At 36.6% G+C, this 72,089-nt stretch overlaps 4 protein-coding genes and 2 non-coding genes across 7 annotated transcripts; 1 reads left to right on the top strand and 5 right to left on the bottom strand.

Moving 5' to 3' along the window:
- Positions 1-8,572: 8,572 nt before the first annotated feature.
- On the bottom strand, positions 8,573-9,726 carry LOC122049022. Its single transcript, XM_042610544.1, has 2 exons — positions 9,199-9,726; positions 8,573-9,062 (listed from the first exon to the last, which is right to left on the bottom strand). The coding sequence occupies exons 1-2, from the start codon at positions 9,376-9,378 to the stop codon at positions 8,691-8,693; spliced, it is 552 nt and encodes a 183-aa protein (XP_042466478.1). The 5' UTR covers positions 9,379-9,726; the 3' UTR covers positions 8,573-8,690.
- Positions 9,727-25,286: 15,560 nt separating this feature from the next.
- Positions 25,287-27,965, top strand: LOC122053800 (GSH-induced LITAF domain protein-like). The gene is made up of 3 exons (XM_042615760.1): positions 25,287-25,594; positions 27,483-27,609; positions 27,701-27,965. The coding sequence occupies exons 1-3, from the start codon at positions 25,326-25,328 to the stop codon at positions 27,782-27,784; spliced, it is 480 nt and encodes a 159-aa protein (XP_042471694.1). The 5' UTR covers positions 25,287-25,325; the 3' UTR covers positions 27,785-27,965.
- A 40-nt stretch (positions 27,966-28,005) lies between these two features.
- LOC122053782 (2-pyrone-4,6-dicarboxylate hydrolase-like) lies at positions 28,006-31,702 on the bottom strand. Of its 2 annotated transcripts, none has more exons than XM_042615748.1 (10): positions 31,513-31,702; positions 31,369-31,440; positions 30,511-30,590; positions 30,260-30,359; positions 30,124-30,177; positions 29,867-29,959; positions 29,556-29,653; positions 29,423-29,480; positions 28,571-28,692; positions 28,006-28,335 (listed from the first exon to the last, which is right to left on the bottom strand). In XM_042615748.1, the coding sequence occupies exons 1-10, from the start codon at positions 31,684-31,686 to the stop codon at positions 28,182-28,184; spliced, it is 1,005 nt and encodes a 334-aa protein (XP_042471682.1). In that variant the 5' UTR covers positions 31,687-31,702; the 3' UTR covers positions 28,006-28,181. The 2 variants fall into 2 exon arrangements, with proteins under 2 accessions (XP_042471682.1, XP_042471687.1); XM_042615753.1 differs by having other exon boundaries at positions 29,882-29,959.
- A 156-nt stretch (positions 31,703-31,858) lies between these two features.
- TRNAM-CAU lies at positions 31,859-31,930 on the bottom strand. Its single transcript has one exon. It is a non-coding gene; the product is annotated as a tRNA-Met (tRNA).
- Positions 31,931-32,311: 381 nt separating this feature from the next.
- TRNAG-UCC lies at positions 32,312-32,383 on the bottom strand. Its single transcript has one exon. It is a non-coding gene; the product is annotated as a tRNA-Gly (tRNA).
- Positions 32,384-33,886: 1,503 nt separating this feature from the next.
- LOC122053772 (probable metal-nicotianamine transporter YSL6) lies at positions 33,887-54,508 on the bottom strand. The gene is made up of 7 exons (XM_042615744.1): positions 53,990-54,508; positions 41,366-41,538; positions 38,636-38,733; positions 37,847-37,984; positions 37,171-37,360; positions 35,644-35,776; positions 33,887-34,945 (listed from the first exon to the last, which is right to left on the bottom strand). Exons 1-7 carry the CDS (start codon positions 54,330-54,332, stop codon positions 34,017-34,019), a joined length of 2,004 nt encoding a protein of 667 aa, XP_042471678.1. The 5' UTR covers positions 54,333-54,508; the 3' UTR covers positions 33,887-34,016.
- Between the last annotated feature and the right edge of the window lie 17,581 nt (positions 54,509-72,089).

Below are 72,089 nucleotides of genomic sequence, written 5' to 3'. Positions count from 1 at the left end.
TTAAACATAATAATTGTGCGATGTTATGAGCATTATGTGATTCATCAAAAACTCTATAAGCTAACAATCTTTTTTGGAGGTTCCAAGAGTTATCGATCTAATGACAAGTCACACCCATATACGAATGTGTTTGCCAATGATCACTCCAAATATCGGAACATAAATATGTTGGAACCCCAAGGTTGTTTTGGTGTAATCAACAAGTTAAGTTAGGTCCTGCGTTGTTTCTAACCTTGTGTCTAAGTGTGCAGGAGCTTAGGAGCACAGGTACTCGAGCGGAAGACGCAGCTAGCGAGAAGGACGGCACGCTGTGCGTCCGAGGGATGAGGTGCTGCGGAAGAGTACACCGGCGGACAAGAAGGAAGTGCACGCGGTGATTCCGAGGTACGAAAGCCAGAGCGGAAGATTGCTCGGGGAGCAAGAGACGCAGCTAGCGCGAAGGTCGGCACGGAGTGCGACCGAGGGACGAAGTCTGCGGATGAGTACCCTGGTGGACGAGAAGGAACACGCGCTGCATCCGAGAAGCCGGAGGGAAGCACGCCCGAGAAGACCGGAAGATGGGTTCGGTGAGCCCTATTCGGATGGCGACATCACCCAAGCTAGCGAGCCGGAGCGGAAGACCCGGACCGAGCCGAATCGAGACGAGTTGAACCGGAGTCGAAAAGTCAACTTATGTTAACCTTAGGGCTCCGGGCGCCGGAATCCGGAACATTCCGGCGCCGAACCGACCGGGCGCCTGAACCGATTCAGGCGCCTGAACCCTTCCAGCGCCCGAATCGACAACAGGATCGAGCTTACTCGATCCAACCGCTGGGGATAAAATTTATCCTCTGTGGCGCCGAACCCTTCAGCGCTCCGGACCAAGACTATAAATATAGCCTTGGTCCGGAAGCTTAAGAACTCACTTGTAAATCCAAGGTTGCACACTCTTTTAGTCTAAGCACTTCAACGCTGTACGAGGCTTCTCCGCCCGAAGGAGTTTTATTGAGCTTAATCTTCCTTGGATTAACAACCACATCGGTTGTAACCAAGTAAATTTTTTGTGCATCGCATTTCTTTATGCTTTTAATTTACTGCTTAGTTTATTTATGCAAGTGTTAGCCTAAAGAGTTCGAGGAGGGCTTGTTTTCTTTTTTTTTTTTTGTGTTAGCAGGATATCCAACAACCCCCTCCTAGCCGGCCCAACGGTCCTACAAGTGGTATCAGAGCCGAGTACGCCTCAGAAGGACTAACCGCCGTCTGAAGCAACAAAACGATGGTCGGAGCTAGCGACTACCCACGTGCATTCGAGGGGGAGTTTTCCATCTGGAAACAAAACATGGAGGTATACCTTAACTCAGATTCTGGTATTTCTTTAATAATGAAATTTGGTTATGAAGAACCAAAGAACACGAATGGAGAAGGACTCGATCTACGCCTCTGGAACGAAAAGCAACGTGAGGAGTCTATGGCAAATGGGCGGGCAAAATATTATCTTCTGAATGTAATACCAAAGGAAGATTTCAAAAAGGTCGCAGATTATGAAAGCGCAAAAGAACTTTGGGAAAAGTTCTTGCAGCTCTACGAAGAACCTTCAGAAGCTGACACCTCAATAGACACCGAGCCACCGACAGAAGAGTCCGAAATCGACAGCCGCAGTACATCCCGAGATCGATGAAGGGGGAGAATCTTCGGAAGAAAGCAACTCAATAGGGGGAGAATCAATTACTGACAAGGTAAGTTAGGTATGGACTCGAACCTCTGATCAATTGAATGATTCAATCGAAGAATTGTCTGAAAATTTTTGCGAATCATCGAAAGAGTTTTTTATATTAGAAAATCAATTGTCAAACTTATCCTGCAAATTTGAAATATTATCGAAAGAGTTCTTCGAATTTCAAAATATCTTAACAAAAGAATTTTGCAAGTTGGAAACTTTGCTAAAAAACTTTTGTGAATCACGAAGAAGTTTTTCGAAAGAATTATGCAACTTAGAAATATTATCGAAAACTTTTTCTGGTCTTAAAAATTTGGAATTACAAATTACTTTATTGAAAAAGTTTTATGAATTAGAAATTGATTCATCGAAAAATATTTTCGGATTAAGAAACCTATTATTAATAGATTCCTGCAAATTCTTATTGTTAAAGAATTCTGGCAAATTACAAAATATTCTTTCAAACGAATTTTGCACATTGCCGAAAGAATTTTTTATATTGTCGAAAAATTTTATCAAGTTAGAATCTATGCTATTTGAATATTTTTGTGAAGTTGCAATTCAAAAAATAATAGAAATTAACATGATACAAATTATTGCATGTTTAATATCTGTGGCTTTAATTTTGAAAAAGTGTAATTTGAGAAGTTATGAAAAATTGAAATGGAAATTTAAAACTTGTTGATATAAGTATCAGTATAAAATAAATAAATGCATAAAAAAAAAAATTCATGCTATCAATTTTTTTAAATTTTCTTGCATAAATTTTTCGGCTTAGAAAGTGTTTAATTATTGATGACGAATACTTGAAATTTTTTTTCTTGACTTAGAAATTTGTCTTGACTTAGAAATATTTCCCTGAAAATTATTGAAATATATTTTCAAATTTTTTTTTTAATGTCAACCCTTAGATTTTAGTTGTTCCCCATTTTTATTGTGATCAAAGGGGGAGAAGGAAAGTATAAGTCTAGGGGGAGGTAGAAAATTGAAAATTAAAATTTGGAATGTTTGAAATTTAATTACTTCTATCATGTTGCATGTTATTGCAATAAATTGTTTAATTACATATCTATTTTTGACCCTAGCTTAACTTGGATTGATCACACCAAAAAGGGGGAGATTGTTGGAACCCCAAGGTTGTTTTGGTGTAATCAACAAGTTAAGTTAGGTCCTGCGTTGTTTCTAGCCTTGTGTCTAAGTGTGCAGGAGCTTAGGAGCACAGGTACTCGAGCTGAAGACGCAGCTAGCGAGAAGGACGACAGTCCAAGGGACGAGGTGCTGCGGAAGAGTACACCGGCGGACGAGAAGGAAGTGCGCGCGGTGGTTCCGAGGTACGAAAGCCAGAGCGGAAGATTGCTCGGGGAGCAAGAGACGCAGCTAGCGCGAAGGTCGGCACGGGGTGCGACCGAGGGACGAAGTCTGCGGATGAGTACCCTGGTGGACGAGAAGGAACACGCGACAATTCCGAGGGACGAGAAGCCGGAGGGAAGCATGCTCGAGAAGACCGGAAGATGGGTTCGGGTGAGCCTTATTCCGGATGGCAGACATCACCCAAGCTAGCGGAGCCGGAGAGAACAGACCCGGACCAAGACGAGACGAACTGAGACGAGTTGAACCGGAGTCGAAAAGTCAACTTATGTTGACCTTAGGGCTCCGGGCGCCCGGAACCATTCCGGGCGCCCGGAACCCTTCCGGACGCCCGGAATCGACTTTTCAACAGGATCGAGCTTTGACTCGATCCAACCGTTGGGGGATAAAATTTATCCCCCCCAGGGCGCCCGGAACCCTTCCAGGCGCCCGGACCAAGACTATAAATATAGCCTTGGTCCAGAAGCTTAAAAAGAACTCACTGATTGTAAATCCAGTGCTTGCACACTCTCTTTTAGTCTAAGCTTCTGTTTTCTGCACTTCAACGCTGTACGAGGCTTCTCCGCCCGAAGGAGTTTTATTGATCTTAATCTTCCTTGGATTAACAACCACATCGGTTGTAACCAAGTAAATCTTTTGTGCCTCGCATTTCTTTATGCTTTTAATTTACTGCTTAGTTTATTTATGCAAGTGTTAGCCTAAAGAGTTCGAGGAGGGCTTGTTTTCTTTTTTTTTTTGTGTTAGCAGGATATCCAACAACCCCCTCCTAGCCGGCCCAACGGTCCTACAAAATAAACTTTATTATCTAATTTACTAAATTCACCAATTAAATTCTTTTTTCCTTGTTTTACTAATTTTTTAATTGTACGAGTAAGTGTAGTCCTAGGAACATGTTTAGCACATGGAGTAAGAGATTCATTACAAAAATCTTCAAATGTGCATTTAGATCCAAAACTAAAAGAAAGATGTTCTACGAAAACAAATTTAGCTAATGATCCTCTTAATTTATTATCCGAATATAAAAATAAACCGGAATCGGTACCTCTAGTTGAAGAAAATCTTGATAATTATGTTTAAGAATGGTCGAGTCCATATTCCGTCGGGTACTTCGTTTCTACATGTCGTTTCAACGACCCATAGCCACTGCCGGCTTGAAATTTGTAGGAAGCATTGCAGTGCTTACATTTTGCATGCATTTCTTCCGACGGAAGAGTGACCTTCTCAAAATGTTTAGTGAAAATAGAAGACTTTAGAGGAGGAAGTTCCTGAACCTTAGAAGTAATTGCATCGGTATTTCCTTGTGTTTCGGGTGTCGGATTCGAAAGATGCTCGATCTCATCATCGGTGGATTGAATGTTGGGGTCCTCCTCCCGTGGATTCATTATTTGCTTTCCCTTCCGAGCTCGAGATGATGCACCTCTGCGGCCTCCTTCCATTGTAATTGAAAATTGGAAACGAAAGCGTGTAAAGAATACAAAATTGAGATTAAGAGTAAGAGTAGAGAAGATGTGTGTGAAAATGATGAAATGAGCTCTCTATTTATAGAGTTTTGATAGTAACGGACACTAAATTATAGCCATTGATCAAAAAATGGTCAAATGATCTTAACCGTTGAAAAAAATAATCCAAAAAATACCCCCAACGGCTATGAACCGCCGGTTAACCGGCGGTTCAAGCAGTTACAAAAAAAAAATGTTGCGGCTGAACCGGCGGGCTGAACTGACGATTCGTCGGTTTTGCAGCAACTGAACCAGAATTAGCCCGGCAACTTGCCGGGTCAGTTCCGGTTCGACCCAGTGAACCGGGTCAACAGGCAACCGACCCGTTGACTCGGTTATGGGCCCGGGTCGGGTCCGGGCCAGACCCGGCCTGGGGTTGAGTCTACCTCTACCCTTTCTTTTATATTCCTTAGTTTTGGCAAATAAGGAAAGTTTTAAACATAATTAAAACTTCCTTATTTTCCCTTGCCAATGAATAAAAGAAAATTTTAACTAAAATTGCATTTTTTTTCTTTTAATGGACGACCCCTACAAATCCTCTAAAATAGGAAAGTTTTAAACACAAAATTAAAACTTCCTAATTTGTTTCCGGAATTTTTAAAAATAAAAATTTCTCTTTTAAAAATTCTCTTCATGGTTGGTTATAAAAAGAAACTTTTATAAATTAAAATCTCTCTATTAAAACATGTGGATGATTACAATAAGGAAAGTTTTCTCCAAAATTAAAATCTTCCTTTCAATCTACAAATAAGGAAAGATATCAAACCTTTCTCTTAATCATTTGTAGAAACTATAAAAGGTAAAATTTAATTTTAAAACTCTCTTTTAAAATCATGTCTTCCACATTAGGAAAGATTTTAAAATAAAATCCTTTTTATTTTTATTGTGACCGACCCCCTAAGCTTGGGCTCCAAGTTAGGGACGGCCACCACTTGATCCATCCAAGGCTTATCTTGGTCGGCCCTTGCTTGGGCTCCAAGCTTGGCTTGGCCGGCCACCTATGGATGGGTAAGAAGGTGGGTTTAGGTGGGTATAAGACTTTATAAATAAGAGGTTACGACAGGGACCGCGAGGAGGAATTGGTTTTGGTCTCCCGATGAACTTGAGTTTCCCGTGTTCGCTCCGAACACCCAACTCGAGTTCATCAATAATATCTTATTCCACTAAAGAGTTATTATTACACTAGCGCACCAATCTCATATTACTATATGGGCTCATTCTTATCATGAGTGTGTTATTCTCCCTGTGTTTAAGATATTGAATGTCTACTAATTAAATGAGTTACTGACAACTCACTTAATTAATATCTAGCTCCAAGAGTAGTACCACTCAACCTTATCATCATGTCGGACTAAGTCCACCTGCAGGGTTTACATGATAATCCTTATGAGCCCTTAAGGGGGCATCATCAACCTAGATTACTAGGACATAGTTTTATTCTATAATCAACAACACATCATACAAATAATATCATTTCTCAACTTATCGGGCCTATTGATTTAACGAGCTAAATCGCACCCTTTGATAAATTAAAGAAATAAGTATTAAGTATATGTGCTTGTTATTATATTATGATTAAGAGTACACACTTCCATAATAACAGAGGTATTGTTCTTTTATATAGTCAGTATAAAAAGAAACTACCTCAAATGATCTCGCTCAATACACTCAGAGTGTACTAGTGTAATTTTATAGTTAAGATAAACTAATACCAAATTACACTGCGATTATTCCAATGGTTTGTTTCTTTCCATCTTAGTCGTGAACTACTTTTTATAACTTATAAGGAACTTATAATATGATCTTCTATGTGTCACACTACACACCATGTTATTTACAATATAAATTAATTGAACAACTACACTTAGCATATAAATGTAGACATTTGACCAATATGATTCTTTATTTCAAAATAAATGTTTACAAAAAGCTAGGCTTTTAGTATACACTCTAACAGTTCACCCCAAGCAACCCAGTATTATTGGTGCCACGCTAAGATACAAATAGGTAAATCATGGGAGACATCTTACCCAAGCTCAGGGGCCCTTAATATGGGAGAGATTAGGCATCCAGTAAGGTATTTTGTACCCATTGGAAATTTACCCCATGATCTATTGGAGCAACCACCTATATAGATACCAATTGCATCAATCCGCAAGGGTCCTTTCCTAAGTAATACTAGAGCAAAATGTGATATCATTCTCCTCAAGCGGCCTAATATCAACGACCCATGACAAGATACAGGTAGATAAATCATAGGGGACATGTTGCCCTATAACAACAACCCTTTGCATGGGGTAGGTCAAACACTTAAAAAAACATTTTGCACCTACTGGGAATTAATCTCATGACCTATTAGAGCAAACACTCATGTAGGTACTAACTGTGTCAATCCATGGGGGCCTATCCCAAGCAATACTAAAGCAAATGATGATATTACTCATCCCAAATGACTCAGTATCGCTAACCCCAAGACAAGATATATGCATATAAATCATATGGACATTTTATCCTAATGCAACAGCTCTTTATATTAGAAAAATCAGACACTTAACAAGTCATTTTATATCCATTAGAAATTCATCCCAAACTCCATTGAAATAAACACATATATATGTACCACTTGTGTCAATCCGTGAGACCTCCTCAGCAATACTGATTATGAGTCAGAGAAGGGGAGGAGGTTCAAATTAATCTTGATAAAAAAAAAAATTGTGCTATACTTGAAGAAAAAAATAAAAAATGTATTATATTATTTGACTTTAAGAAACGATCATCTTAAGTAAATTAAACTGGCATGCCAAAAGATTAAACAAATTCTCATTAATTCCAATCACTTAAAGCCTGCTCATGTGAAGCTCATAATCCACGGTAGCTTTCCATGCCATGCAAGAGTAAGTTTCAGATGGTGACAGGTCAAGCTTGAGCACATGGAAGAATCCTCAGCCCAAACACCAAAGAAAATGGGCAAAGTTAGCAAAACAAGCCTTCTTCTGATTCTTAATTTCTATGCTGTAAAAAGGTAAGTCGAGCCATAGAATATGCATGAGTTTATTTGCAGCTGGTTTGTGCTGCATTTCCTTGCATTGACAAAGACAAAGAACAGCATGCCACTTCTCACTTCTCATTATTAGTTAGCATTTGTTTCCAGAATCTAAAAACTTTCAGGAATTCAATTTTGCCATTTCACAGAGGAAGCAAAAGAACAAAAATGACAGATGAGAGCGCGGAGGACAAAAACAAAAGGAATTTTTGCAGCGACTGTTCGCACTCAGTCTTACATGTTTACTTACGCATATCGCCAACAAATAACAGCTGCACATGATCCTGTTACAGTTTTGGTTCTACCGCAATTTTGGAGTTGTTTCAAATGATCATTCTATTGGATTTGGATTTTGGAATGACCACATTCTGAAGAAAGAGTTCATCAATCTACTCGAGAACTTGATGATTAACTGACTAACTCTCCACGGATAGTGTAAGGTTTGGTGAAAACTTGCGCAGCTACAGCCACTGCTGCTGCTGTATAAATTTTTAATATATATATACATATAAAATGTGTTTGATGAGTGGTTCTGTTTCTCGAGGTAAAGACCGCTGGATCATTGGTTTAAGGGAACAATGTGGTAGATTTCTGATACCTTTTCTCCCTCTTCCTCTGCTGTGCAGGAGGAGGGAAAGAAAGAGGGTTTACTTTCTGCGCTCTGTGTAGATTCCTTTCTGCCAGCCAGCCCGAGGCGAGGTTCTTGTCTGAGACACTTAAACTTTACCATTCCACTTTATTCCCTCCTCTTCTTCCACTCGACTTGAAAAATTCCATTGCTGGTCGATTAATTGCCCTCAGGCAGCAGCAATTCAATGTGTTCTGCGAAACTGTTAACGCAAGAAAGTAATTGAAGGAGAAACAGTGACAGTCGTTGCATGCCGACCGAGCGTGGTGATCTCATAAAGGTGATGGGAAGGATGAAACTAAGACTTTAAGTTCTAAAGAATTCCAAGAAGCGTAAGATGTTGCAGAAATCAGTTTAATTTGGAGAAACACGGAATAAAAGTTGGATCTTTTTTTCTCGTTGGATCGATCCAAAGTACAAGAGGAATTGAGACTGGAGTTTGAAGTAGTGAGTGCTTCAGACGTTGCCGTGGCGGCCGAGCTTGAGGAGGCGGCCGCTGCACTTGGGGCAGGAGTCGTCGCTCTTGGGGACCATGAAGTACATGAAGCAGGACCGACATCCGGCGGAGACGAGAGGCTCGGCGGCGGTCGCCCGGGAAGGGGAGGAGGAGGAGATGGAGGTGAGACAGGAGTTGGCGGTACTGTCGCTGCTGTCCTCGTTGTCGTTTCTGCTGCTGCTGCCGCCGCTGGCGACGCCGGAGAAGCTGTCGTCGGAGGACGAGGAGACGTCTTCCTCAGAATGATAGCTCGACGAGTAGGCGGCGGCGGCTCGGGGGTCTTTGCTCGTCCTGGTTCCGGTCTCCCGGTTGAAGTAGTAGACTTCCCCTGTCTGCCATAATGCACAAAAGGAACGATTTTGACGCCGGAAATGGTTCCAAAACACGATTTTGGAGACGGATTCGCTCCATTTATAATCAATGATTGACGAAAAGAAGGAATGCATTTAAGGAGGTGGGGACGTCTACCTGCATGTCGAGACACTGCTCCCAGTGGAAAGGCAGCGCCGTCTCCGAGTTGAGCTCCACGGAGACGCTTTCTGGGCTTCCGCCGACGAGATGTGTCGCCGGCGAACGTAGACCTCGCTCCCTCCCCACCGTGCAGCTCCGAAGCAAAGCCGCAATCATCTCAATGTTGGGAGCCGTCATCGAGAGAAAAAGCGAGAGACAAAAAAGAGGAAAAGCAGAGTAAACTAAGGAAGGAGCCTTTGGGAATGGTTTGGGAAGGAAAAGAAAACATCCATGGAAGGAAGAAGGAAGCAGTAGCTGAAGGTGCCACTGTTAACGCAACATTCCCAAGATATATACGACATCCTTCGTCCAAATTAAACTTTGGCCAATTATTTTGCATAACATCTCAAACTCTGACGCTTTGTGATTAAGCAATAAAAAAACAAGGAAATCAAAAGAAAGTAAGAGGAAGGTGTTAATTTAGGAGATGTCGGAAGGAGATAGAGACAAGAAGGGTGTTGGCCACTTTGTCTCCATCTGTTTGTCCGCGGTATATATAAAAAAATAAAAGTACACTTCTTCTCCAAGATCACGCAGGGATTCATCGTTTCATTAGTTTTTTGTAATTTATGTACCAACAAAAATTTAGTTTGTAAGAGGCTTCCGATTTTTTAAAATATTTTTTTTAAATGAAATATAATTTAGGAGTTTTGATCTTCTCGAATTCACAAAAAAGAGGCTTGCTTATTTGAAATTTTTAAAAATGATTTGGATTGATCTTTCCCTCTCACCACTATTAATTTTAAACATGTCAATCTTCAATTCATCGGAATCATATTTTTTAAAAATCTAATTCAAAATTAATTTTTATTGTTCTGATGCACATGACCTTGTGTTTCTCACTCCTCTCTTTCCGTTATACGACATTGAGCTCCGTAATTATCATACTTCTTTGTTTATTATAAATGTAATGTTATCGTGAATAAATCTGAAATAAATAATTAAGAACATTGTTAGACTTTTTACCAATTCAAAAATTTACAACATCTAAAATAGATTCAATCAGAAGGTCAATAGTGAATTTCGATTAAAATCTACCCATAGGCCTAGACAAGTCTTATTAGACATATTTCAAATTCTATAAATTTCTAAGGTTGTAAAGAGTCTAACGATATCTTCTATTACTTATTTTGGTCTTTTCGAAAGTGATACTTACTTTCAACTAAAATATGGTCCTAGTATCTAAGAAAAAAAAACTCATGTTGAGTCTGATTTGAATTAGATCAGACCTGTGGTAGTGCTCATTTATATCCTCCGGGTCTGATCTAATTTAGATCATGCCCATTGTGGAATTGATTTCTCAGACACTAGGACCATGTTCTAGCTAAAAGTTAGCGTAATATTGCAGTACCTTCGGAAAGACCGAAATAAGCAATTGAGGACACTCTTAGACTCCTTACAGCCTTAGAAACTCATAGTGAAATGAATCTAATCAACCTGTCTAGGTCCATGAGTTGTTAGTACCCCAAGATAGTTTTGATGTGATCAACCAAGTCAGGTTAAGTCCTGTTGTGATTTAACCCTTGTGTCTGAGAGTGCAGGAACTTAGGAGCACAGGAAATCGAGCGAAAGACGCAGCTAGTGAGAAGGACGACATGGGAGAGAGCCGATGAGCTCAGTGGGTCCGAGGAGCAAGGTGCTATGGAAGAGTACGCGGGGCGGACGAGAAGGAGGCGCGCGATATTTCTGAGGGACGAGAAGCCGGAGTGGAAGGTTGCTCGAGAAGGCTCAAAAATGGGTTTAGGTGAACCCTATTCTGGATGGTCGAAATCACCCAAGTGAGCGGAACCAAAGCAGAAGACCCGAACCCAAGCAAGCGGAACCGGAGCGGAAGACCTAGACCAAAAAGTCAGTCGAAAAGTTGACTTTACTGGTATGGGCGCCTGGAATCAAAACTTCATCATTTCGTAATGTGGCGTGATTTGTTGCGATGAGGATAAAATTCTATCTCCCTCTAGGTGCCTAGAACCCTTCCGGCGTCCTGGTTAGGGCTATAAATACAACCCTGGTCCCAGAAGATCAAAAAAATACTTGTAATTGATTCCTCTTTAGTTTTGTTCTGTAATTGAGTGCTTCAATTGTTGTAAGAGACTTCTTTGTCTGAAGGAGATTGTTTAGTGAACTTCAACTTCTTTGGATTAGCAATCCTCTGATTGCAAGCCAAGTAACTCTTTTGTGCTTCTTCTTTTATAGTCTCTTATTTTTTTATGCAAATGTTAGACTAATAAAGCTATAAAGTTCGAGAAGGGGCTTTGTTAGTTTTTATTGTGCAGACTATTCATCCCCTTCTAGCTGATCGCCAAGGGACTAATATGAGTGAGTTTTAACCGAAATCCATTGATGGACCTAAACAAGTCTGATTCGACTCATTTCAGTTCTTATCAATTTTTAAGGCTGCAAGTAGTCCAATGATATCTTCCATTGCTTATTTTTGGACTCTCCGGAGGTGCTATAATGCTATGCTAACTTTCAGCTAGAATGTGGTCCTAGTTTCTGGGAAATTAAGCCTTAAGCCTAATCTGAATCAAATCAGGCTCGTGGTAGTGCTGATTTAGATCCTTGAGCCTGGTCTGATTCAGATCAAGCTCGACATGAGTTTGATTTTCTAGAGACTAGGACCACATTCTAGATAAAAGTTAGCATGATATTATAACACTTCCAGTGAGACGAAAATAAGTAATGAAGAATACCATTAACTTCTTGTAGTCTCAGAAACCCACAAGACTTGAAATAGATTTAATCAGACATGTCTAAGTTTATCAGTGGATTTTGCCCAAAATCTACTGATCGACCTAGACAGGCCCGATTGGACCTATTTCAGATCTCATGGGTTTATGAAATTGTAAGAAGTCTAACGGTATTCTTCATTACTTATTTTAGGTCTTGTTCATGATGGTGCTGTGTTTATAATAGTAGGAAGAAGTATGTGGCAGGAGTATCCGAAGATTATTATTATTATTTTTAATATTTTAATAATTATATTTTTTTTTATTTTAGATTTTTTTACTTTACCATTTAGGAACTGTAATCCATATATTATGATTTATTTCCTTTATTTGGGTTTTAAGGTTAAATTCTATGTAAACATGTATTTTACTGTTCGAGGGTTATTAAATAAAATTTTCTTTTTTCCAAAAAATTATGGAGGATGACAGTTTTCTCTTCTTGACTTCTCCTCCATTTCCACTTCTCGTTAGCTCATACGATAATTATTATTATGTCTTAATGTCAACGAGAGAGTCTGAGAGACATGATAAGGTCATGTGCATTCGGAATATTATTTTGGAATTAAATTTTATGAAAATATGACTCATATGTATAGGCCTGACCACGGTTCGGAACGGTCAGTTCGACGATTCCAGGCAGGTCGACCCTTAACCTTAACCGGCCAAAACGGTTAAGGTCCATGGTTCGGAACTGTTTGTTCACAGTTCCATTCATGGTTCATCACAGTTTGTCACGGTTCAAGATTATTATGTTAAAAAAAATAAAAATTAAATATTAAAAATTAAATATTAAAAATTAAAATTAAAAATTAAAAATTATAAATTATAAATTAAAATTTATTAGAAAATAGGGCTTGCACTTATTTAAGTTGCCTACGTATCCCCTTAGGGGAATTAAAGCCCACGTAGTTCTTTTATATTTTTATTTTTTTACATTGTCACTCACTTCTATTTCCCGTTCCTGTCATATTTGTTCCTTCAATATCAAAATCTTCAATTTTGTCATCTGAAAATTGTATTCCTTGGATTCTTTTCTCCGCTCTAGTCCAATCGTCCAGTAATGCTTAGGCTTCTAATGAGTCAGGAGACAAAGTTAATCATCGTTCATCTAATATGTTGCCGTCGGCACTGAACGTCTGCTTCACAGCAACAGTTGACATTGAATAAGCTAAAATTTCTTTGGCGATCACGGAGAGGACAGGAAAGCTTTGAGTCTTCTGTGACCACCACTTTAAGATATCGAAATTTTCACTATCTGCTTTATTAAAATCAAAAGAAGTCGTAAAATAATTCTCAAGTTCTTGTGTGGAACTTGAGGATCCTCGTGGACGTTTTGTCCGTTCTTTTAATAAAAGTTGTGCTTTTGTAAGTTTTAAATTACTACTAGTAGTTTGTTGTATTTCAGAAATATTAATTTATATTCCATATTTTGCATAATATTGATTATAAATTGTTGGTGCAATCGACCTCCAAGGTTTTAATGTCCAACAAATATGTTTAAGTATGTTTAATAAAGCTTGTTCATGGGAAGTCTTAGTCATGGCTAGGCAAGGGTAAGAAGTCAACCAAGTGACTAGCCCTAACTGCCGTTAGGCATGAGAAGTCATAGTTGTAGGCTAGGCAAGGGAAATCTTAGTATATCGTGGAAGCCAGGTGGATTCAATAGGTCTGGAGGACTTGATCCTAGGTAGCCGTGTTGGATCGTGAAAGTCGATAGAGGGGGGGGGGGGGGGGGGGGGAATATCGATTTTAAAAAATATCATAAAGAAGATCGAGTACAAATTGGAACAATGCTAACACAAGTAATTTTTTACTTGGTTTGGAGCATTGGTCGACTCCTACTCTAAGGCCTGCACTCGTTGAGTGCTTTCGTTGAGCAATCCACTAGCAATTTGAAATGTTACAAGTGAAATTACAATTGCTTTAAAGGAAAAATACCGACAACAATAAGGAATGAAAAAAAGCGCGTTGTCGGAGGAGCTTCGCAGCGTCGCAGGAGCACAACACGACATAACAAGTGTTGGAAGATCTTGTTGTTCGTTGATTCTTTGCTCCAGGGTGCATCCTCCTTATATAGGAGGCTCCGAGCACCTGGAGTGTGACATAGCTCAGCCAACCATGAAGCTCCACGTGGCGACGTGGCAAGAGGATATACTTTGCATTCCGGGCGCTCGGATCCCTTCTTGACGCTTGGACCTCCGGGCGTCCAGATCCCTTTGAGGCGCCCGGACCTTTGTTTTTTTAGCAATCTACAAAAACATTAGTCCGAGGTAAAATGCAAAACTACCCTGCAAAATAAAGTGTTAGCATAGTACAGTTATAATAGTAATTAAAAGCAGTAATTAGATTTCGTCTCCTCGAGACCGGAATCTAATCACGATCTCAACTTAGATTTCTGAAATGGATCTAAATTGGATCGACGCCTAATGTTCTCTTCCCGGGAACGCGTTCTCACAGTCACTCTCCTCCAGTGACTTACCTTAACTTACTTGCCAGACGTTCGGTCAGCCCTTCGACCCGTCTGGACTTCGTGTCAGCTACTTGGTCAGCCCGTCAACCTAACTGAACTTCCCTACAACACTGAGTTAGCACAATAGATAAAAACAGTGTTAACAGAATTCAAGTATAACCTAGGGTTACCTTCCTAGGGTTGCATAACTTCACTCACTAGGACTTCCATTATCTGGCTTCACTCACCATGACTTCCTCCACTTAGCTTCACTCACTATGGCCTTACTTCACTCACCATGACTTTCTCCACCTAGCTTCACTCATCGGGACTTCCACCACCTAACTTCACTCACTAGGGTCCGACTTCACTCACCGGTGTTGGATCGAAAAGAATTTAGATATCTCCATAATTGCATGATATTGTCCACTTTGGGCCTAAACCCTCATGGTTTTGCTCTTGGGCTTTACCCAAAAGGCCTCATACCAATGGAGATATCTTTTTCTCTTATAAACCCATGATCTTTCCCATGTGTTTCCAATATGGGACTATGTTTGCAACCTTGCAACCCCAACAATCCCCCCCTCAAACAAAGGACCATACCAATTGTTGGTGCAATTGTTGGTGCAACCTTAGGTCAAGGTTGACCTGGTTGACCTGACTCGAGTTGACCTGACTCGAGTTGTATTTTGATGTTTGACTTGGGAAGATTGTCGGTGCAACCTTAGGTCAAGGTTGACCTAGTTGAGTTGCATGTTGATGTTTGACACTCGTGGAAGAGTTGTATTCTTGATATGGGACAAGAATAGATGTTTAGGAGATTATTGGGGCAACCGTAGGTTAAGGTTGACCTGGTTGACCTGATTCGGGAAAAAGTCCAAGTATGGAGACTTGGCAACCGAAAAGTCCAAGCAGGGAGCTTGGCACTAGAAAAGTCCAAGTATGGAGACTTGGCACTGGAAAAGTCCAAGCAGGGAGCTTGGCACGCGAAAAGTCCAAGTATGGAGACTTGGCACGGGAAAAGTCCAAGTATGAAGACTTGACACTGGAAAAGTCCAAGTATGGAAACTTGGCACGGAAAAGTCCTAACTGGGATGTTAGGCAGTGTGGAAAGTCCTGGTGAGTGAAGCCAGGTGAAAGTCCTGGATGAGTGCTGGTGAGTGAAGCCAGGCAGTGGGAAAGTCCTAACTGGGATGTTAGGCAGTAGGAAAGTCCTGGTGAGTGAAGCCAGGCAGTGAGAAAGTCCTAACTGGGATGTTAGGCAGTGTGAAAACCCTAATGAGTGAAGCTAGGTGAAAGTCCTGGTGAGTGAAGCCGGGCAAGGGAAAATCCAGATGGATCAAGGGTGATCGGACATCTGGTGATGGGAAGTCCAAGTAGGTCATAGGAGTGACCGGATACTTGGCACGAAGAGGAAAGTCCAAGTGGGTCAAAGGGATTGACCGGACACTTGGTGGGGAGTCTTAGCAGGTCAAGGGAGTGACCGGATGCTAAGCATGATGTACCAATAGGTCAAGGTTGACCGGATATTGGTTTGGAAGGTTTGGGACTTGGTTTGGGCAAAAACCAAGCTCGGGATCGATCAGTGGATCGATCTCTATTCATCGATCGGTGCCCATCGAGTAACAATGTGATCATGATTCTATGAACTTCCGATCGGTCCGGGGACCGATCAGGAGAAGCTGATCGGTCTCCACGACCGATCGGGACGCATGACCGATGGGATGTGGCCTGATCGGACCGATCCGTCTCTGATCGGTCCATGCACCGATCAGAAACGGAACGAAGTTGGGCAACTTTCTGTGAAGCATTCTGATCGGTCTAGGGACCGATCAGCCCAGAGCCGGTCCCCGAGACCGATCAGAAGGGTCCTGGACCGATCAGGGTGGAGCCTGATCGGTCCACGATTCGACCGTTGAGTCACAACGGGTCGCTCCGTCTTCTCCGCTGGCTTCTGTCTTCGCTGTGCAGGTTCGCAGGTTATTAAAGGAGATCAAGGCTTTGGTGCAAATACTTCTTCTTCCTGATTACTGCGATTAGAGCTTTGCTGAGCTCTCATTGTGCTGAAGCTCTGTGTGAGTTTCCTGCTGGTTTTCTAGCTGAGTTTGGATCCTAGAAGTTGCTGTTTCATCTGGGTTCCAATCGACAACAAGAGGCAAGCAAGTGTTTTTACATTTCTGTTGTTCTTGTGTTCTTGTTCTTCTTGTACTCCTTATTGCTGTTGCAAAGATTGTGGTGAGGTTTCTCCACCCCGAAGGAGTTTATATTAGCCGGTTCTCCGGGGACTCATCCACCGACGGATTGATAGGGCTCGTCCACCTTACGGACACGCCGAGGAGTAGGAGCATCATCTCCGGACCTCGTACATCGCTGTGTTAAGGTTTGATATTCTTCCTTTCGTTTCTAGTTTATTTTTCCGCTGCGCTAACGAATTGTAGGAAGAAACGAGTGATTTGGGGCGGCTATTCACACCCCCCCTCTCTAGCCGCGTACGAAGAGATCCCAACAACCGGGACTTCCACTTTGCCTAACCTTTGATTGAGACTTACCTTTGCTAGTCATCTAGTCCTGACTAGACTTCTCTCTCTCTCTCTCTCTCTCTCTCTCTCTCTCTCTCTCTCCCGAACATCAAGTCATGTTTGGATCAACCCTCATGAGGTCTTGGGGTCGAAACTCGGCGTGACCGAGCATGACCTCCCCCATGTCTTGGCCATTTGCACTAATGGTTAGTAGTCACCCGTGATTTACTTCCTCCGTGCTGGCCTAGGGACGGGTTGGCGGAGGCGCTGGGGGCGAGCGAATCACCTTTTGCCACATGTTTGGGTCAACCCTGTCCCCTCGGGGCGGTGCGATGGTTAAGGTATGGGGTGTTGCCACATGAGGTCTTGGGTCGAAACTCGGCGTGATCGAGCATAACCTCCCCCATGTCTTGGCCATTTGCACTAATGGCTAGTAGCCACCCGTGATTTACCTCCTCCGTGTTGGCGAGGGCGCTGGGGGCGAGCGAATCGCCTTTTGCCACATGTTTGGGTCAACCCTTGGTCATATTGTCAAACATCGAAACCCTAGAGGTCGATTGTACCAACAAGCATAATACTGACGCAAGGAAAATCTCGGTAGATCATGGAAGCCAGGTGGATAGGTCTGGAGGACCTGATCCCTGGGTAGCCGAATACTGAGTCTTGGTGAGTGAAGTCAGGTGGAGAAAACCCTAGGGGAGTACCCTTAGGTTCTGATAAGTGAAGCCAGATGGTGAAAATCCTAAGGGGAGATAACCTTAAGTAGTGAGAAGTCTTGGAGGAGTGAACTCCAAGCAAGGTTGATCGGATGGTTTCCGATCGATCGCGCGCGATCGATCAGACCAGCGAATCTTGATGATTCTAAGTTTATTTTTACCATAGTATTCTGTATTACTATTATTGTTGCTGGCTAATGTAGTATTGCAGGAAAGGCCTTAGTGGATCAGATGATCAGACACTGAGCAGAGAAAGTCCAAACAAGTCTGGAGGACCAACGTTTGGCAGGTAAGTTGAGGTAAGCAACTGGAGGAGCGACAGTGAGGTCGTTTTCCTGAAGGGAACAACTTAAGGTCGCTGATCCAACTGAAGAAACCGGAAAGGTTTCCAAGTTGAGATCAAGACAAGTTCTACTATCTAATATTACTCATGCATTATATATTACTGTGCTAACCTTTGTTTTGCAGGGATACTTTGTCTAATACTGTTTGGCAGGTTATGACCTGATCAGTCAACCGAATGTAGGGATCAGTCGACCGAACCAGGGTGACTCAGCATAGTCAATTCAATTAGCAATGATCAGAAACAGAAGGAAACTACGTACACTGATCGGTCGACCGAACCAGAGGATCGGTTGACCGAACTATTAATCATTAAAGGCACAGTAAATGCGAATCTCGGCAAATTTCGACGAACAGGGAAAGAGCATGTTTGGTCGACTGAACAGAGGGATCGGTCGACCGAACCCTTAATGATCATTAATTACCGAAGATCGAATCAACATCGAATCTCAGCTAGGAAGGAAGGGAGCTGGTTCGGTCGACCGAACCTAGGGATCGGTCGATCAAACATCGATGATTCTTATTAAAGAGTGCTCGAGGTCCGGGGCTGAGTACAACGTTGTCCTACTTCAAAAATCATCTATGTGCAAGCTTCTGCTACTGGTCTACGACTCGCAAGCTGCTCCATCCAGAAGGGCCGACCAAGTTTCATCGTAAATCTTTGTCGGTATATTTTATTTTAGAAAAGCTTGCATTGTACTTAAAATCTTACAAGATCGTAGGGTGTTACTATCTTGCATATTGTGTGCACTGCTTCTTTCCCAGGTTTTCGGAAAGAAGAGTATTAGTGGATTGCCCATCGGTGCGGTTAAGGATCGCGGGCCTTGGAGTAGGAGTCAACTCAGGTTCCAAACCAAGTAACTGAACTGCTCTTTATATTTCCGCTGCATGACTTTGCTTTTAACGAGTAAAAGAAAAGTTCTAAAAGCGCGATATTCACCCCCTCCCCCTCCTATCACATCCATTCGATCCAATATAAATATCATATAAATAAATTCTAACACTATATATAATATTAACTGGATCAAGAGAAGAAGGATCTTTAATTGGAATTAAAGTGTCATAATATAAAGTTAACATTTCTTATAAAACTTCTAATTTAAATCTAGGATCTAAAACAAATATAATTAAATAAATTTCAGGAATAAAATAAAAATATTTTTTCCATTTCGTTTTCATAGCTAAAATGTAAGGAGATAAAGATTCATTATTAATATGTTCATTTAAAACTAATACTATATTAGAAAATTTTTCTAAAACTAATTGAGCGGTGGGATAATAAACACTGGAAAGTTGTTCGGTTGTATCATTAAATACTTTTAAAACTTCACAAATACTACTACAAATATTCTATTGTTGTGAAAATAAAATATATATTAGTATTAGTATTTTATGCAAAAAAATGAACATAATAATTTTTAATATTCAAATGAATCTTGTAATAATTGGTATATTGAATTCCAACGTGTTGGTACATCACGTGAAAATTTTTTAAGTTTCATTCCATTAGTTTTACAAAACTTACCCCATTGTTTCATATAGATGGATGATATAATAAATAAGAAATTACAATTCTAATTGGTTTAATATAACTTTCTAAAATTTTAAATCCATCTTAAACACATAAATTTCAAACATGGCATATATAATAAATATGAAAAAAAAATAAACTGGCAATAATAGGGTGACAAACAAATTTTAGATCATCTATACAAGCGGTATTGGAACTAGTATTATCTAATGATATTGAAAATATTTTATGAGTTAAGCCATCAAAAACTCTATAAGCTAACAATCTTTTTTGGAGTTCGAAGAATTATCGATCCAATGGCAAGTCACACTCCAAATATTAGAACATAAATAAACTTTATTATCTAATTTACTAATTTCATCAATTAAATTCTTTTTTCCTTGTTTAGTAATTTTTTAATTATACGAGTAAGTGTAGTTTTAGGAACACGTTTAACACATGAATTAAGAGATTCTTTACAAAAAAATATTCAAATGTGCATTTAGATCCTAAACTAAAAGAAAAATGTTCTACGGAAACAAATTTAGTTAATGATTTTCTTAATTTATTATCTGAATATAAAAATAAACCAGAATCGGTACTACCGCTAGTTGAAGAAAATATTGATAATTGTGTTTGAGAATAGTTTAGTCCATATTCCGTCGGGTGCTCGTTTCTACATGTTGTTTCAATGTCCGATAGTCGCCGCCGACTTGGAATTTGTAGGAAGCATTGTAGTGCTTACATTTTGCAGACATTTCTCCCAACGGAAGAGTGACATTCTCAAAATGTTTAGTGAAAATAGAAGATTTTAGAAGAGGAAGTTCCCGAACCTTAGAAGTAATTGCATCGGTACTTCCTTGTGTTTCGGGTGTTGGATTTGGAAGATGCTCGATCTCATCATCGGTGGATTGAATGTTGGGGTCCTTCTCCGCGGATTCATTATTTCCTTTCCCTTATGAGCTCGAGATGATGCACCTCTGCGACCTCCTTCCATTGTAATTGAAAATTGAAAATGAAAGCGTGTAGAGAATACAAAATTGAGAAGAGTAGAGAAGAAGTGTGTGAAAATGATGAAATAAGTTCTCCATTTATAGAGTTTTAATAGTAACGGACACTAAATCATAGCCATTGATAAAAAAATGGTTAAATGATCTTAATTGTTGAAAAAATATAAAAAAAACCCCCCACTTTCCCCCAACGGCTAGGAACCACCGGTTAACCAGCAGTTCCAATGGATAGTAACCGTTGATTAACTGACGGTTCAAGCTGTTTAAAAAATAAAATAAAATGGTTGAACTGACGGACCAAACCGATGGTCCGCCGATTTTGCACCAAAAGAATCGATCGGAACCGGCCCAGTAATTGGCTAGGCCGGTTCCGATTTGACCCGGTAAATCAAATCAACGGGCAATTGATCTGTTGACCCGGTTATAAACCCGGGTCGAGTCCAAGCCAGACCCAACCCGGGTTGGGTCTACACAGGGCCGGCTCAAGGTATAGGCCATTAAGGTTTATGCCTAGGGCGTCAATATTATTGGAGCCCATTGATTGAATAATTAAGTAGACATTAAAAAAATTAAATTGGATCATTAATATTAATTTATGATATACACATTAATAAATATAATGCTAACTCATTAATTGCATCTTATCAATTAATTTATTATTCCTATTCATACATATCCTTATTTCCTCATCATTACAATTAGCTAAGATTTTATTTTATTTAATCTTATTTCCTCGTAATTGCACTTGCCAAGATTTTATTCTATTTAATTATATATCTTATAAAACTAATAAACTCTTTCCTTCTCAATATATCTAAAAAATACTAATTATTCTCTCACTAGTGCTTCGTGCCTATTTCTTTTCTAATCATTAGTTTTGTACGTTATGTTCTCGTTAGTATCTTTTTTCTTTTCTCATCAGTAATTCTGTAAGTTTATGATACTCTTAGAGAACGCTCTTCTTCTCCCTGGCCGATAATATTTCTTTGTCCTTTTTCTTTTTCTTCCTCGATAATAACATGAATTAGAAATTTTTTTTATCCAAATAATGTAAAGTAAAATGCTTCATCAGAAAAAAAAAATCAAAATTAAAATTAATAAAATTTTATTTACATTCAACAATGCCTCAAAAAGATTAAATAATTTTACAATGTTAAGAAAAAAATCTAAATATTAACGAGAAAACTAAATTTTATATAAAAATAATATTTTATTTTTTAAAAAATAAATCAAAATTTTTTAAATCGGTCCTTCTTAATCCCAAATTAAAATGAAAAAAACTTTAGTAAAAAATTTAAAAATATATTAAAAGATTTTTATTATTATTATTATTATTGCTTAGGGCTTGGTGAATCTTAAGACAGCCCTGGGTCTACATATAAAATAGACGTGGGGAAAGCTATTATTGACGATGGGATAAAATAGGAAAGTTTCAATGTATCCTTCGTCATTCTACATACGTGATTTAAGAATTTTCTAAATAGAGATGCGCATTGATAAATTTCCGTTGCAAGAGGCTTTCGATTTTTTTTAATAAATAAAAATAATTTAGTAGTTTCAACGGGTTAATCTTCATTCTGATTTAGTTATTTGATACATTTTCAACATAATTTATATGCACTTGCTATTTTAGGAATACTCGTTTTTATTTAAATTCAAATTTTAATATTTTTATTTATTTATAGATAAAAATAAATAAGGGTAGTTTCGATTTATCAAATCGTCACGTGAACACTCCTTAAAAACAAATACTTTACTTTTTAAAAATACTTTTACTTTCAAAGGCTACTGTTACTGTACATGAAAAATTATTTATTTTTTAAATAAATATTATCATATATAAAATATTATTATAATACTTATTAATCAAAATTATTTAAATTTTATTAAAATTATTTTAAATTTATCAAATTATTAAATCAGTTATAACTAAACTTTAAAATTTTAAATCTTAAGTTTTAAACTATTGTATTAAAATACTATTTTTTTATCAATTTGATTAAAATTATTTAAACTGTACCAGTATTACTTTAAATAGTTGTAGAAATTATTAAGTAATTAATATTAAATTTTAAATTTTGAATTCTATTATATTAAAATAATTAATTTTTTAAATTTATCAAAATTACTTTAAAATAAGTATAAAAATGACTAAATGTCTGCTATAATAGAGCAATGGTATTGTATTAGTTGTTACTTGAGACCTTAGTAAAAAGAAAATTTAGGCCTTTAATATTTTTTTAAAAATTTTCCTTAACCTTTTTCATTTGGACAAAGTATAAATATTTTTTTTTAAAAAAAATAAAATATTAATTTTAAAAATATATTTTTTATATAAAATTTAGTTTTCTAGTGTAAAATTATTAATCAAAATTTTATATTCAAGTTTTAATAATTTTGTTTCAATGAATAAAATTGTTATATTATATATTTTTTTTTAGATATTGTTGTAAGTGAATAAGACTTTATTAATTTTAAAGCTACACTAATACATATGGTCAATAGTATTTTATAAAGGGAGCTGTGGGTAAAAAATTCATGAAGAAATTTTACAGGCAAGAGAGGAAAAGGTAGCTGTACAATATAAAAACTTATGGAATTGCTGATAAGGAAAGAAAAGGGTGCGGAGTATTGATGAGAAAGAGAAAAGTTATAAGATCATAGATGACTGGGATTTTTTTTAAAGATATTAAAAAGAAAACTTTGGATTGTCTTATAAAATAAGATATATAATTAAATTGGCTAGTGTTGCGTAATTACAAAATCAAAATAGTAATAATAAATAAATACGTACTTCTAGAATAGAATTTCATACAAAATTGGGGAATGCAATTAATGTGGAAGGGGTAAATGGGAAGTTTAATCGGCCCATGAATTAATTAAGAATTGGATTGTAATCGAAATAGCATGACATTTTTTAACATGGGCAAGGGTGCCGATATAACGAATTCATTAATTTATATTCAACGGCAACGTTAATATTGGCGGCTCTAAATGTTAAGAATAATATTCCCTGATTTTATTGGGACCTTAGATAGGCCTTAACTGCTTATGCAATGAGCGTTAATGTGAAACGTTAATATTAACATGGTATACTTTTATTGTTACGGTAGTATTAACACGTTTAATTTTTTGAACGTGTTAATATTTACAGATTAAAAAAAAACATAATAAAAATATTAACGCGTTCGATTGTCAAAAACGTTACGGATGTCCTAAAAAAATGCCCAATGTCTTAAATCGGGTCTGGTTACATATAATAGTAGCTATACTGGGTACAATAATGTTAAAAGTAAAATATTCTTAAAATAAATTAAGATGTTCTTTTTGATTTATTTGGAAAAAAATATATGAAGATTCGATGAATCCCCTCTAATTTTTATCCTTATTTTATTATTATTTTAAAACTTGACCTAATCCGCTGAATACCTCCTCCTGCGTTTGAATTTTTGGATGTATTCAATAAAAGAGACGTGACACTCTCACGAATTGACAACAATTAATATCTATATTTATTATAATAAATTTTCGAATCAATTCCACGGATACGAAAATATTTCACAGGATGCTTTATCTTCTCACATAAAGGACCTGCTAGGATAAATAATTTTCATAATTTATCTGTTCCAAAATATATTAGGTCACTCTAACAAAATTTATTAACGTGATCACTTCACTTCTTCTAGTAATAAAAGAGATGGGATATTGAACTTTTCATATAAACCATCAGGTTAAATTAGAAAACTTATGTAATGATCCATCTAAAAATTTAACATCTTTTGATTATGTCTTTCATTTTTTTAAAAAATTCTATAACTATATCGTAAATAGGATTTAAACCGTGGGTGTCTTGATAACAATTTGAATGTCCTATCCCAGTATCATGACCTGAGTGTCAATTGAAATGAATTCGGTTAGATTTAGATGGGATGAAAAAATTTATAAAATTTTTTTATTTGGATGATTCGAATTTGAAACTCCTAAATATGAATAACCCGATTAAAAATATTTTTTAATTATTTTTTCTATAATTTTTTATTTTTATCTCAATATTTTATCATTATCGTATTAACATTGATATTGATATACATAAAATTATCTTAATTTTTAAAATAAATTTAATTTAATACCAAAAAACACTTAAATTTAAATTTGGGTCCGACTCAAAAATCTCTACCCGAAAACCTTTTAACCCAAACTTGACTCAAATCTAAAAACCTCCGACAAATCTAATTTTTTCTAGATAGTCTCTGAATTGAATTGGTCGGATTATTTTTTGACCCCCTAATGGCGTATGTGGTTTTGCCATCACTTGTGATTTAATATAAATAAATTTATTTAAATAAAATGATAATGTAAAATTGTTTTATTTTCCATTAAAAATATTTTCATCTATTGTTATTCATACTTCTAATATAAAAACAAAAAAAACAAAAACAAAAAATTGTTTGATTTAATAAAAAATATTGAGATTTATTGAATCTGTCATGTTTGAAGTTATTGGATTTTTTTTCTTTATTAATTTTTTTCCATTAAATAGGAAAATATACCCACCGATTAATGATCCGTCTGAGGTTTCTTTAAAAAAGTAGTTTATTTTAATAATAATAATAATAATAATAATAATTTTAGAGTGGTTGATGTTTGAATTCCAAGTCAATATAAATGTTGACCCGAAACCTCCCACATGTGATATTGCAAATATGGGGGATGTTTTTGTAAAAGAAACACGCTTTCCGACGAGGCGCCCAGTCAACGTCGGGTAGCACGATAAATCGCGATCCATCTCCAGAGAAAGGGAAGAGGAGAGGAGATGGCGACGAAAGTAAAGGAAGAAGATCCGGCGCTGGGCGTGCCCTATGGCTACGCTTATGGCGCTCCGCCGTCGCAGCCTCCGCCACCGCCACCACCTCCGCCGCAGGTGTATTACGTGGGTCAGAACCCTTACCAGGCGGGGATGATCCCGCCCAATGCGGTATACGGCGATCCGAAAGGGATTCCCTTACAGCAGACGATGTTCCGAGACACGCCTGCACCCTTCCAGTGTGTTTATTGCGGGTCCTCCGGCCTCACTACCATCAGGTTTCGATTCTCCTTTGCCTAGTACGATTTTTATCCCCTTTCTTCTGAAGATACGTCCTTAGTACCTTGATCCGTCTTCTACTATTAAGATCGTACTTTTTCCCTCTTGGTTCTGTCAGTTCCTGTTTGTCGATCCGAATGGTTTTTGTGGTGGTTTCTGATAGCATCGAACAGGTAAGAGATTTAAGATCGAGGAGAGTGCCGAGATTTGATGTTTTTATGGAATATTGTCTGCAAATTAAAATTTTCATTGATCAACGATCCAGGAAGTGAAGCTTTGCCCTTCATTTAGGGTTTTTTTAATTTTAAAAAGTAAAATTGTTTATATACGATGGGTTTGATCGCAAGTTCAATGATGACACCCCTCTCTGGACCAGATCACAGTAAATGAAGGCCGATGACGAGGTTGAATTTGATTTAAATTTTGAATTTCTTTCTATCTTGTTTCTAGGGTTCATATAGCAATCTTTTTCTTCATCCTATCCTTGAAATTTGTCTCTTGCGGCGTTGTTTAAAACAATAAGAAAGTTTTACTCCAGCCATATTTTCTGTGTCACTGATGGTTGATATCCATGAATCAAGTGATCTTGATTTTTGACAAATCCTTGTTAATGGGACATCGTTGCTTTGATCCACCATTTATCCTTAAACAAGAATATAGAGATATATCTATTATCTTCTTTGTGCTTGAAATTTTAACCAATTCATATCTACCGATTGAGATTTTTTTATTAAACTAGTTGAGTTAAACAGAGTTGAAAGGTAGCGGTAGTGATATCCAAGATAACTCTAGTTAACAAAATAATCAATGTAGAACTTCATAGAATTAACATACATACATGTTAATTGAGGGTTGATCTCAAATGGTTGCTTAGGCATGACACATTTGTTGGAGCTCTTTTCATTATATATTCCGTTTTTTACCTAACCACGTAGCTAAGTTTTCTAAATATTCAAATCACGTACCTAACTTCCAAAATGATCAAATCACCTATCTTATATCCATTTTACTGCTCTACTGTAGCATGGGTGTAGATGAGAGGGGTAAAATGGGTATAGGGTACATGATTTGATCATTTTAAAAATTGGGTACATGATTTGGATATTTATAAAATTTAGCTACGGTAAAAATCTGTTATATATTTTACTGATTTCCTCTTCTTTTCATTTAGATGACAGACTAACTATATTTTTTTCAGTATATATTCTCTTTATGTCACGTTTAAATCAGTCGGCATGTTTCTACTCACTGGTTTTCCTAGCTGAAGAGCCTGAATCCAAACTGTTTAATGTAAGCCCAAATTATGCCTTTTGGCCATTAGATGCGTCTTGTCGAGGTTAAATAAATGTAGAGCTATTCATACACTTGGAAGTTAATATATAGAAGGAAGTATGCATACTTTGCAGTTTAGTTTCATCCTTTTATTTTGAACAGTCTTGGTAATTTTGATTTAGCAAAAGAAACAAGAACTAGTGAAGGATTGCATTTGCTGGAGTTTGATACTGGATCTTATTTCAAAGATGGATGTTCCAATTATATACTTATATAAAAATCAATATAAACCAACGTTGAACACCTCAATCAAGCTAATCAAGCTAGATAAGCACAAAGATTATCAAAGACTAGCAAAATAAGAGAGGCAGTCGTAGTTATCTTCTCATTCTTTTGATTATGGTTTCATTCTCAATTTGTATGTAAACTAGCAACGTGCGGAGTATGCCTTGACAATAAATTTAAGTAATTTGAGAAGCTGTGGTGTCTTAGCTATTTTTTCCCCCCATTTCTTGCCTTCAATGTTAGTATGAACTTATGAATTGTGATCCATCACACGCAAATAATTTATAAGGCGTTGAATTAAGTCACAAACTCTTATTTGATTGGGCACAGATCAAAACCGAGCCTGGCAGCTGCTGTTGGTTGCATGATGCCATTTATGCTGGGAGTTTGCTTCCTTTGCCCATCCATGGACTGCTTGTGGCACAAGTACCATTACTGCCCTAGCTGTGGACAAAAGGTTGAACTCATTGCTTGTCTGTGATTTCGGTCCTGCTCCTCGGTATAAACTGTATTTGTATGTTGCAACTCACATAATTCCTGTTTCGCAGGTCGCTGACTTTGAGAAATCAGACCCGTGTTTGGTTATGGATCCACCAAGTTGGCGGGAGCCGAGTTTTGCTGTCCCGGCATAGTGACTCGCGGCATGATCCTGCATCGTCGCCGTTCAATTCTGCCATGTGCTTTACTTGTAACTAAATGTTTTGCATAAACTATCCAAGTGGTTTGTAATTGAAATGTGCACTTCTATTGCTATCTTTAAAATGGGTGGTAGAAAGAGATAGATATCAGAATAAACTGCAATATTTGGCATGATGTTGAGCAGAACATTGGCAAAAGTGCATGATCACTATCATCCATCAATTCAAACAATTAATTTGAACACCGAGTCCACTTATATTAGTAAACAAATCTCACCAAATTAAGAACCATAAGAGTTTTTAAAACGCTACACCCAAACACTTTCTTTTGTTGTGTGATAGGAACTCTTATCTGCATTAAAAATATGCCAAATACAAAAACTAAAATAGTTTAAGCTTGCCATTCACGGTGAAAGAGTTGCCCAAGCGTCCTACCCATAATCCATTCCATATCGGCCGATGACAAGGGTATACGGTTTGCTATGAGAGGGACAGCTTCCTTTGCCTCTCTGTAACCACACTCCTTGACAACAAATGGGAAGTCACTGCATCATAAGACTCATCAATTGTAAGGTCTTAGCCTTTTTCATAACATCAACATGAAATACTCAGATATAATCACCAGCAAATGATGTGAAATGTCTGATCATTTTGAAGCATAAAAAACATCAGCCTTCTCGTATAATTATCAGATATTATAGAGTGCCAAGAGAATTAATGATCTTATTTTTGATGAAGAGTTCCAGTTATCAACTCACAGAAAAAACTTTGAACAAGTACCTTCCCCACATGACATGGTTAGCCCCAAAGCTGGAGATGACTTTAGAAAGGATGTCTCTAGTGTCTTCATATGGATACTGGTTTCTTGATAGACGGAAAAGTGCACTAAATTTCACATAAACCTATTCAACCCAAACAGTTCTGTAAGCAGAGAGTAACACAGACTCTGACAGATCCCAAACCAACAAAGAAAGGAAACAGAATGATGAACATTTAATTGAGTTAAACTATAATTATCTGAAGTTTAAATATAAACTTTGGTTGCAGGTCTAATAATTTGATGGGTGAAAAACTCATCTATCTCAGTGTATTTACGACAATGCAAGTTCAAAGTCATAAAATAATATGGTACAGAAATATCACTATAAATATGGTTTTCTTATCTAATTTTCTTTACTAGTAATATGTTTGAATTAAAATAACTTTTCATAAATGAAAGTCCTTCAAATTATCAGAATACATTGCAATTTTTTGCATTAGATATAGATCCTTGTATATTAGAAAGCAAGAAAACCACACTGGTGCAAGATGAAAGTCTCCATAAAACTTAACAATTGTTTACTTTGGATTGAGCAGCTTCTATTACTCCTTTGTGTGCAAACAATGACAGGACATTGGTTGGCTAGTATAACAATTATAAAGTTTTAACTTGCATGGATTATATTATCCTACTTGAACTATATCATATTAGTCAAAAGAATGCTGGCTATTTCCATAAATAATGCATGAAAATCATCAACACACCCAATACATTACAACAAAGTCAGCAAAATCGTGACTGAGTGGCCAGGTACAAGAAGATACAAGCTTTCCTTGAACATGTACTAAGGCAGAAAAAAATAAACCAATTACCTGTGGAAATCTGGACAGCTTTAGCAACGAAGAGAGTGCATAGCGTTCCTCATCAGTCCTGGTAGAATAATAAACAGTTAGAACAGCTATAAGCGCAATATTACTATAGAGCACATCTGCCACGTTAGCTTACAATGGAGGTTTGCAGAAACCCATATGGTCAAGAAGTACAACTGTTGAAGAGTAACTTTCACAGAGCTCCTCTATTTCTGATATGTGTAGGCTAAGACCCTGCAGAAGGCATAGAATTGGTACTTATCAAGGACTGCTATGACTAATTAGTTTTCGACTAATGATATGCTTGATACGAGACAAATAACTCTTGTATATAGTACTATAGAAATAGAAACAAATATATGTTGCATTTTTTTGTCATTAGCACAGGATTAAGGGGGGAACTAATAATGAATGAAGGCATATTTTGATCTCAGGATTGTCGTATACCAAATATTGATCTACCTTCATACACATAAATCCAACTGGAACTCCTAGTTCGCCAGCTTTAGAGAACAATGCTTTCCCAATTTCATTTGTCATCTGTTCAGATGTAGACAATTAGTATATGTGCAACAAAAAGGAATAATCAGCATATTTACAAAATATTGCAATCATAAATATGGCAAGTGTGATGTTATTGTGCAGTAGTTGAAAGATAAAATGTGATTCAAGAAAGTAAAAGAACAAAAATGATAATGGAATACCTTTTGACCAGGAGGCCACAAATATGGATTGAATCGAACAGCTCGGTATCCATCCTTGAAGATGAGAAAGAGTGTTAGATTCACCAATTAATGTTAATAACTCCATGTATTAAATTACTAGCCTATAGTAAAAAACCTTCAGTACTAGATCCTCAAGTTGTCTAATCCCAGATCCATCATCTGCAGGATTTGCAAGGCAGCAACCAACAAATTTGGATGGATGACGCCTCAAAACACTATTGCATTAAAATACAAAAGAAAATCAACTTTTTTCCTGATCCAAAAATCTTAACCTAACGTTTACATAACTACACTTCATCAAATGAATGTACAAAGTAGAATACTAGTTTGTTTGTGTTGCACATAAAGCAAAAAAAAAAATACAACCTAGTTACTAAAGAATGATCAAACATATGGTTTATTGGTTGCACAATAAGGGCACCATCAACTCCTGCCTCTGACATGCACTGGAAGAAAAGGCAAATATGTCAGGGTTTTTTTTTTTTTCCATTTAAGAGCATTAAATAAGTTACAACAAATCACATATGATTGATTGCAGCAAGACAACTTGGAGTCTGACCACCAGATGGTATTGTAAGAAATGGTAGTTCTTCCTTCTATCACCTTATTCTTAGCAAAGATGAAGAGTATATTCAATAAATTGCTCCACAATGTGATATACAATCATTCTCAAACAAAAAAAGTAAGGTATCAGTAAACTCACGATTACTGGTAGGCTGGGGGTCCTAAACAAGTATTACAAATAGTTCTTTTACTGAATATATAGCAAATCTAACTGTGAAAAAATTGGAATGTGAAGATAACAACGATACACTACTATTAGGCAAAGTATCAAACAAGTATCAACAAAATACAGTTCCTTTTAATAATGCATAAAATGCTATTATACCGCCAATTATCGACCATGACACTGGATCAATAATTCCAATAATGTGCACAAGGATAAATAGATAATATGAGACAGTTAGATTGTTTGCGTTTGGAACAATACAGGAATGACTGATTTCCAGAAATCAAATTCTAAAAGACCAAATCTCAAACGTCCAACATAGTCGGCGAAAGACCATAGATTCATACGGCAAATGTCAGGCACACAACCCGTCGTTCTAACCTAAAACAGAACTCCAACTTAGGTCCGCTAAATTCTTCGCCTCTTATTGCTTCAAACCGACTTCCTTAACCCCAGAGATTATTTGAAACTCCTATCCAAAAAAATCCAAGTACCTTGAGCAAGAAATCAGCGTCCCCAGGGACGGAAGGCTCCTGGCCAGGAAAATAAGGGTAATTCTCTGCAGCCTACATGCCAAGGAGGAATCATCAGCGTCGAAAGAAAGCACCTTTCAATTCAAAGGCATGGGGGGGATTTACCTCTTTGGGAGACGCCCATACGTGGAGATGCGAGTCCAATATTTTGGGAGGAGGACAAGATGAAGGAGAAGGGATGGCCTCGGCATTGGAGGCGGCCATTCGGACGGCGACCGGGAGGGTTCGCTTGTGAGAGAGGAACAGGACGAATGGAGAAGGGGAGGCAGCTAAGAGCATGTTTGTTTACCTTATTTTCGCTGGGGGAATTATTATTATTTTAGAATGGATATAAAATTATAAAAGAAAATAGTTCCATGTTTTTGGGAAATAAAAATAAAAATATTTTTTTTTTTAAAAAGGATTTGATTGTTAATCCCATGTTGAATTAAGGAAAAAAAAGCTCGAAATCTATCAGAGCCAGGTTTCGATCCTGGGACCTGTGGGTTATGGGCCCACCACGCTTCCGCTGCGCCACTCTGATATTTGATTTATTGTTAAAAATATATAGTATAGTAGTTTAATATAATTGTGTCGATGAGATAATATTTCCACATTAGAGGCAAATGATAGGTAAATTAGTCTAATGAAGTAATCTGACAGGCTAGATAAGCTTATCAAACCAAGTGGGCAGATCATCGGGTCCAATTAAGCTGGGCAACTGAACTGATTGAGTCAATCAGCCAGACAAACTATTGGTGCAGTATTTTCATTTCGTTCGCCTGGGAAAATTTAAGCGTGCTAGATTATGACGGGATCGAATACCTAAAGATAAGTGTATATGCCAAGTGATTACACTCATTTGAGGTGAAAAGGAAAATGAAAATAAAAAACTAAAACTATAAATAAAAAGCACTCAGAAAAATGCGTCTGCCGGGAGTCGAACCCGGGTCTATTGCTTGGAAGGCAATTATCCTAACCGTTGGACTACAAACGCTTGCTATGTTAGTGTTTTTAATAATTTTATTATATTCTAATATATACGTTTTGAAAATAATTTGGGCAAAAATCAAAAAGATCCTTTTTCCAATTAAAGTCAATCCCATTTAAAGTAAATTACTTGAAATATTCCTAACATTTAGATTATAGCACCGGGCTACAAGTTTATACCATGTGTAGCAATTGGCTGTGAACTACTATAACGTACAACTGGTTACTAATTCCTATAATAATATGATTATTATATATTAATTTTCTTTATTGGAAAATAATAATCTATTTAAAATAATATTTCTATTAAAAAAATAAACTAAGAGGATTTCATGATGCCCGCTACATTTTAAATGAATTTTCACGATCAGAAGTTAGTATGTAATTGTTACAACATATAACAGTTAGTTGCTATCTTCTATAATAATATCCTCTTATGTTGATTTTATTTATTATTGAGCGATAATTTAATTAAAATAATATTTCAATAAATAAAATAACTAAGAGAACTCTATGACATCTATTACATTTCAAATGAATATTATTTAATTAAGATCGACTATGTAAAAGTTAGCAGGTGGCTGCAACAAGATGTAGCAGTTGACTGCTAGCTTCTACAAATAATATCATTATCTTATATTGATTTTATTTATTAAAAAGTGATAGTCTAGTTAAAATAACACTACAATGAGCAAATCAAACTAAGAGAACTTCATGACACACATTTCATTTTAAACGAATATTATTTGATCGTGATTGACTGTGTAGAAGCAAGCAGGTAGCTACTACAACGTGTAGTAACTGATTACTAGCTTCTACACGTTATAGCAACAATCTATTAACTTCTATATATTGTAATAGGTATCGGTACCTGTTACAATAATATTGGATCAAGAGTACTTTGGTAATAAAATTATTGATGAGATACCTATTTAATTTGTTTTAAAAGACTTAATTTGGAAGGTCCTTTTAAAGTTAATTCTTTCCTTCATAATATTTGTCTTGATTTGACGAATATTTCATTAATAAATAATAGGTATAGAGTCCTAGAACATGGATGGCCTTGGTTGAACTGGATAATGGACACGTCCAAACACCCTTAATAAATTTCTACTATATATATTTTATCTTCAACTAATACTTCTTAGCCATACCTATTAGTATTTTATTTTCTCCTTTTACCCTAATTTTCTCTAGTCCACGAGCGAATGAGGTTTTACATGTTTATATATATATATATATATAAAGCTAATTAGAACGTTGAAAATTCTAAGATTCTATATCTATTCTTTATTATAAAGTATAATTCGAGTAAACATGATCTTTAAGAAAATTTTAGTAGATGTCCTTATAAATTAAATTATGCTTTAGTATTTTAGGAGCAATATGATCATCTGAAAAAACAGGTGGGAAGAAAAAACTAATAACTTTGCACTATGGCATGTTTAGTGCCTAAGCCAGGCTAAACTTATCTAGGACTAAGTTAGATCATACTTGGCACAGATTACACTTAAAAAAAATCCATAAGCGTAATAAATAACAGAAATGTATGTGCATAGCATAACGTTGAGGGAATTCACATTAACAATCGACCAACTGTATTTTGCACTTATACAAATATCTCCAAAACATAAAATATTTCAACTGCTAGGGGCAAAGTTCATGCAAATTGGTGGATCAATCCTAAAAATTGAGAGGATTGCTGAAGGAACAGTCCATATCCCATCGCCACATATCAAGCCTGATGCAACTGCTCCAGCATAGTCGTCAGCTTCCTTCTTGTTCAACCGTTCCCAGACGAACAAAATCACTGTCCCGACGAACATATCGATTGCAAAATATGCTCCAATGTAGAAGGGAACTGCCATTGCCATTGGTATTGGGATGTACTTTGATACGGTCGTTGGGGTTACATCCCTGAGAAGATTGATAGCCAGTGCAGCTACAAAGAACCCACAGCAGAGCTCCAGGCAATGCTCTGGCAGCGCAGAGAAGCCTTCAACGCCTAAGATGGCCATTTCGCGATATATGACTGCATACGGAGCCTTGTAGACACCATCAGGTGATCCAATGTCGAAAGCAGTCCAGTAGAGCCAGAAGGTGAGAGGAGCAATGACACAACCCAAGGCTGTGCCAATCAACTGGGATACAAACATGGACTTCGGCGAGGATAGGGTAAGGTAGCCTGTCTTGAAGTCCTGCATAAGGTCAGCAGCAGTAGAAACAATGGACATCATAACACCACATGCAGCTAGGCCGGCAATGACCCCGCCTTTGCTTCCGATCAATGAAGCAAAGATGAAAAGTCCAATCTTCCCATAGGTTGAGGCAAGGCTCCAATCGGTGAGGCCAGTACCATAGGAATTACAGAAGGCCAGTGCAGGCGCAACAATGTAGCACGCAAGGACCAGATACCATCTCATCTGAGGAAAGATGTTTGGAATCACTGCAGTTGATATAGCAGCAAGACCAATGTACCCAGAAGCTGCAAACCAGGATGGTATGCTATCCTTTAAAAATGTTTCTTCTCGTAGTTTTTCTTCGGTTAAAAGATGGGAGCTAGCATCATCTGCAGACAAGTTGGTTTACAAGTTAACTGGATTTTTATTTTCCCTCAATATGAATATGCATTTTTGAAAAGGGAAGCCTTAACGCAATGACAAAGTTGCTACTATGTGACCTTGTAGTCACGGATTTGAGTAGCAGAAACAACTTCTTGCAATGTAAAGTAAGGTTGCCACGCAAGATAAGGTTGCACACAATAGACCTAATGTAGTTCGACCATTCCCCAGACCCCGTATTGACAGAAGCTTTGTGCACTGGGCTACTCCTTTTTAATATGAATATGCATTTTTATCACAAAATACAAAGTATGACACGGCCAAGTTGTTATTATGGAGTAAGAGGATAAAACAGATTCAATGACGATAAAATATCAGTGAAAATGAAACAATAATAGAGATAATAATGTGCATGAAGTACAGTACCATACAACATCTATAGTGAAGAATTGATCATCTGTTAGATCCCTAGTTCAAATATGAAAAATGAGTTATATAGAGTATTCATTGAAGGATAAAGAACCGTGATTAGACATGTGAACGACCATGTTCATGGCAGTCATTCAACCAAACAGTCTGCATAAATTACATTAGTAAATATATTGAGCAAGTGAATTTCTGTATTGCTTCTTGGCTAGATCATTGTCTTTTGCAAAGAAAAAATAATGAGTAATTTTCTGGGCAACATATCAACAAAAATAGGTACCTTGAGGAGATACTACCAGTGGAAGTGATGTCTGCTTTGAGCGAGCATTCACAATTTCCTTTACAGTTATTATCACTATTTTAATCAAGTTGTAAAGACCATCGCCTAGGATAAGAGAGATTGCTATGAAAACCTGCAGATAGAATTTAACAACTGCAAATTAGAAATTCGGATAATGACTGGTTATGAGTTATTCTACACAAACCAGAAAACTTAAAAATACAACTTCGATGAAATCACAATCCTAATGTAATAAGTACTTAAAAATCAGATAGAACAAACAGAATCAGTACAAGATGAAGCAAATATTAGAGTCCAAGGTTCTGAATAATAATCAGGTACATAATAAAACACGAATATACAACACCTTAACGTGAGTGACAAACAAAATCCCTATGCACAAAGGATAAAGCATATTAGCAGTTTCACTGAAAATAACAAATTCCACAAACATCCACAGAATGTAATGAACCTCCAAAGTAGGCAAGAATTTATTTGTTTATTGTTTGTTTGACATGGCCTCATATTAATATTTTTTTTTAGATTAACTAATATATCATAATTATTATGACATCGAGAGAAGCTCAACACACTCAACATAAACTTTAGTAACTTTAGAAAGTATAAAATATTACAGCTACATTTAATGATCCTTGAATCATTTAGCTAAGAGGATTAGTTAATACTAGAAAGAAAATCTACAAAACAAAATCAGCATGCAACACCACCTAGAAACTTTGGCAGACATCAGAACCATGGATCATCAGTTGTTTTATCAAATGATCAAAGGGTATGGCTAAAGCAATGACATGGTAAAACAAAATTCAGGATATGAAAATCAGTGTAATCTCTAGTGAATTATGTTGCAGAAAATTATATAAACAGAATTAATAAAATCATTAATGTTTCTTGATAGAATGGACAATAAAAACCCAATTAGCGACTTAAATATAGCATACAAACTTTTGATGCTCCTGACATTAAAAGTTGGAGCAAGTGTACTAGACTAGATTTAATCTTGTTAACTGAAATATCACAACCACAAAATCAAAATTACGCTCAAAACCTATATCCAAAAAGGTAATCATGTTTAAGAAACTAAGCACCTCCTAGTTCCCACTCCCAACATGTTATTAAAGTCACATAATGTTGAAAGAGTATTCTGAGAATACTTGCAAATTCTTGCATTAAATCATGTCAAATTCCACATATAACTAGAAATCTAGAACCATATATAATATTTAATTTGATAAGGAAAACCATAAAGATATGGTGATAACTGTTAAGGGGAATTATAAATGGATCCCATCAAAATAACATCTCAAACTAGAATGTTAAGCGTGTGCAATGTTTCCTGCAATCATCAACTACCTTGTTACTACTAAGATTGCAATCTTAATGTAGCAAAATTTAGAAAACCTTCTACATTATTCATTGTTTTAGGACAAGGTTTCTACTTATATCTACAAGTTCAACACAAAGAAATATCCAGATGGCAAACCGTCTGACACTAGAACTATGTAATACCTTATAACCATAGAGACCTTTAAAATCACTACTTCCAAGGTTATCTGGATACCAATTCCCAGCTTTAGTAGAGATGAATGGCCAAAGGAAACCCCATGATACAATGGCTCCAAGCAGGACTGAACAATTAACAATATGTGGGCAGATGAGACCACATCCAACATATGTAGGGCTAAAATCAAAATAAAACCTGCAAACAGGTAAGCCAAATAGAATTAGATAGCATAAAGATTAGTGATCCCAAGCTGGTATAGGGAGTTTTTCCTGATGCATTTTTTTCAATTTTATAAAAAAAACAAATACATAAAAAAGAAAAACAACTGTCGATATATGCAATTGTCACTTTGCAGGGGCACATGCTGATAGTAAAATTTTGCAGAGAGTATATGCAGATTAGATTTATGGAAAGAAAGGTTCAACCCCCGCAATCTGGTGGTAGCTCACTTGTTATTTTATTGCTGGCTAGCATGCACTTACATGCGCACAGGTAGATACCTACCATAGGTATGTAGGCAGAAAACACTAAATTCGTCAAGATTTCATAAAAAATGAAACAAGAAACAAATGGTTTTTCAAATAATAGAAATATCAATCAGACAAAATTAACTAAAACACATCAACCTAAATTTGGCCAATGGAAACATAAGGCATAAAGGTAGTTTCAGAAAATACTTACGTATTCTTAAATGCTACAAGGCCAAGGCTAGGGAAATTATCAAACCCACATGAATCTCCTACACCACTGAAGAACCATTTAAAGCAGCTCCAGAAAAAACTTATGCTTAGATACTTTCCCAGGCAACGTACTTGTTTCCTGCGGTATATTGCATAACAATCAGCAACTCTAGAGAAGCATAAATTAGGTAGTTCAATGTTGCCAAAGAATTTAATTATGTTTCAGCATATTTTTCAAACAAACTACAAGAACTAACAATATAGATAACTGTGAATCAATTATTTCTCTTGATCATCAGAGACAGCAATTCACCAACCATTAGTGAAAGCATATCACCACTTTATCAATACTGGGCATTAATGAGAGCATGACATCTTAGCATCCTTTTTTTTGGTTCAGCATCCAGTAGCTTACATGAGTACTATTATTACAAGTAAAAGTATTTCAGTTGCACAATCTCATGAACAAAGGAGTCCTTGCTGTATGAATAACTTATTATATGACAATTCACATCACTGAATTCTTTTTTTCCCCCCTAATCAAACTACCATGTAATCAATAGAAAAGAGAAGTGTGGAGAAATCAAATAAGCGGCCACTGATTACCGATATAAGTTTTAGCTGTTTTGCACTTCCAGAATATTTCAGAGCTGACGCAATTCATTAGAAATGAGAAAATTTAATATTAGCACTGAGTTAAAAAATTTGCACGAACTAATTTTCCTGTTATGAATACCATTTTTCAAAGTTAAGCACCGTACATGTGAATAAGCCAATTTATATATCTTACTCAGCAAGCTCTGCTCCTGTGCTAGTGTGGAAACTGTTTATTAACAATGCTGTAGCTGTCCCACTAGGGTATGTAAGCTTGTAATCGATTACCATTACCTGAAAAATTCAAGCAAGACAATAGATGAAATGTTAAATCAAAATTTTTTGCTTTTCTTTAAATGCCACTATTTCCTCTTTATATATCCAGAATTGGACATGAGGGTAAACTTAAAGGGAAATTCTATAAAATCGCAGTTAGACTTGCTATGTTATATGGAGCTGAATGTTGGGCTATGACTCGAGCAAATGAGCAAAGGATGAAAGTTGCCGAGATGAGGATGTTAAGGTGGATGTATGGACATACGAGAATGGACAGAATAAGAAATGAGAGTATTAGAGAGAAAGTCGGAATTGCATCTATTGAAGAAAAACTCCGAGATATACATTTAAGATGGTACGGGTATGTACTTAGACTACCAATAAATGCTTCAGTTAGGCGATGTGAAATTATGACAATCATGCATATCAAACGAGAAAGACCAAAAAAGACTTGGTTAGCAATAATAAAACAAGATAAAATTTATTTAAGTATAGATGATGATATAGTAGGAGATAGAGCTCAATGGCGTAAAAAGATCCATATAGCCGACCCTACCTAGTGGGATAAGCTTGGTTGTTGTTGTTGTATATCCAGAATTTGGACGTGGCATGAGTAGACTTTGCAAAACATTAGGCTGAAATTTATATATTCTTTTGTCACTTTTATTTGGCTCATCTTCCTTGTAAGTCAACATCGAGACAATATTCTTCTCTAGGTTGGACGTTGGTAAAGCCAAGCTATTTTTGCTTGTTATTAATGAAGACGACAACAGTTTTCTCTAATTTGTAACATAGACCTTCATATTCCAACCAAAAAACTTCAACATAATACCTCATTATAATCATCAATCTATCTTTACATTAAATATTTGAAATGGACTACATGGATATTATCCTTCCATTAACTCTATGCAAGGCTTATTACTAGTAATATTCAAATGAATTAAATAGTTTTTTTTATTACATTAACTAAAATTTTGTTTGGTCTCCTCTATCCTTGCACTATCTATCTAATTGATTCACCTCTTCTAAAAATAAGCTCCACTATAATTAGAGTCGTTAATTTTGATTGGATTCGTTGGGTTGGGCCCACCAAACAATTTAAGCGGGTTGAATTGAAATTTTATCAACCCATTTAAAGGTAGATCCATGCGGATCGGCCCATGATAGGCTTGGATTTGTCCGTGGGTTGCAAAAAAATTCTCCAAAACTTAAAATTAAAGTGGAAAATTCAATGGGCTCGTGGGTTTAACTCGCCTAATTTGTAACCCAAACTTAAATTTTTAAATCTTTTATATATATATTTTTTATTTTTTTAGTGAGCTCATGTGTTGGCTTGTCTAACCCACAAACCGTCTTGGGTAGGATTGGAGATTTCCCAATCTGCCAAAATAATGGATCAACCTACTCCGCCCCGCCAAATGGCCGACCCGCTATGGACTGACCCAGTCCACTACGGGTTGACCCGTCTGACAGCTCTAACTATAATACAAAGACATATAAATACCTCTTAACCATGATAAAGTAGTTCCATGAACACTCATGCATGGAATACAACATTAACTAAAATATCAGAAGATTTAAACTCTAAGCAAATAAGGCATATTATTGATTCCTTATTTGTTTAGAGTTTAAATCTTCTGATATTTTAGTTAATGTTGCATGAGTGTTCATTGATCTACTTTATCATGGTTAAGAGGTATTTATGTCTTTGTATTATATCATAGACGCACAAAAAACAGCTTAAGATACAACAACAACAAACAACAACCAAACTTTATCCCACTAGGTGAAATTGACTATAACACCAGGATAGACGCACAAAAATTTTAATACATCATAGATGCACAAAAAATAGCTTAAGCTTGATTCACATATTGCAAAAGTCACCAGGATAATCATAGTTCTTATCTTTGTTAAAATTACTTGGTTTCAAGGTACAAGATACACTGAAAGATTTCTCAAGATGTAAAACAATTGCAAACTAATTATCAATCCTTTTAAAAGTAGTGAGCTTATAAACCTAGAAAATCAGAGTTTTCCACAACTCTGCTTAGAAATTACCATATTCCAAAATAAAAAAATTGATTAGCTTTTAGTCCACTCTCCACCCAATGATGCAAAATAAACAAAGATGAGTAGTGCTTCATATGGCGATGTATAAAATTCAAATTAACCATTGCACGTGAATTAACGTGAAAAGAAAATCAAATTCAAAGCACTAACCAACAAACATATCTTCCTTATTCAACTTACAAAACTATACCAAGCATGTGAAATTGACTTATCACCTGCAATTATATGTAAGCTAACAGTTCTGAAGTTAGAAATTCAAATGACTTATGTACTATCTGGCAGACTTGCTAAGTAAAAATATTATTAAGATCCTTGAACACCACAAATTACTACCTCATTTGGCAAATTGGTATTTGAATAGCTAACAATTATTATTTTTGGAAGCTTCAAGAACTTTTACTACAAATATTCAGGTTAAAACATATTAACTTGCAGTTTACAATTGCATTATATCCAAACTAATATTGACAATACAAGAATGATATGATTCTACTTTAATAGAACAAATAATAACTACTATTTTAGTTGACAAATTCTCAAGTTAAATTGTGATAGATTTCTTAGTATCCGGTACCTTGCGTAGTGTCACGAGGCTAAACAGCCCAAGGAAACTCACAACAAACATGAAACCAATCATCCAACCCAGAGAAGGATTTTTAACATCCTCTGCTCTGTTACCAGGATAATCAGCTCCTATAAGTTCATATGTCCTTTGATCCATAGAGAGCATGTATGAGCCAAACCCCCCTGTCAGAAAGAATCATAATCACAGTCATCCAGTCATCTCTGCTGTTCAATTGCTAACTCGGAATCAAAAGAACCTATGCAATGCTACAATGAATAAAATTTTAAAACAATAAAAAAATCATCAGTAAATCATTAAGAAAGAGCCAATCATTCAGCCATCAATATCTCACTTGCCAAGCTCAGGGATCAAACATAATCGCAGAGAGACAAATCTTTTTTTGGAAAAAAAAAACAGAGAAAATCTAAGATTTGTTATTATTGTTTGTGAGTCAGTTAGAATACAACTTGATTATCTCTTTAAACAACTTAACTTCCCTGGCATCTAAGGCTCTACACTTATATTCTACCTTAAGTAGTCTCACTTGGAACCTACGTAGCCAAGAGGCACTTTTAATCCTTGTTTCCACTTTTGCACTGTTTGGGCACTTACGAAACATATTGAGGATGGTTCACCAAAAATAAAATAAAATAAACACAGTTGGGAATATAATCCAAGGTTTAAAATTTAGACTCGTGCCGAGGTTTCGGTTTACCGGAACGATACGTTTTCGGTATCGTATCGTGCCGTGCCGATACAATTTCGGTATTTTTTATTTATCTATAGTAATTATAAGATAAATATGTTTATTGTATATATAAAAATAAGTTGTATATTGATTTATTATAAGTTCTCAATTATTAAATAATTTAATATTATTAGAAAAAATAATTAAAAAAATTATTTAAATAGAATTGATATATTAATAATTCAAATTAAAATGGAAATATTTATAATAATAATAATAATAATAAGTATATAAATTAATACAAGATATTACTTTATATTAATAATAATTATATAAATTAACTATTTATTCATTTAATTAATTATTAATTAAATAATATATATTTTAAATAGTAAAAAAATATCAAGTAAAATTTTTTTAAAAAAAATATCAGAATATAAATATAATTTATTAGATTTTTTTGAAAATTTAAATGAAATTTAAAATAATAAAAAATATATTAGAATATAAATAAAAATTATTATATATTTTTTAAAATTTTTAAATGAAATTTAAAATATTATTTTTTCAGAATATTAATTAATAAAATTTATTTAATTTATTTTAATTTTAAATATATTTTTTATATATTTTATTAGGATAATTTAATTAGGATTTATAAAAGGCTCCTAGAAATATCACATATCCTCCGCACATCCTCCTTGGAATTCTTTAAATTAATTAAATAAAATAAATAATTATTAAAAACAGAAAAAAAAACTCGCGGCAGTACGCGAGATCGCGCTGCGATGATCGCGGCGCGATCCCGCGAGGGGCGTCCGGCTACGCCGGAAGCGTCGCCGGACGCCTCCCGCGGCGCCGGAAGCGTCCGACGACCCTGCCGGACGCTTCCGGCGCCGCAAAAGCCATCGTGCGCGACGCCTTCGGCGCTGCAGAAGGCGTCGCGCACGACGCCTTGGGTGCTGAAGGCGTCGCGGGACGCCGCCGGAGGCGTCCCGCGTCTCCTCTGGCGCCGACGGAGGTGTCCCGCGTCTCCTCCGGCGCCGACGGAGGCGTCACGCGTCTCCTCCGGCGCCGCTGAGACGAGGACGCCTCCCGTGCCGGTTTCGGCCGCTCGGCGGAACGGTAAAAACCATTCGTGCCGGGCGGCACGAAACGACATTTCAAACGTTAATATAATCAAAGTCCACACTGAAAAAACATTGAAAAGATCATGACTTTAAAAGAATGAAGATATCTTTATTGACATAAAACCTTTTGAGTAGAGCCCAAAAACAAAACTAAGGGATTATGCTCAAAGTAGACAATATCATACCCTTGTGGAGATATGTGAATTCTTTTGGACACAACAAATGATATCAAATCAAGTATAGACAGGAATCCAGTAGATTACTCTCATCTTCGAGTTTTTGGATATCCAGCCTACATGAACATATCTAGTGAGGAAGATCAAAGCTAGATGCGAAGTCAAAGCAATGCATTTTTTTTATATATCAAAAAGAAGTTAAAGGCTTCAAGTTTTGGAATTCTAAGGCAAATAAGATGGTGATGATGTGGTGTTTGACAAGAAGGTCATGTTATAGAGTACTCGGTGAAATAAAAAGGAAACATCACAGAGCAACAAGCAGAAGGACATTGTGCAGGTGGAGCTAGAGACTCATGACTCTGATAATGATAACTCAGACACACAGAACATCATGTTGGTGCGGGTAGCACTAACGGTCTAACCCAGGTTTTGATGAATGACAAATGGGTTAAGTTAGTTGTGTTGTTGTCTGACACTTTTATCAAGTGTGCAGGAAAAGTCCAGCTAGGTCGACGGGCTGACCGGATAGCTGGCGAGAAGTCCAAGCGGGTCGACGGGCTGACCGGACGCTTGGCGAGAAGTCCAGCTAGGTCGACGGGCTGACCGGATAGCTGGCGAGAAGTCCAAGCGGGTCGACGGGTTGACCGGACGTCTGGCAGGTAAGTAAGGTAAGTCACTAGAGGGGAGTGACTGCGAGGACGCGTTCCCGGGAAGGGAACATTAGGCGTCGATCCGGCTTAGATCCATTTCGGATATCTAAGTCGAGATCGTGACTAGATTCCGGTCTCGTAAAGACGGAATCTAAGTCATACTCTTGATGCTAATTTTTATTACTTAGCGTATTCGTAAAATGTGCTATTCGGGATTTATTGCCTCGGACTAACACCGCTTAGGATGAGGTCCGGGCGCGGAATAGCTCCGGAGGATCCGGCGCCGAGGCAAGTTTATCCCGGACGACGTTGACACTTGGAGCATCTGGTTGGGAGTGTTACGTCACATTCGAGCGCCGGAAGGATCCAGCGCCGTATAAAAGAAGCGGGCGGGCTTCAATATACAAGTCTGCGAGAACTCGAGTCCAATCACTGCGCTCCAACAACGTTCACAAAGCTCCGACGACTCACTCCGGCTCTTTTTAATTCATTGTTTGTCGATTAGCTTTGTTTTCTTTCTTTTCATTAGCAATATTTGTACGTAAATTGTAATTATCCGAATTGCTAGTGAATTACCCAACGAAAGTACTCACGGAGTACGGGCCTTCGAGTAGGAGTCGTCACAGGCTCCGAACGAAGTAAATCCATTGTTCAATTTTCTTATTTCGCTGCGTTTATACTCGTTTGATCCGGCGGTAAGAATGGGGGACCCACAGATGGGGTGAAATCATTTTTTTAAATTCCAAACTGATATTATTATCTTTTTGGAAGTTTTTTTCGTTGCATTTAAAATCAAAATTGGTACAACACCAACTTAGAGTTTCTATTTCTCCCGCACTGCTAATCCAAGACGAAGTCTTGGGATTTTTTTTCGTTAATTGTGTGCAGGATAAGATGTCTCAACAAGAAGGCTTCAGACAAGACGTTCTCCCCTATTCAACGGGATGACTTTTCGTACTGGAAGAGGAGAATGGAGGTCTATGAAGAGACTACGACCAGATGGATGTGCATCACAAAGGCTTACAAAATTCCGAGACAACTCCGGAAAATAGTAGACCATGAAGAATGGACAAATGATATAAAGAAAAAGGCATCAATTGAAACAAAGCCATCAATACTCTACACTGCGAACACGAGAAGAACTGAACCGGGTCGGACCACATGAAAACGCTAAGGAGCTTTGGGATAAACCGATCGAGCTGCACGAAGGAACAAGTGACGCAAGGTAACAAAAAGAGATTTGCTGTTAAATAAAATTTTTAATATAAAAATGCAGGAAGGAGAAACGGCAAGTCAGCTCCACGCGAGGGTCAAAGATATCCTCAACGGTCTCCACGCGATAGGCCACCAAATGGAGAACCGAGACTTAATCAGGTACGCGTTAAATGCTTTTCCGCGAAATAATTTGTGGGCATCAATCGTAGATGCCTACAAAATTTCAAAAAATTTATCTAAATTAAAATTGGATGAACTCTTCTGTGAATTAGAACTTCATGAGCAAACTAACGCCGGGGTCGAGAAAGGTGTAGCCTTATTTGCAGGTTCCTCCAAAGAAAAGAAGAACAAACCCGAATCTGAAGAAGATTCCGATCAAGACTCTAAAGACGAAGAACACCTGGTGAACCTGGTAAGGAAAATGTTCACCAGGAAAAAGAGAAGCTTCAGCAAACAGGATCTTCAGAAGATCAGTTCGCCAGCCGACTCAAGAAATGTCACATGTTTCGGATGTAACAAAAAGGGGCACTACAAGAACGAATGCCCAAGATTGAAACTTGACAAACCAAAGTCAACAAAGAAGAAAGCCCTCAAAGCAACATGGGACGATTCCTCCTCAGACGAATCGGAAGGAGAAAGGCAAAAGCACCAAAGTCACCTCGCGCTGATGGCTCGCGAAGCTGAAACAGAAGACGAATCAGAGGAATCGGAAGGCGGGTCCGAACCCGAATCGAGCCACGAGTCCGCACTCGTTTCCGAAGGTTCCGAAGAGGTATACCTAAACTTAAATCGTAAATTCTTTAGAATTATCTCGTGTTTAAATAAAAAAGTAGTTAAGTTGGAAAATGAAAATAAATCGCTTCTTGAGGAAAATCAAAACCTCAAGGAACAATTAAAAAATTCGAATCCAACTCAAGATCGAACACTTGAGGAGGAGAATTTATCATTAAAAAATGAAATTAATAAGTTAAAAGAATTGTTGGAAAAATTCACAACAAGATCTAAAAATTTAGATTTAATTCTAAATAACCAAAAGGCATGCTATAATAAAACCGGACTTGGATATAAGTCAAACTCAAACAAAACCTTTAAATCATTATTAACCCAACACAAAGCAACTAAACAAGCTTGGGTCCCGAAAGCGTGCTTAACCACGCAAGTAGGACTTAATCAATTCTATATACCTAAAGATAAAATACATTATATAAACTTGAATAAATCAGATCAAAAACTAAAATATAAATTTAACTTAAAATCAAAATTCAAAACTCAACAAAATTTAGATTATCACCAAGTTGATTATAACTATAAAAAGAATCGACACAAACCCAAAATCTAAATTAATGGCCAATAATTCAGGGGGAGGCTCCAGAATAGCTGGCACCTCCAAAACTAACATACCCGACAGGGTAACCCAAAACAAACTAACCCGACAGGGTAATTAGGATTAGTAAAAAGAGACCAAGTTTAACTTGACTCATGAAACTGGTGAAGTTTTTGGATGATAGTACGTTAGGGAAGCTTGGGCATCGCATGTCTAGAAAGATATGGCTTCGATCTGGTGCATTTGGCCAAGTGGAACTGACCGAAGCTACCCTTAAACGAATCCTAACCAGTTAGACCAAGATTTAGTACTAAGTTCCGTGGATAGGACTATTCGGAAAACTTCGAAAGGTTGGTTACTTCTAATGATGTCCATGAGACTCACCGAGCTTAGAAGTTTATCCGAAGAATGCCTATTTGTGGAAATCAAAGCTAAGTCTGAATCTAACACTAGTTAAACCAAAACTCTATAATCAAACCAATTTCATCTCACAAAACCATAGGTTTCCCTGATTGATAATATAGATCGGGTGAGATGAATAAGACTTAAAAATTATTTAAATTTAATTTTAATCTTTAAATTAATTTCAAAATTTTAAATTTTAAAACTTAAATTAATTTCAAAATTTAATTTTAAAACTTAAAATTAATTTCAAAATTTAATTTTAAAACTTAAAATTAATTTCAAAATTTAATTTTAAACTTAAAATTAATTTCAAAATTTAATTTTAAACTTAAAATTAATTTCAAAATTTAATTTTAAAACTTAAATTAATTTCAAAATTTAATTTTAAAACTTAAAATTAATTTCAAAATTTAATTTTAAAACTTAAAATTAATTTCAAAATTTAATTTTAAACTTAAAATTAATTTCAAAATTTAATTTTAAACTTAAAATTAATTTCAAAATTTAATTTTAAACTTAAATTAATTTCAAAATTTAATCTTTAATTTTTAAACTTAAAAATTATTTTCAAAATTTTAAACTTAAAAATTATTTTCAAAATTTTAACTTAAAAATTATTTTCAAAATTTTAAACTTAAAAATCATTTTCAAAATTTTAACTTAAAAACTTTAATTTTAAACTTAAAAATTATTTTCAAAATTTTAACTTAAAAATTATCTTCAAAATTTTTAACTTAAAATTTTAACTTAAAAACTTTAATTTTTAACTTAAAAATTATTTTCAAAATTTTAACTTAAATTTTAAACTTAAAAATTATTTTCAAAATTTTAAACTTAAAAATTATTTTCAAAATTTTAACTTAAAAACTTTAATTTTAAACTTAAAAATCATTTTCAAAATTTTAACTTAAAAACTTTAATTTTAAACTTAAAAATTATTTTCAAAATTTTAACTTAAAATTTTTTTAAAAACTTAAAAATTATTTTCAAAATTTTAACTTAAAAATTATTTTCAAAACTTTAACTTAAATTAATTTCAAAAAAAAAAAAAAAATCCAAAACCAGGGGCGGGCGCCCGGACCCTACGATAGTTTGAACCTCAGTGCGAAAGTAAACCTTCCTGCCAGAAGGTTCAAACTATACGATCCCTACTCACATAAAGTAGAACAAATACTGGTGCTGGACCCTCCAATGCTAGTACAGACCCTAGGTTTCCCACAGACGAACTTAGGATTAAATTTGAGTCCACCATTTATAAGGCCATTAGGACTACTTGCATAGATAGAGCGTTCTTCCTAAGGTCATGTCCCTCTGCCTTAGAGGTTATAGGCCACTACAATTTAAGGAACCTTGTCGAATGTACTAGTCCAATAAACATAAGTCTATGTGCCGAATTTTGCAATAACCTAGTAAAAGTAGACGACTTCACCTATACCACTAGGGCGGCAGGCACTGATATCGTATTTTCCCCTACGACTATCCGAGAGTTTTTAGAGTTGCGTCCTTCTACTTGCTCCTTTTTATGCTATCCTCCGAGGGATCTACCGTTCGACGATCCCTACTCACATATTACTCTCGATACGATGTATTTTTTTTGGGGAGAGAGATCCCATGACACGCTTTAAGTCGAGAACTTGAGTCCGGGACTACGCCTTTATAGGTCATAGTTCTTTGATTTTTGACCACCGGGACATCGTGATCGCCCATTCCATTCATTCCTACTTTACGCCCGATTCATAGGTTGAGATCGACATTAGCCTCATATCTTTCCACCATCATTTACTCACCGGATCGTGGTGACGATGAGTCCATACGTCATTCGTCACATTCGGCGACTATACGTCCGCACATTGATGTCACTAGAGGAGACGTTGCCCATACGACCGAGTTCGATGTTATATCCTCTCGGAACTTTTCCCTAGCCGGCATCCAGGTAGATAGAGATGATGGGACTATGACTTGGCGGAGGGGGGCACAGCACCAGCCCGGTCCAGACGCACAGATGGACGAGTTCACGCTCGCACTATTTCCGGAGGAAGCCGCACCGGCTCCACCACCACCACCCGCTCCCCGCACTCTAGCCGACCGAGTGACCGGACTAGAGAGCCATGGCGAGTCTCCAGCAGGAGAACTCCGACTTTCATCGGGACATACGACGAGAGGTTTCTGACACCCGCCACACTGAGCTGATGGCACTTCTTCGATCCTCGGGATCCGGACCACCCCTTCATCATCTCAGTAGCTTTAGTGATGACCTACTTCTGTAGCTACACTATTTGCAAAATATTTTGGATTTATCTAGTGGCATTTCAAACTTACATTGAATATGTTCTATCTTAATAGACTAGGAAATTTCAAAAAATACTTTCAAAAATGATTTTATCAAATTATAGGTTAAACTTGTTTGCTTTCAAAACTTTCCATTTTTAGATTTTCAAAAACAGTTTTGGCCTTAGACTAGGTTTACATCCTTAGAAAGCATGTACCCATAGGACTAGTTTTTGAGCATCTCACCAACACCCTAGGGTTACCTTGCTTGTGTTTGACAAACATAGAAAGGGGTGAGATGCATAGGCCAACTGTCTGGACTTAAGATGCTTATTTCAATGCATCAACATAAGTTTGGACGTTAAATACAATTCAGATATTAATCAGATTAAAGTTCATCAGTCAAGTCAAACATTGACTGATTATAATTTCCTTAATCTGACTAACCTAGAGAAAGCTACTATCTTCTGATAGTTAGTTAGTACCTAATTGGTTAGACAGCTGGTTAGAGTTAAGTATCAATTTCAGGGGGAGAAATAAAACTACTTTGGTTTTCCAAATTGAATTTAAACTTAATCTTGAAAATCAAAGGTTAAAAACAACTTGTTTAAAATTGTGAAATTCTTTTACCTCACAAACTTATTATCCATTTTTCCTAGTCTTTGAAAACTGACCTTTTCAAGTATTTTAAACCATGGGTTTAACACTTTTACACTTTGAAAATTTTGATTTTAGAAAACAAATTTTACAAACACATTCTAAAAATATGATCTTAATTTCAAAGCTAAATTTTACAAACTAAGCTTCTCAAAATCATTTTCTTTGATTTTGAAAATTGAATCTTTTACAAACTTAGTGTTGAAAAATAAATCAGTTTTGAAAAATATATTTTCTCAAACTTGTTTTGGAAATTTAGTTTGAAACATTAGACCTTATACACTTATGATTGAAAATTAGACAATCTACACTTAGCAAATTTTCAAAAGCTAAAGAACAAATGCGTTAAACAAGTTTTTTAAGCTCCCCCAAAGTCAAATTGATTTTTCTTGGATTTAAAGAGTGTACTTTTATCCTTGAATTTTGAACCAAACTCAGTTATTTTTTCATGATTAGGTAACTTAAACAGTATGCTTATTTACCCTTGTTCTTTTTTGATGAATGCCAAAGGGGGAGGAGGGTTAGGTGGTTAAGTTAGCTAAACCAATTTGAAAACTCAAACTAACTTTAAAACCACACAAATGCATGTTGTTTCGTATATATGCTTTCACTAACTTAACCAGGTTGTCATTCCATCAAAAAGGGGGAGATTGTTGGTGCGGGTAGCACTAACGGTCTAACCCAGGTTTTGATGAATGACAAATGGGTTAAGTTAGTTGTGTTGTTGTCTGACACTTTATAATGTCTGGCAGAAGTCTAGCTAGGTCGACGGTGTCACGCCCCGGAGAAGTCCCGGTCCGACGGGCTGACCGGACGCTGGCGAGAAGTCCAGTCGACGGTGGCCGGATAGTGGCGAAGTCCGGGTCGACGGTGGCCGGACGCAGCGAAGAAGTCCAGACGGGTCGACGGTGTGAGACGTCTGCGGTAAGTAAGGTAAGTCACCGGAGGGAAGTGATGGTGAGGACGCGTTCGAAGGAACATTAGGCCGATCCGGCAGATCCATTTCGATATCTAAGTCGAGATCGTGACTAGATTCCGGTCCCTCGGAAAGACGAATCTAAGTCATACTCTTGATGTTAATTTTTATTACTTAGCGTATCTGTAAAAATGTGCTAACAAACTGTGTTGCATTTATTATTGGACTAACACCGTTTTGTAGGTAGGAATGAGGTCCGGGCCGGAATGGCTCCGGCGCTGAATCCGAGCCGGGATCCGGCGCCGGAGGCAAGTTTTATCCCGTGACGACGTTGACACTGGAGCATCTTGGTTGGGAGTGTTCGTCATTCAGCGCCTGGAAGGGATCCAGCGCCCGAGCAAAGATATAAAAGAAGCCTGTGCGGAGCTTCATATACAAGTCTGCGAGAACTCGAGTCCAATCACCGCTCTGCGCTCAAGGCCCAACAACGTTCACAAAGCTCCGACGACTCACTCCGGCTCTCTTTTTAATTCATTGTTTGTCGGTTAGCTTTGTTTTCTTTCTTTTTCATTAGCAATATTTGTACGTAAATTGTAATTATCCGAATTGCTAGTGAATTGCCCAACGAAAGTACTCAAGGAGTACGGGCCTTCGAGTAGGAGTCGTCACAGGCTCCGAACGAAGTAAAAATCAACAGTGTCATCTCTTTACTTCTTTACTTTTCCGCTGCGTTTTAACTTCGAGATTTTCGAATCGATATTCACCCCCCCCTCTATCGAATCTAACGGTCTTACACATCACACTATAGCCGGAGGCAAGACGAGACGAGTCATAAAGCCACCCCACTAGATACGGTTTTGAAGACTTGGTATCTTATGTGCTTATCACTAGTAGCAAAAACCCTACATCTTTCCAGAAGGTGGTACACAACTCTAAGAAGGACAAGTGGATGTGTGTTATGGCAGAGGAGATGGAGTCATTGCATAAGAACTAAACGTGGGATCTAGTAGAACTTCCTAAAGGAAAGTGAGTTATAGGGTGCAAGTGGGTATCTAAGAAAAAGGAAGCAATGACAGAGAACGAAGAATTAAAGTTCAAGGTTTGATTGGTAGCAAAGGGGTATTCAAAGAAAGGGAATTGACTATGAAGAGATTTTTCTCTCCAGTGGTAAGACATACGTCAATTAGAGCAGTGTTTTGATGACACATTACGATTTGTAGCTGAAGCAAATAGATGTGAAGACGACATTTCTTCATGGAAATTTGGAAGAGCAGATTTTTATGTCACAACCTAAAGGATTTAGTCAGCTCGGATAAGAATGGTTGGTTTGCAAGTTGAAGAAATCACTCTATGGATTAAAACAATCTCCTAGGCAATGATACAAACATTTTGATTCATACATGATTCATAACGGATATAGGAGATGTATGATTGTTGCATATATGTGAAGAGTTTTGAAAATGAATCATTGATTTTCTTACTACTACACGTGGATAACATGCTCATTGTTGCGAAGAATATGAAAGAGGTCGATAAATTAAAGAGGCTTGAGCAAGAAATTTGATATGAAAGATTTGGGAGATGTCAAGAAGATTCATAGGATGGAAGATTCACAGGGATAGAGCTGTAGGGGAATTATGGTTATCTTAACGTAGAGTTATGGAGAAAGTGTTGGATAGGTTCAACATGAAGAATGCAAAGTCGGTGAGCACACCCTTGGCGCATTACTTTAAGTTATCGAGTACACAGTGTCCAAAGACGGATGAGGAAATCCAAGAGATATCAAAGGTTCCTTATGCCAGTGCAATTAGTTTTCTGATGTATGACATGATTTGCACGAGACCAGATTTGGCTCAAGTAGTTAATATGGTGAGCAAATTTCTCTCAAATCCTGGTTGACCGCATTAGGATGTAGTGAAATAGATTTTCAGATACTTGAAAAATACAACTGATTATGACATCATGTTCAGTAGATAACTGGAAGATCCTTTAATTGCTGGGTACGTAGATACAGACTATGCAGGAAATTTAAATGACAGCAGATCTACTACAGGATACGTCTTCACTGTGGCGAGATAACCTATCTGTTGGAAGTCTATGATTTAAGCTATTGTTGCATTGTCTACAGAGATACATGGCAGCAGGTGACAAAGGAAGCTTTATGGCTTATAAGGTTGGTTAGAGAACTGATGTTCAGTAAGGTTAAGTTGTTATGCGATAGTCAAAGTGCTATCTATCTGGTGAAGAATCAGGTGTATTATGCGAGAATTAAGCGCACATTAATATGAGGTCTCACAAGATCAAAGAGATGATTGCTTCCGCAGGAATTCAACTTGAGAATGTTCATGCTACAGACAATGCTGCAGACATGTTGACAAACCTAGTGACGGCAAAGAAGTTCAAGCATTGCTTGAACTTGATCTATATCTCTAGATGCTAGAGGAAGAAAGATCAGATCCAGAGATTTAGGTGGAGTTTTGCTCAAATACTCATGTTCTTCGAAGGAATGAATATTCACTAAGATAGAGATTGTTGACGGATGTCTCATATTTGAGTGAAGGTCAATGCAAGGGACATCACGGAAGGAAAAATTCCTTTAAAGTTTTTTTGTAATAGAATTTTGTTACGATTTTTTTCTAATAGAATTGTTACGATTTTTCAGGTTTATTTTACTATGTTGGGGTCTAAGCATTATGTAGAGGAATCATTGCGATCCTATTGATAGTATCTGAATTCTTTTGGACACAACAAATAGTATCAAAGTCATGATCCAGACCAGATGTCATGTGGGTGGCCTTGAACGAAGTTGAGGGGAGCAAGTCAAGAGTGATCAGATGCTTACAGGGAGGCCTGGAGTAGGTCAAGGTGACCAGATGCTTTCGGGGAGGTCCGGAACAAGTCAAGAGTGGCCAGATATTTGTGGGGAGGGCCGGACTATGAAAGTATGGTGGTCCTTCGTTTGAGGAGAGGATTGTTGAGAATACAATCAAAGTTCATATTGGAAACATGGAAATAATCATGGGTTTAAAAGGATAAATTTATCTCCATTGATATGAGGTTTGTTGGCTAGAACTCAAAAAACAAAATCACAAGGGCGGATTAGGTCAAAGTGGACAATATCATACTATATGTAAATTCTTTTGGATAAAAACATAAACACGAATCACAGCTCAAACAAACAATCATCGGGAAGAAGGCAAGTACCACTGAATGCCAGTCCATAGCACGCCACCACGCACGTCTGGATCACAGTGTTCTCCTGCCTGGTGAACGGCTTCGACCACAAACCGATCCGAGACGCGAGTTCGGTCCAACTCTTGACGAAGAAGAAACCCAGAAGCCCAGCGGCCACGTTGAGGGACGGAATCACCCCGACGGTAAGGTTGAGTTTGTGCGTGATGATGCAGAAAAGAGAACCCAAGAGCGCGCTGACCAGCAAGCCCCTGACGGTAATTTGCTCCTTCCACGGTGGGATCTTTTCTTCGGCATTCTCCGCCGACAAGAGCGGCTTCGAAATCTCCGCCGCGGAGGTCACCTCCGTGCCCATTGCAGCGCCGAGGCCAGTCTCCGATCGAGGCCGAAGGTGAGAAGCAAGGATTTCTATGGGAAAGGAGTTACGGATCGTGGGGATGAGGGAGAAGGCAGAGCGAGCGCAGCGGAGAGGACAGAGAAAGGAGATCGGAATGGCTTCGCTTGGCGGTGACGTTATGGATCAACCTAGCGCTCCGTTCCGTTTACCATGCGCTTTCTGACCGGTAGTTGGAAGGTGTCGTGACTTGCCCGGTAACGATACCGTATAATTATTGTGGGTTATCAATTCAAGGAGATCATTTTCATTTCGGATATATTTGTTGGAAAAAAGAGGAATTTTGACACAACAATAAAATTATTATTAGATGATTAAAAGTTCATGGATTTAAATTTTAAAAATAATTTTTTATAAAAAATAAGATAAAATTATGTATAATAGATTTTTCTTCAAAACTCCATATAACAAGAACTTCCTATAATGAGAACTTCATGTACTGAACGATCATATGATCAACTAGACGAGACTAATTATTTAACCCATCAAATAAATCAGAGGCTCGTGTCTAACATTATCTAATATTATTATCCTCCATTACTAAATACAGTTTCCGATAAATTTGACATGTTTAATAATATTAACATTATAATAAGCTATAAAATCGTACAATATTATAGTAATTATAATTTTATAACTAAACAAGCAACACATATTTATATTATTCAATTATATTTATAGTGTAGTTAGTTATAATTTTATAATAGCTATAATATAGATTTATTTTATTCAATAATATTTATATTATAGTAATTATAATTAATAGCTTTTATGATAATTATAATAGTTACCTATTATAGCTGTTCTAATATAGGCTTATCTTATTTATACAAGTAGCTAATGAGATTAAATAGTAGGAGATAATAATATGAGAATATTATATTCTAATGCGATTAGATGTAAAAATAGCTAATGAGATTAAATAGTAGGAGATAATAATATGAGAATATTATATTCTAATGCGATTAGATGGTAAGAGATAATAATATGAGAATATTATATTAAATATAAATAAATAGTTGTGCATATGTTGCTAGGGAAGTGAACCGTCCTTTTTGTCGCCCTTTAATTTTGAAAAAAAATGGTATGCCTTTGTTTTTTTTATTTGTGTTTAAGAAATTGGATACGTTTGCCCAATGATAATAAAAGGTCTCTGTATACCGACTCAATCCTAATTCAATTATTATTATTTTATTATATATATCTTAAGAAGTTATTTTATAATATATTTTAATTAGTAAACTAATCTAGGAGTCAACAATAATATTATCCTAAGTAACATGCATTAATACATTTAGAAGAAATATACTATTAGTTAGGGTATCACATATCTAAACATACGTTTGGATCTTAATAAACATCCGATCTTTAAATTTATATCTCAACTATACAAACATACACAATCTAGAACATACAACAATTTACCAAAACACATACATGATTTTATGGTTATCCCATTTCAGCCTGGTTGAGTTCATTTTCCATAATATCCTCCTCCCTAGTCCCTCCTCTATTATTGTTTATCTGAAAATCAACATCACAATACCATGTTGCCCCGTTCTCTTCTCGATCTCCTCCCTCTTTACCTCCTCATCTTTCTACTCTTGAGCGGTGTGTCCGCTATGGAAGACCATCTCGAGTTCCATGACTAAAAGATATTGATGGGCCCTGACGTCGGTGAGGACGATTGAAAACCCTCGTAGGAGCACGACTCTGACAACGGAGCCATCATGCTCGACTACTTTATGTTAGATTCGCACGAGGAGCATCGTAAAGGAGCCTCCTTTGATGGAAATGGCTATGATGAGGAGATGGTTGAAGCGGCGACGATGGACGATTCAAAAAATCCTAGTTGGGCCGACTCGAACACAAAGGGAAAGGATGTTGATTTCCCAAAGGCGAGTATTGATTCGGAGGCTATGGGTTCGATGAGCCGGACGAGGAGAAAAGATTGTGTCTTGGTAGCCAAAGGGATGAGTTTGGTGGTATTAAAGCATTGGAAATTGTCGAGGAGATACATAAAGATGAGGAGGGTGAAGAAGTAGTGGGTGTAGGATCGAAAAACGTTAGAGGGGAGAGAGGTGAATAGTACTTGTAGATTTTTCACGTTTTTCGTAAATCAATAGTATACGCAACGGAAAGAAAGAATTTTAAAAAAGAATCAATAGGGACAAAGCTAACACGTTGTTTTTTGTACTTGGTTCGGAGCCGGTGGTGACTCTTACTCCAATGCCTGCAATCGTCGATTATTTTCATTGGCAAATCCACTAATAATTCCGAATAACTACAAGTACAAAGTGATAATAGTTTAAGTGCTATAAATGAAATTATACCGACAATTAAAGATTCCTAGATTCGTGCTTTCGGTCATCGGAGAAATGTTACAGCATCATCGAGTCGTCTTTGGAGTAGTGCGCAAGAGAGTAAATCATTGGAATTGTGTTTCTTGGAGTTTTGTGTAGATGGATGGTTGAACAAGACTTTTATGGAGCGTTGAGGGCGCCTCTAGTCTGTTGGTGCATATTGCACTAATAATCAAATTTTGATATATGACAAATAGGTTAAAGTTAGATGTGTTATTTGTCTAACCTTTTACCAAGTGTGCAGGACTTGATGAGTTTAGAGGACTGAAACACCAAGCTAAATTTCAGCTAAGTTGATAGATGACAGGAAATCTAGATTGACTGAGATCTAGCAGAAGGAAGTCCAGTTAGGTTGACAACTAGCTGAAGTTCAGATTGGTTGAGATCTGACAAGAAGTTCTTATTGGATTGAGACACACGTGAGAGAAGAGGGTGAATCACGTGGTTTTGAAAAACTTTTTGCTTTTTGAAATAAGTACATAGAGGAAAGAAAACACAAAAGAAAAAGCAAGTAAAGGACACGATTCAGTTTTACTTGGCTGGGAGCTTTCGGTGACTCTTACTCCAAGATTTAGGTCCCGTGGACCTATTGACGGGTAATCCACTAAAATACCTCCTCCGAAATCATTGGAAGAGGGGATCGAGTACTAGAAAAAAATCGAAAGAGCGTAACAAGCTACACTTTCCATTTGTAGAAATTAAGTAATCGTTACCCAACACTCTTAGTAGATGATCAGCTTAGGCTTGGTGCCAGGTGGCTCCTCAGCAGTAGTCGGGCGTAGCAGCATCGTAGTAGAGCAGCAGCAGAAAGCTGTTGGGGGTCGTTGGTGGACGGCTATCGAAGGAGTTGAATAGCCCTACAAAAATAAAAACACCCTTCTCGAACTTTAAAGAAACACTTACGTAAATAATTAAATAAAGAACGAAACTGAAAAGACGAGGCTCATGGTTTTGACTTGGTTAAAACCGGGGAGGTTGTTAATCCAAGGATTGAATCACACACTAAAGACCTCCTTCATGCGGAGAAGCCTCTTACAACAATGACGTACAAAAATGAGAAGCTAAACTAGACAAGAGAAGCGCACAAGTGTAGAATATGCAGTTGCTTGTTCTTATTTAAAGCTTCTAGACCAAGGTTGTATTTATAGAATTGGTCGGGGCGCCTGGAAGGGTTCCAGGTGCCTGAAGTGGGATAAAAAGTTATCCCCGATGAACGGTTAAAATCCACGTCATTGTGGATAAAAATAGGGTTCCGGGCGCCCGAAATCGCTCCGGGCGCTAGGACCAGAACGGTTCCGGGCGCCCGGAATGAAAAAGTCAACATTTTGTTGACTTTTCTCCGGGCCTCCATCTTCGGCTCCGCTCGCTTGGGTGATCTCGACCATCCGGAATAGGGCTCACCCAAACCCAACTTTCGGTCTTCTCGAGCAGGCTTCCGCTCTGACTTCTTGTCCCTCGGAATCGTCGCGTGCTTCCTTCTCGTCCGCTAGCATACTCATCCGCAACTCTTCGTCCCTCAGACGCACCGAGCCCATCGATTCTCTCTCATGTAGACCTTCTCGCTTACTACGTCTCTTACTCCTCGAGCAATATTTCACTCCGGCTTCTCGTCCCTTGGAAATACCGTACGCTCCCTTCTCGTCCGCCGATGTACTCTTCCGTAGCACCTCCTTCCTCATACGTACCGAGCCCGTTGACTCTCTCTCCCATGTCGTCCTTCTCGCTAGCCGCGTCTTCCGCTCGACTTCCTGTGCTCCTAAGTTCCTGCACACTTAGACACAGGGTCAAAACACCACAGGACCTAACCTAACTTGGTTGATCACATCAAAACAATCTTGGGGTTCCAACAATCTCCCCCTTTTTTGATGTGAGCAACCCAAATTAAGTTAGGGTAAACCAACATAAATCAAGAGTAATAAATTTTGCATAAAAGTGCAAAAATTTGATCTACCTCCCCCTAGACTTAATATTTTCCTTCTCCTCCTTTGATCACATAAAAAAATGGGGTATCATAACAAGTCAAAGGGTTATAACTTTGAAAATTTTGAAGATTATTTTTGATATCATCAAAAAGAATTTGCAATAATTTTAGAAACTTTTAAACTTTGAAAAAATTCTAAGTAAAATTCAAGCAGAAATGAAATTTCTAAGTTAAAAACTTTACAAAAGAAATTTCTAAGTTTAGAGAACTTTGCAAAAAAAAAAATTGAGTAATTTCCAAAAATTGTTTGAATAATTTATTTAAAGCAAAAGTATTTTTGTGAAAATTTTCTAATTAAAAGAAATTTGCAAGCAAAAATATTTTTGAGAATTTTCAAAGAAAATTGAGTAACCCTTTAAAGCATTATCTAATTTCAATTTAATGCTTTATCAATTAGTCAATTAAACACTTTATTTCAATATTTGGCTTCCAGACTATGGCGAGACACTAAATCTTCTTGGTTATTAGATCATCAACCACTTCTTTAGTTAATAATATTTAGTTAATAATTTTCTTTTTTTAGCATGCAACAATTAAACGCTTTTTATTTTCTTTTTTTAGCATGCAACAATCTTTAATTAATAATTTAACAAATTTAAATATTTGGTCAGGTGGTAGAGATCGTACCTGACTTACCTTGTCACTTCTGATGCTCCCCTGTTGAGCTGCTTTCTTCCGAATACTCTCCCCCTTTATCAATGCTCATCTAGGATGAGTTTTCTGTGTCCTCGGGAAGGAATTTGGCTATAAGGGCTGTCCCGACAATTTCTTTGGTCTCAAATTCTTTTGACGACGACTCGGTGTCCATCGAGGAGTCGGATTCAACTTCAATTGATTCTTCGTGGAGCTTTAAGAACTTTTCCCAGAGTTCTTTTGTATTTTGGTAGTTGCCAATTCTGTCGAGATCCTCCACCGGTAGTACACTTATGAGATGATCTTCAACCTTACCGTTTGACATGGAATCGTCGCGCTACTTTTTGGTCCAGGTGCGTTTTTCAATTTCTTCTCCGTTCGCATTCTTTGGTGCTTCATAACCATATTTCATTATTAGTAAAATACTTAAATCTGTTTTAAGAAATACCTCCATTAGTTGCTTCCAAAACGCGAACTCCCCCTTGAACGTTGGTGGATAGATGTTAGCTCCAGTCATCTCGTTGCTTCAGTCGGTGGTTAGTCCTCCTGAAGCACCTTGCATCTGATACCACTTATTGGGGACCGTTGGTGGCCGGCTGTCAGAGGATTTGAATAGCCCTACAAAAATAAAAATACCCTTCTCGAACTTTAAAGAAACACTTGCGTAAATAATTAAATAAAGAACGAAACTGAAAAGACGAGGCTCACGATTTTGACTTGGTTACAACTGGTGAGGTTGTTAATCCAAGGAATGAATCGCACACTAAAGATCTCCTTCAGACGGAGAAGCCTCTTACAGCAATGACGTACAAAAATGAGAAGCTAAACTAGACAAGAGAAGCGCACAAGTGTAGAATATGCAATTGCATATTCTTATTTAAAGGTTTTGGACCAAGGCTGTATTTATAGCCTTGGTCGGGGCGCCTGAAAGGGTTCCAGGCACTTGGAGTTGGATAAAAAGTTATCCCTAACGCAATGGTCAAAATCCACGTTATTGTGGATAAAAACAGGGTTCCGGGTGCCCGGAATCGCTCCAGGCGCTCGGATTGGTCTGAGCGCCCCGAACTGTTCCGAGCGCCCTGGACTGGTCCTGGTGCCCCGAATGAAAAAGTCAACATTTTGTTGACTTTTTCTCTGGGCCTCCATGTTCGGCTATGCTCGCTTGGGTGATCTCGGCCATCTGGAATATGGCTCACCGGAACCCAACTTCTGGCCTTCTCGAGCAGGCTTCCGCTCCGGCTTCTCGTCCCTTGGAATCGTCGCATGCTTTCTTCTTGTCCGCCAGCGTACTCATCCACAGCTCTTTGTCCCTCGGATGCATCGAGCCCGTCGACTCTCTCTCATGCAGACCTTCTTGCTTGCTGCGTCTCTTGCTCCTTGAGCAATCTTCCGCTCCAGCTTCTTGTCCCTCGGAAACACCGCACACTCTCTTCTCGTTCGCCGGTGTACTCTTCCGCAGCACCTCGTTCCTTAGACGCACCGAGCCCGTCAGCTCTCTCTCTCGTGTCATCCTTCTCGCTAGCTGCGTGCTCCGCTCGACTTCCTGTGCTCCTAAATTCCTGCACACTTAGACACAGGGTCAAAACACCACAGGACCTAACCTAACTTGGTTGATCACATCAAAACAACATTGGGGTTCCAACAAAAGCTAGAGCAGTCGGAAAGCTAATCAGATGCATAGAAACTCGTATAGAAGTTATATTTGATTGCTTGGTCAAGACACCCATTTAAAGGGTGTGGAAGGTATCTTCCATAGCCTTGAAAGGACCTCCAATGTGTAAAATTTGATCTTGAACTCGTTGCTCCTTATCTGCAATGAAGTTTGAATTTTATCCATTTTAAGACGCCTTCCATAACACCAAAGGCGCCTTCTATGAGAAGTACAAAGGTGCCTTCCAATGCTTGAAGGCGCCTCAGATACTGTTCACCCGAGCTCTTTTTGCTCCTTTTGTCCTAAAAGTTAGGTTAGTTCAATATGACAATATATAACTTGCAAAATAAAGTTAGCATAGCAAAATATGATTAATTTATGACTTAAATCCTATTGTTTAGACTAGGATCTAGTCAAGGTCTTAATTTAGGTTTCCGAAATAGATTTAAATTGGACCGAGGCCTACTGTCCACTCAATCGGGATGTCTCCTCACTTAGTCACTCTCCTCTAGTGACTTACCTTCACTTGCCATGTGTCAAGTTATCTCCGTGACGTAAATTTGACCCACCAAAATTGTAGGTCTATTGGAGGGAGGAGTTAGTAACATTTAAAAGTATTTTAATAGAAATTTTTAACCGTTCAAAAGATTTTGAATATTTTAAAAATTAATTTTGCAACATAAACCATTTGTAAAACTAAATTTTACAAACTAATTTCAAGATAGATTTAAAAAATAATTACTTTACAAATTATCTTTCCATAATATTTTTTACAGTAGTTTCAAAGAATTTCTCCAAAAAAATAATTTTTGAAGTAATTACAAACTAGTTTTCAAACAAAAATATTTAAAGATTTTTCAAAGATATTTTTCAAAGTGAAAAGATAACTTATGAATAAGACTTTTCAAAAACTTTCAAAGTTGTTTTTCAAAAATATCTTTTAATATATATATATATATATATATATATATATATATATATATATATATATATATTAAAATACTTGCATTTTATTTTTCAAAACAGATGGTTTGAAAAAGTATAAGAATTTTTTTTCAAAGCAAGTATCCTAAGAGTCTTTTTGAAAGTATTTTACCAAAAAAATTGAATCCAATTTTGAAAGTGTTTTTTACAACAAGTATTAGGAAAGGAGATAAATTATTTTCAATTATCCTCCCTCCGAACCTGATACATTTTAAAAAATATTCATCTAAAAAATTTAGCCTTAACTGTCTAACCGTTACTTACTAACTAACTATCAGAAGATAGTAGTATTCACTTGGTTAGTTAAGTTAAGTAAATGTATCCAATTAGTGTTTGACTAAAATGGATTACTTAACTTGATCTCTGTAATTTTAGTATTTTTTTCCTAGACTTGTGTTGGTACACTGATATAAGCATCTGAAGTCCAGGCAATAGGCATATGCATCTCACGTTGTTCTAAGTTTTTGAATACATAATCAAGATAGACCTAGTGTGTTTGTGAGATGCTTGATATCTAGATATAAATTTCTATGGATTTGATCTAGTCTAAGGCCAAAATTAATTTTGAAATACTAAGAAAATATAAATTTTTAGAAAATATAAGGAATTTTTCCTAGAATTTGTAAAATATTTAAAAATTATTTTGAAAGTAGCAGTCCTAGTCTATCATACACATTCCTAACTTTCACCGTAAGTTGCTAAATTCAAGTTCTGATAATGGTTTAGTAAATATGTCAGCCAAATTTGATTTTGACTCAACATAGTTGAGTTCAATATCACCTTTGGCTACATTATCTTTTATGAAATGATGTTTAACTTCTATATGTTTGGTTCTTGAATGATGCACTAGATTTTTGGTTAAGTTTATTGAACTTAGGTTGTCAATATAGATTTTTGTATGTTTATAATTTAAGTTAAAGTCTTGTAATGTGTGCATTATCTATAATAATTGTGCTACACACTCACTCATAGCTATATATTCTACCTCAGTTGTAAATAAAGCAACACAATGTTGTTTTCTATTAAACCAGCTGACAAGTGATGGTCCAAGTAATTGACATCCACTTCTTGTACTTTTTCTATCTAATTTAGAGCAAGCATAATCTGAGTCAAAATATCCTAGAAGGTCAAAATTAGTTGTCCTAGAGTACCACATTCCTATATTTTGTGCACCTTTTAGATATCTGAAGATTCGTTTGACAAGTTTGAGATGGGACTCCTTAGCACATGTCTGATATCTAGCACACATACTAACTTTAAATAGTATATCAGGTCGACTTGCAGTTAGGTATAACAGACTACCTATGACACTTCTATAATACTTTAGGTCTATAGGTGTTCCATTAGGATCACTATCTATATTTTTATTTATTGTCATTGGTGTTTTTATTTCTTTAGAATTATTCATTCTAAATTTTTTAAGTAATTTCTTTATATATTTTTCTTGATAAACATAATTACTTTCATTAGTTTATTTAATTTGTAAGCCTAAAAAGGAAATTACCTTACCTACTAGACTCATTTCAAATTCTTGTTCCATTAGGTCAATAAACTCTTGTAGAAAGTTTGAGTTTGTAGATCCAAAGATTATGTCATCGATGTAAATTGGGCGATAAAAATATCAGATTTCACAGTCTTGACAAACAAGGTTGGATCAATTCGACCTTGTTTGAATTCTTTTGAAATTATATGGGTGGATAATCACTCATACCAAGCCCTACGTGCTTGTTTTAGACTATATAGCATCTTTTTTAATTTGAAAACATAATCAGGGTGTTCTAGATTTCCAAATCCAGGTGGTTGACCTACATATACTTTTTCTTTTGTTAGTCCATTTAAGAAGGCTGATTTAGTGTCCATTTGATAGAGCTTAAACCCTTTATGGGTTGCATAGCTTAGTAACATTCTAATGGACTCAAGTCTGGCTACTGGGGCATAGGTTTCATCATAGACAAGTCCCTCTACTTGACTAAACCTTTTAACTACTAGTCTACCTTTATTCCTAACAATTTCTCCCTTTTCATTTAACTTATTCCTAAATACCCACTTAGTCTCTATGAATTTCTTATTCTTGGGTAAAGGAACTAAGTCCTAGACTTGGTTTCTTTCAAATTAGGCTAATTCTTCCTGCATGACAATAATCCAGTCTGGATTAACTAAGAATTCTTCTACTACTTTGGGTTCAATCTTAGAAATTAAGGAAATTTGACTTAGGGTTCTAAATGAGGATCTAGTTTGAACCCTTAATTATGGATCACCTATTATTTGGTCAATTGGGTGATCTGAACTTACTCTTATTATTCTAGGCTTAGTTTGTATTTTTTCATTTTCTTGTGGTTGATTTTATTCATCTTTATATTCGTTTATCGGATTTTCACTTTCTCCCTCTAGATTAGTGCTATCTCTAACAAAATCAATTGGTTGATATTGAGGTTGAGTTGAATCAGATTCTTTAGTAATTTCATCAAATTTTACATTGGTTGTTTCCTTAATTCTTAGAGTGATTTTATTGTAAACTTATATTCTTTACTGTTTAGAGAATACCCTATAAAAATTCCATTTTATACTTTTGAAGAAAAGTTCTATTTTTCCTTTTGACTATTCCATTTTGTTGAGGTGTATTAGGACATAAGAATTCTTGATGGTAACCATTTTCTAAGAATAATTTAGTAAACCTATAATTTTTAAACTCCCCACCATTATTACTTCTAATTCTTTTAATTTTTGAATCTTTTTCATTTTCAGTTTGTTTACAAAAATTACTAAATATTTCAAATGTTTAATCTTTATTTTTTAAAAATTTCATCCAAGTGAATCATGAGTAATCATCAATTATTACTAGATAGTATAAATTTCTATTTATAGATTTAACCCCATGTAAGTCAAATAAATCTAAGTGTAATAATTCAAGTGTTGAATTGGTTTGAGTTTCATTAGTTGATTTGTGGGTTGATTTTGTATGTTTTCCTTGTTAACAAGTATTACAAATTATTGAGTCTAAATTGGATAGTTTGGTAGTCCTCTAACTAAGCCATTTAGTTTGCTGAGATTTCTAAAGTTAGTATGGGGCATTCTCCTATGTCATAACCAAGTTTTCTCTTTTTGTGTCAGGTGACACTTAAGTGAGGAGCTTGCTAGGTTAATTATGTAAATATTATTATCTTTAAGTCCTTTTAATTTTATTGTAGGGTCTTTCATATGTTTAATTAAACATTCATTGGATGTAAACATAAATGTATACTCTGAATCACACAATTGACTAACACTAAGTAGGTTAAATTTGAAATTTTTAATAAGTAGTATTTTATGAATAATAAAATTAGATTCAAGTTTAATGTTACTTATTCCAATTACCTTTAGTTTGCCATTGTTTCCAAAGGCAACTGTTCTTAGCCTTTTGAATGTTAATTTAGTGAACATTGCTCGATCTTCGGTTATGTGTCAGGAACAACCACTATCTAATATCCATGTAGATTCTTACAAAGAGTAGAAATAAAACTTTAGCTTAAGTTAACTTTAATTGAATTAATTTTAATTTGACTTTAAAGTTAATTTAATTTAAATTTGAATTTGAATTTGAATTTGAATCTTAATTTGAATATGAATCTTAATTTGAATTTAAATTTAATTTTAATTTGAATCTTAATTTTAATTTGAATTCTTAGTCATCTCACCTAATCTATATTTTCAATTAGAAAATCCTATAATTTTGTGAGATGAGTTAAGTTAAATTTCAGAATTTGGTTTAACCTGTGTTCGATTCAAGTTTAGCTTTGAGTTCAATAAATAGACATTTTTTGGATAAACTTTTAAACTGTGGTGAGCCACTTGGGCATGATTAGAATAACTATGCCTTTGAAAATTTTTAAATAGTCCTATCCACTGAACTTAATACAAAACTTTGGTCTAACCAGTTAGGATTAATAAAGGGTAGCTTCAGTTAGTTCCACTAAGTCAAATGTACCAGGTTGAAGCCATATCTTCCTAGACATGCATAGGTAGAGCTTCTCTAACCTACTATCATCCAAAACTTCTTTAGTACAGTTTATCAGGTTAAACTTTTATCCGTATTTATGTTAGTCCTATTTACCCAGCCATGTAGCTTATTATTTTTAGAGGTGTCAACTAATTTGGAGCCTCCCCTGAATTATTGAACTTTTAGATTTTAGGTTTGTGTCGATTTACTTTATAGTTATAATAGGCTTGGTTATAGTTTGAGTTTAGATTAATTTTATTTTTATTAAATTTAGGTTTAGTTTTTGATTTATTTATTTTTACTTTATTTTTAGGTTTAATTTTATTTTTGAAGATTTAATTTTTGAAATTAAGAGTGAGTTATTTGATTTATTTTGATTTATGCAGTGAATATTATTTTTTAGTATATAGTATTGATTGAGTCTTACTTGCATGGTTAGACATGCTTTCGAAACCCAAACTTTGGTTAATTTCTTATTTTGAGTTAGAGTTAAAAATGATTTAAATGTTGAGTTAGAATTATATCCCAGTCCAAATTTATTATAGATAGCTCTTTGGAATTCGAGTATCATATTTAGATACTTAGATCTTAAGGTAAACTTTTCTAATGGTTCTTTTAACTCTTCGACTTGATTTTTCAAAATAGAATTCTTTTTTCCTCAAGATTTACAGGTTAAGTTGAATTTCTGTCTTAAACTTGGTCAGTTAAAAAGATCAAGTTCAATTATTCCTTAAGGATGTTATTTTTCTTAAGGAGAAGTTTAGTGTGTTCCTTGGTTTTAGTTAACTTTTTGTTTAGGCATAAAATAATTTTAAATAAATTTATAGTGTAATTAAATTTTACCCCAGTTGGTTCATCTGAATCGGATGCGGATCCATTGCTCGACTCGTATTCTGACTCATCTTCTTGATCCGTTTCACCTCCGATTGCCATCAATGCGAGGTAACTTGCTTGCTTTGGCTCGTCTGCCCCCTATCCATCCGAAGAAGACTCGTCCCAAATCGCCTTTAGTGCTTTCTTTTGCTTCTCAACCTTGTTTTTGTTCGGGCATTCATGTTTGAAGTGCTCTTTCTTATTGCAGCCGTAGCATGTGACGTTTGTCTTTGAGTTGTTGGATGCTAACTTGGACATCTTCTTTATGCCGCTGATCCTGTCCGAAAGCGGGAAGGTAGAAAGCTAGGGATGTGGTGACTTCGCTGACTGACTGTAGACCTCGCTCCGCTCTGTAAAACAAGTAACTTCAATGCCGAGCTAGGAAAGGGGTCCCCGACGTTGGCCCTCCGACGCTCAAGTCAATCACCGGAAGTGTAGAAGGAAAGCGGAGCAATAATAACACATGCGCAAACAGTGAATAGCGCGTACCTCCGCAGGTGATGGACCCCCTTTATATAGAGCCCTGGTGGGTAATGTGCACGCTCCTTGACGCATAGGCACATTATCCAATATATCCTATGAAGGGGCCTATCAGGAAAGTACCTCTGAAACAAGGCATGCATATTCCTAACAAAACAGTAGAAGCTTTCGCCGTACGATCTACCTGTAACAACCCAAATTTCCTCATTTCGAGTTCCAAAAGTAATTTAAAAATATTTAAAAATACTATATAAATATTCTAAGGATTTTTAGAAATTTTTAGAGTATTTTTATGTAATTTTTGGAGGTTGTTGGGTATTTTTACTAAACGAAAGAAGTTTCGACAAAAAAAATATCCAAGCCGAGATTCGAACCCGAAACCTCCGGCCAAACCAATATCATAAGCAAAACCAGCTAACCAAGTGTGCAAGCGGTCATTATTGATCAGATAAAGGATGAATAATATTTAAGCAGTAGTTAAGAAATCGAAAATAAAGGGGAATAAAAAGGCTCGGTTGAGGATTTGAACCCGCGATCAGGGGTTTCGGTCAAAACACAACTAACCAAATGTTCTGCAAGAGTTTTGTTAATCAAATAGGGAACAAAATATATATAAGCTATAGTTGGAACCGAAAATAACCCGTATAAGGATTTAATCCTTTTCCTGCGCCCGACGCGAACCCTAATCCCGTTTCTCTTTTCCTCCTCACGCGCGGCGACTCTTCTCAGGCGGAAACGAAGCCACACCTAGGGCACGTCTCCGGCGGCCGGCGAGCACTTTTCTCCGTGAGGTCTTCACACCTTCTCGGTCGTCTCGTCGAGGGGAGCACGCGGACACAGAGGAATCACCAAGAGCTCGACTTCTCCGGAAACCCTAGAGTTCTTCCTCTTCCGGTTGTAAGTCCTAAAAGCAAGGGTAAGTTGCTTACTCACCTGCAGTAAGAGTAGCTCCCGGATTTGTGCGAGTATCGCAGTTATCTTTTAGTATAAATGTTCTTTTTCGGATTTAGAAATCAGATGTTAGGACTCATGAACGGATTTATGGTGTAGACGTTGTAAATGGGTAAGATATGATTTTTCATTTTGGAGTTCTAAATGTTCATGATAGGTTAAAGAATACAATATCTACACATATGCATTTTCTTTGTTCAAACTCTGGAATTGGCAGATCCATCTTGATGCAGGTTAATTGTAATTATTCCCCAAGCACCGTTGGGACATTCTTGAAAAATCTCGATAATCATTATAAGTCTTTTAGTAAACACAAAGCAACCCGTGTTTTGTTTAGCTAAGTTACATTTTCTAAATGATGGATTTGTTGCTTTACAACTCTGCCCTTTAGGTTCATCCCATTTTCAAATACTTAAACTTTGAGTTTTGCTGTCATATTGATACTAAATTCTGTACCCGTGTACATTCTGTCAGACCTCTGAAATTGAGAATGGAAAAGTTTGAGTTATGTGATATGTTGTTTAGACTCTACCTCTTTGCCGTAAAATTCTACTTTGTTGGTTGATTTCCCTTTTGCTGCCTTAGCTTGGTTAATTTCCCCATGTTGCTGTGAGTTTGATAAAGAAGAGGGGAAGAGATTTTAATGGATTTAGCATGTGTTTAAGTATCTCATCTTATGTTAACTTTGCAGATTTTAGTTTATATGCAATTAACTGGAAACGATTCAGAATTTGCAGACCTGTTGAGAGCATGCTTTAGTGTAACATGTGTTAACTTTGATAGCAGCAGTAATTTTCCCTTAGGCTATGCTCGGTTAGAAACAAATCAACATGAGTAGATCCATTAAGTTCTTGTTCTAGTATACCATGAAATAAAACAAGCTTTACATAGGTTTGAAGAGAAGATCCCAGCAGGTTTTAGCTTGAGTTGGAGCTTACTGTATAGTTTCAGATTTTTCTTTTAGCATTTAGTTTAAGTTCTGTTATATGTATTTTCAGTTTTGGTATGAGGTTTATGTCTCTAGTTCTAGTTTGTTTTCCCTTAGAAGTTTAGAAGCTTATCCATGCTTAACTCAACTTACAAAGCTAGTAAATATCAGATGCATAAGAGTGTGTTTAATTTCTTTTTTAAGAGTTAATTATTATGAGGATTGTACTATAAGTTTCTTCATAGTATGTTTTCATAAAAGGTTTTGTGAGAAGTATAAGTGAGAAAAGACCAAGGTCTTGATAGGATCCCTAAATTTTAAGTATTGGGATTAGCAGCACACCAAGTGCTCAAAGAAATGCCAAGGCATTATATTATAAAAACATAAAAAAAGATAACAAGTATTTTATTTTAAAGAGGCTAGTACCCGACTTCCAAGGTTGTCGTTAAACAAATCCAGGTGACCAATTCCAAGGTCTTGACCCTGGTAAGACCAAGGTCTTTGCCCTCGTAGGACTGATAACTAGCTACCACAGTCTCTATTAGGGAGCGCGCATTGGTACTAAGCCTGGGCCCAAGAGAAGTTGATTATTATTTTAAAGTAATAAAGTATAAGTTTTGAAACAAATGAAACAAGCTCCATTTATGCTTAGAGTCAGTAAATTTAGCTTCTTTTAATTCGAAGCATGCAGTATTAGTTTTGTTTGTTTCCTGATTAGTTATTTAGCATGATTAGCTTTATCTTCCAGCATGCAGTTTTATCCTTGTATAACATGATTAGCTATTAGAATTATATGAGTAGATTCCTTATCTTTTCTTTGTTATTAGATTAACATGAGCAGCTATGTTTATGCTTTATTTTCTTTTAGATCATACAGTTTCTAGTTCTTCCTGTATACATGCATATACGTGTTTTTGTGAGTTAGATAGCGCTTACTAAGCAAATTTTGCTTATAGATTGCATTTCCTCTTACTGCAAATAAAGGAAAGGAAAAGATTTAGCAAGGAAGGTGGTGTCGACCTTTTTGTATGTCACGAGGCGCATCAAATTAATAAGATTGGAAACTCATTAAAATTAAGACAAGTGTCGTAGTAAGGAGTCCCAAGTCGTATTTTTCCAAGGATTAACTAGTAAATGTGTGAATTCTAGAATTAATTCCAATCAATTTCTTACATCAACAAATTCCATTAAATTCATCTAATAACTTCAAGAATTCACTCAAAGGCAATTAATCTCATCTAATCGTGATTATCCTCCATCTCAACAAATGAGCATCAACTAAATTCAGATTTAAATGCACCATTGAATCAAATAATGCAATTCCCTCATCTCCAATCAACAATCAATTCATAATCGCATTCAAATTCAACACTTAACTCATCCACCAAGTCTTCACTTCTCACTAACAATCAACCACATTCTACAAAGGTGAACAATGAAAAGTTTAAGTGATTCATTCACCCATCAAGTACATTAACAGCCTCCTCAACATCAAATGAATTAAACAAGTATTTCCTAAATTCATGAATTGAAACTAGGCTCAATCTTACAGTGAACAAATAGAAATTAAACGTATGAATGTAATTCATCAGATTTCAGATCTTATTCAAGTTCGACAATGCAAATCAACTCCAACCAGTGTATACTGGACTAGTTAAAGCTCAAGAACAGATTGCTAAATTAGTACAAACCTAAACTGAGTTGGAATTGCAGAAATTAAAAGAATCGGATAGCAAATCTAAGAAGTAAATTGAAATTACAAACTAGGTAAATCAGATCATCAGATCTGAACAAGTTCATGCAAAATTCAATAACAAAGATAATGAAAACCTAATCTATGGCATCCCACAAACCAAAACCCGTGGTAAAAACTTCTCACAATCTGCCGTGAAGCAGAAATGCTCTCGGAACCCCTATAAGCATTCAACAACAATCCCGAAGCTTACAGCTATTACCAGATGATGTTTACAGCTCCAGGAAACCTCCAGTCGAGCTCACATTCATTTGGAAATCCCATCAACCAAAGAAAACAGAGCTCAGGTTCTGAGAAATGCAAACCAGATCAATCGGCCACATCAATCCAGTTTGCTGCGGCATGGCAATCGGAAAACGTCTAGAAGCATCTGAGAAACCTCTCTTCAAGCTCTGGTGAAAGCGAATAACGCCGATCGGGAGACCTCCTCAACCGGGTATGCGGCGATGGAACAGACCCCGAAACGCAATCTGGAAACCTCCTCGATCGCTCTCTGCCCTCGGAAGATGAACGCCGGAGCTCAGTGGTCGTCGTCGGTGAAGAAGAAGAAGCCACCGGATCGGGAAATTGGAATGGGAACTCGGCCGCCACAAGGAAGAAGACGAAGCACTGTAGAATAAATCGCGACCGAGCCCACTGTAGCTTCTCACGCGAAGCCCTTTTAAACTCCTCAAATCTGATCGGACGGTCCAGATTGATTTGGGCTGGATCAACGGTTGGATCATCTCGGATCTGCTTCAAAACTTCCGGATCTTCATCAATGGACTAGATCTGCTCCTCATTAGGTCGGATGGACCAGATTCTCAACGGATGGCTCAGATCTGCTTGATTGTAGATAAACGGTCCAAATAGCTCCAAGGTGTGATCGTCTCATTCAGTCCTAGATTTGAGCCCAAGTGTGGTCCAATCTGATCGGGTCCATGACCCTTTTGATGCCTACAAAATCATAATCAAATATTAGCATCAAATACCATGAAAATATGCTAATTTGCAATTAGGTCCAAATTCAAATGCAATTATGAAATATGATGTAAAATGTGATATTAAGCTATGAAAAAATCATGAAAAATATGCATTATGAATTAAAACAATATAGCAAAATCATGGTTATCAAATCCCCCACACTTAGCCTTGGACGTCCCGTA

The sequence above is a fragment of the Zingiber officinale genome, chromosome 1B (genome assembly GCF_018446385.1).
Source record: "Zingiber officinale cultivar Zhangliang chromosome 1B, Zo_v1.1, whole genome shotgun sequence".
Lineage (NCBI taxonomy): Eukaryota > Viridiplantae > Streptophyta > Magnoliopsida > Zingiberales > Zingiberaceae > Zingiber > Zingiber officinale.
This window is presented reverse-complemented; position numbering and strand designations above follow the sequence as displayed.

Coding starts and splice junctions, on each gene's coding strand:
- LOC122049022 (XM_042610544.1), bottom strand. CDS start 9,378: ATGACGGCTCCCAACATTGAGATGATTGCGGCTTTGCTTCGGAGCTGC. Junction 9,063..9,198: donor AGCAGTGTCTCGACATGCAG/GTAGACGTCCCC, acceptor GCATTATGGCAG/ACAGGGGAAGTCTACTACTT.
- LOC122053800 (XM_042615760.1), top strand. CDS start 25,326: ATGGCGACGAAAGTAAAGGAAGAAGATCCGGCGCTGGGCGTGCCCTAT. Junction 25,595..27,482: donor TCCGGCCTCACTACCATCAG/GTTTCGATTCTC, acceptor GATTGGGCACAG/ATCAAAACCGAGCCTGGCAG. Junction 27,610..27,700: donor GCCCTAGCTGTGGACAAAAG/GTTGAACTCATT, acceptor CCTGTTTCGCAG/GTCGCTGACTTTGAGAAATC.
- LOC122053772 (XM_042615744.1), bottom strand. CDS start 54,332: ATGGGCACGGAGGTGACCTCCGCGGCGGAGATTTCGAAGCCGCTCTTG. Junction 38,734..41,365: donor GCCTCGTGACACTACGCAAG/GTACCGGATACT, acceptor TGAATTTTTCAG/GTAATGGTAATCGATTACAA. Junction 35,777..37,170: donor AAGGTCTCTATGGTTATAAG/GTATTACATAGT, acceptor TTCTATCTGCAG/GTTTTCATAGCAATCTCTCT.
- LOC122053782 (XM_042615748.1), bottom strand. CDS start 31,686: ATGCTCTTAGCTGCCTCCCCTTCTCCATTCGTCCTGTTCCTCTCTCAC. Junction 30,591..31,368: donor ACGCTGATTTCTTGCTCAAG/GTACTTGGATTT, acceptor CTTTTCTTCCAG/TGCATGTCAGAGGCAGGAGT. Junction 28,693..29,422: donor AGCTGTCCAGATTTCCACAG/GTAATTGGTTTA, acceptor TGGGTTGAATAG/GTTTATGTGAAATTTAGTGC.